General features: G+C 52.9%; 4 protein-coding genes across 7 annotated transcripts; 2 read left to right on the forward strand and 2 right to left on the reverse strand.

Moving 5' to 3' along the window:
• The first annotated feature begins 20,078 nt into the window (after positions 1–20,078).
• Positions 20,079–27,328, forward strand: KAT5 (lysine acetyltransferase 5). Of its 4 annotated transcripts, XM_082844389.1 has the most exons (14): positions 20,090–20,120; positions 20,220–20,286; positions 20,612–20,680; positions 20,767–20,900; positions 21,166–21,348; positions 21,438–21,512; positions 21,621–21,695; positions 22,041–22,289; positions 22,363–22,452; positions 24,220–24,360; positions 24,441–24,534; positions 26,422–26,581; positions 26,716–26,797; positions 26,891–27,328. In XM_082844389.1, exons 1-14 carry the CDS (start codon positions 20,109–20,111, stop codon positions 27,023–27,025), a joined length of 1,566 nt encoding a protein of 521 aa, XP_082700515.1. In that variant the 5' UTR covers positions 20,090–20,108; the 3' UTR covers positions 27,026–27,328. The 4 variants fall into 4 exon arrangements, with proteins under 4 accessions (XP_082700514.1, XP_082700513.1, XP_082700516.1 ...); XM_082844388.1 differs by having other exon boundaries at positions 20,079–20,286; positions 20,767–20,903; positions 21,193–21,348; XM_082844387.1 differs by having other exon boundaries at positions 20,079–20,286.
• Positions 27,329–27,523: 195 nt separating this feature from the next.
• On the reverse strand, positions 27,524–28,752 carry RNASEH2C (ribonuclease H2 subunit C). The gene is made up of 4 exons (XM_082844444.1): positions 28,567–28,752; positions 28,181–28,377; positions 27,981–28,100; positions 27,524–27,648 (listed from the first exon to the last, which is right to left on the reverse strand). Exons 1-4 carry the CDS (start codon positions 28,736–28,738, stop codon positions 27,622–27,624), a joined length of 516 nt encoding a protein of 171 aa, XP_082700570.1. The 5' UTR covers positions 28,739–28,752; the 3' UTR covers positions 27,524–27,621.
• Positions 28,753–32,460: 3,708 nt separating this feature from the next.
• AP5B1 (adaptor related protein complex 5 subunit beta 1) lies at positions 32,461–35,714 on the reverse strand (the record flags this gene model as incomplete). The annotated part of the gene is made up of 2 exons (XM_082845140.1): positions 32,461–35,460; positions 35,565–35,714. 2 exons carry the CDS (start codon positions 35,712–35,714, stop codon positions 32,977–32,979), a joined length of 2,634 nt encoding a protein of 877 aa, XP_082701266.1. The 3' UTR covers positions 32,461–32,976.
• An 8,780-nt stretch (positions 35,715–44,494) lies between these two features.
• OVOL1 (ovo like transcriptional repressor 1) lies at positions 44,495–53,679 on the forward strand (the record flags this gene model as incomplete). The annotated part of the gene is made up of 4 exons (XM_082845141.1): positions 44,495–44,594; positions 51,144–51,361; positions 53,022–53,211; positions 53,384–53,679. 4 exons carry the CDS (start codon positions 44,495–44,497, stop codon positions 53,677–53,679), a joined length of 804 nt encoding a protein of 267 aa, XP_082701267.1.
• Positions 53,680–69,063: the final 15,384 nt, after the last annotated feature.

Below are 69,063 nucleotides of genomic sequence, written 5' to 3' on the forward strand. Positions count from 1 at the left end.
GCAGTAGATGAATGATGACTGCTATTATAAGTAATATGGATGCGGTGGCCTGTGTTAGAAACTGTTTAGTGGAGGCTTCTATAGCTCGCGGGCTAAAGTTTTTTATTATGATGGGGATGATAGCTATTATGTTTATTTCGAACCCAATTCAGGCTAGCAATCAGTGAGAGCTAGTAAATACGATTGTAGTCCCTAAAATGACGGTTGTTAAGATAATAATAAAGATAACGGGGTTTATTAGTACGGGAAGGATATAAACCAACATTTTCGGGGTATGGGCCCCATAGGTTGTTTAGCTGAACTTACTGTAGATTGTAGTGTAATGTGGTAGCACGAAGAACCTTGAATTCTTAAGGGTAGGTTCAATTCCTATGATTCTAGAAATAAGAGGGCTTAAACCTCTATTATTTACTCTATCAAAGTAACTCTTTTATCAGACATATTTCTTATGTTTGTGGAGGGATACTTGCTGTTATGATGGGTAGTGAGACATGTCATATACACAAGGCTAGTGTCAGAGGTAGGAAGTATTTTCAGAGTAAGTGTATTAGTTGATCGTATCGGAATCAAGGGTAGGATGCTCGAATCCATAGGAAAGATGTTGTTAGTAATAGTGTTTTAACAATGACATTTGCTGTATAGAGTTCTGGTGTGTAGGGGTTGTGGAATGCTCCCAGGAATAGAATAGTGGTGAATATATTTATTATAATGATGTTGGCGTATTCTGCTAAGAAGATGGCGAAAGGGCCTGCTGAGTGTTCTACATTGAAGCTGGATACGAGTTCTGATCTGATTCTCCTTCTGTTAAATCAGATGGGGCTCGGTTGGTTTCTGCTAGGGTAGAGATGAATCATATCATAGCTAACGGTCATGATGGGCAGAATAGCCATAGTTGTTCTTGTGCTGTAGTTAGTGTTGATAGGGTAAAGGATCCATTTATTACGAGTACTCATAGGAGGATGATTGCTAGTGTTACCTCATATGAAATTGTTTGTGCTACTGCTCATAGAGCTCCAATTAATGCGTATTTTGAGTTGGAGGCCCAGCTGGATCATAGAATGGAATATACGGCTGGGCTTGATATTGCTAGTATGAATAATACTCCTAAGTTTATGTTGATGAGGGGGTATGGTACGGGCAGAGAGATTCACACTGTGAGGGCTAGGGTCAGGGCTAGGATAGGTGCAATGATGAATATAGTGGTGGAGGATGTGGCTGGTCGCAGGGGTTCCTTAGTGAACAGCTTGACTGCGTCGGCAAAGGGTTGGAGCAGGCCATGAGGGCCTACAATGTTTGGTCCTTTTCGGAGTTGCAGGTAGCCTAGGATCTTATGTTCTACTAGTGTCAGGAATGCTACGGCTACGAGGAGAGGGATGGTGAGCATTAAAATGTTAATAATAAACATTTTTGGGGGGAGAGGGTTTGAACCTCTGAGTATAAAGGTTTAAGTTTTACGCAATTGGCGGCCTCTGCCACCCCAACAAAACCCTGGTCTCGGGTAAATTAGTCTGTGCTTATTAAGTTGAGATTAGAATCATTAATTGCTTTGAAGGCACTTACTTAAAGTGGGTCTTATTTCTCTTGTCCTTTCGTACTGGGAGAAATGCATGATAGATAGAAACCGACCTGGATTGTTCCAGTCTGAACTCAGATCACGTAGGACTTTAATCGTTGAACAAACGAACACTTACTAGCGGTTACACCAGTAGGCTGTCCTGATCCAACATCAAGGTCGTAAACCTTATTGTCAATATGGACTCTAGAATAGGATTGCGCTATTATCCCTAGGGTAACTTGTTCCGTTGATCAATTTTTTTGATCAGTAAGTGATACTATGCTTTGGCTAGTAGGTCTAGGCATTAATCATTCCCACCAGGGAATTCCCTACTCAATGAGTTTTGATAAACATATACAAACAGCCATGTATACATCCCCACAATCGAGATAAAGAACATTTCCACCACCCCAAAATGCTCCGTTGTGCCTTTTCCCAGTCAATCCCACACCCACCCCATGCCCCAGGCAATCAGTGGTCTGCTTTCTGACACTATTTTCCTTATTATTATTTATTTTTTGGCTGTGTTGGGTCTTAGTTGCGGCACACGGGATCTTCGTTGAGGTATGCGGGATCTTTCGTTACGGCACGCCGTCTCTTCATTGCAACGCTCGGGCTTCTCTCTTGTTGTGGTGCGTGGGCTCCAGGGTGCATGGGCTCTGTAGTTTATGGCACGCGGGTTCTCCAGCTGAGGTCCTCAGTAGCTGTGGCACGCGGGCTTAGTTGCCCCACAGCATGTGGGACCTTAGTTCCTCGACCAAGGATGGAACCTGCATCCCGTGCACTGGAAGGTGGATTCTTTACCGCTGGACCACCAGGGAAGTCCCCTCTGACACTGAGTATAATTGCTTTACAATGGTGCGTTAGTTTCTGCTTTATAACAAAGAGAATCAGCTATACATATACATACATCCCCATATCGCCTCCCTCTTGAGCCCTCTGACACTGTTAATTACATTCTTCTTTCCTAGAATTTCATGAAAATGGAATCACACAATACATACTCTTTTGTGTCTGGCTTCACATGTCATCTATTGTGAAGTTTCCATTCAAATGTTTTGCTCTTCTTTTTTGTCTTGTTATTGAGTTTTTAGAGTTCTTTATACATCTGGATACCAGTCTTTGACTTTGCAATATGTGCATTGCAAATATTTTTTCTCAGTTTGTGGCTTGCCTTCTCATTTTGCTAATGATGTCTAAGAGTAGATTTTAATTTATTTCATCACTTTTTTTCTTTTATGGTTCATGCTCCTTCTGTCCTATTAAAGAGATCTCTGCTCATCCTAAAGACACAAAAATTTTCTCCTGCGTTTTCATCTAGAGAGCTTTATAGTTTTATAGTTATAGTTTAATAGTTTTAGTTCTACATTTAGGTCTATGATCTATTTTTTAATTAATTAATTAATTAATTTTTGTCTGTGTTGGGTCTGCGTTGTGGTGCACGGGCTTCTCACTGCCGTGGCTTCTCTGGTTGTGGAGCACGGGCTCTAGGTGTAAGGGCTTCAGTAGTTGTGGCACACGGGCTTAGTTGCTCCAAGGCATGTGGGATCTTCCCGGATCAGGGCTCGAGCCCGTGTCCCCTGCACTGGCAGGCGGATTCATAACCACTGCACCACCAGGGAAGTCCCTATGATCTATTTTGAATTAGTTTTTGTGTGGGGTATGAAGTAAGGATCAAAACCCATTTTTTTCCCATATGGATGTCCAGCTGTCCCAGCTTCATTTGCCTAAAAGGCTATCCTTTTCTCATTGAATTCTCTTGACCCCTTTGTCACAAGTCAATTGACTATATATATGCGGATCTATTTCTGGGCCCTATTCTGTTCCATAGATCTATGTTTTGACATATGTTTCTATTCTTTTTTTTTTTTTTTTTTTTTTGCGGTACGCGGGTCTCTCACTGTTGTGGCCTCTCCCGCTGCGGAGCACAGGCTCCGGACGCACAGGCTCAGCGGCCATGGCTTATGGGCCCAGCCACTCCGCGGCATGTGGGATCTTCCCGGACTGGGGCACGAACCCGTGTCCCCTGCATCGGCGGACGGACTCTCAACCACTGCGCCACCAGGGAAGCCCCTATGTTTCTATTCTAATGCTAATATGATCCTGTCTTGTAAGTCCTCTGATCGCATTCTTCTTTTTCAAAATTGTATTGGCTATTCCACGTTGTGCTGGTGAGGATATGGAGAAATTGGAACACTTGTGCACTGTTGATGATACCAGGGTAACACCAATCACTTTACAAAGTGAGTTGGGAAGTGTCCCCTCTTCTGTTTTCTCTCACCACATTAAAGATGTTGCTTCATGTCTTCTTGCTTGCATTGTTACCAACAAGAAATCTGTTGTCATCCTTATCTTTATTTCTCTGTATGTAACATGTCTATTTTTTTTTCCTGACTGCTTCTAAGCTTTTCTTTTTACCACTGGTTTTGAACAATATGATAATGATGGGCTTTGATTTTTTTTCATATTTTTTGTGCTTGAGGTAGGTTGAACTTCTTAGATCTGAGGGTTTATAGTTTTCATCAAATTTAGAAAAGTTTTTTGTTGTTGGTGGTGATAGTGGTGGGTATTTTTTAAAATAAATTTATTTATTTTATTTATTCATTTTTGGCTGCATTGGGTCTTCGTTGCTGCGCGTGGGCTTTCTCTAGTTGCTGCAAGCAGGGGCTACTCTCCGTTGCGGTGCACGGGCTTCTCATTGCGGTGGCTTCTCTTGTTGCGGAGCATGGGCTCTAGGGCACGCGGGCTTCAGTAGTTTTGGCACTCGGGCTCAGTAGTTGTGACACACAGGCTCTAGAGCGCAGGGTCAGTAGTTGTGGCTCACGGGCTTAGTTGCTCCAAGGCATGTAGGATCTTCCCAGACCAGGCCTCGAACCTGTGTCCCCTGCATTGGCAGGCAGATTCTTAACCACTAAGCCACCAGGGAAGACCCCCCCCCTTTTTTTTGGCCTCATTGTGCGGCTTGCAGGATCCCCAACAAGGGATCCAACCCATGGCCTCTGCAGTGGAAGCTCGGAGTCCTAACCACTGGACCACCAGGGAATTCCCAGCATCTTTTTTTTTTTTTTTTTTTTTTTGCGGTACGCGGGCCTGTCACTGTTGTGGCCTCTCCCGGTGCGGAGCACAGGCTCCGGACGCGCAGGCTCAGCGGCCATGGCTCACGGGCACAGCCGCTCTGCGGCATGTGGGATCTTCCCGGACCGGGGCACGAACCCATGTTCCCTGCATCGGCAGGTGGACTCTCAACCACTGCGCCACCAGGGAAGCCCCCCAGCATCTTCCTTCTTGACTTCTAAACCACTCTTTCCAGAACGCTCTCAGATTCTCTTGCACACCCTCTTCCAGGCAGGTTTTCCATACTCTGCCCAGCAAAAATCCCTACTCTCTCCTTGATCTCTCCGTCTGCTGAGGACCTCAGAAGTTCCATGGCTGTCACAAGGAAGAAAATTTGCATCCTGATCTCAGCCCATCCCTTGGGCAGCTCCCTTTCTGGTCCCCATTATCAGCTATTCCAAACATGAACCTCCATTTTAAAGCCTCTACATCCATCCACACCCTCAACAGAGCACCTGGTCTCCTGCTCCCCCCAAAAATAGAGACCAAGGAAGAGGTTCTCAAACCTCAGGAGACCTCAGCAGTGCCAAAGCCCCATGATATCGTAAGATAAACTTGCAGTCTTTGATTCAATAAAATGTATTTTAGTGACTATTTATTGTACACTTAATCTGCTGGGCCCTTTATGTTCAATAGTTATTTATTTCTCACAAACACCAATTAAAAGAGTTGTTGTTATTTGCATTTTATAGATCAGGAAACTGAGATTGAGAGAAGTGAAATTACTTGCCCAATCGTATAGCTAGTAAGTGGCAGAGTAAGGATTTTTTCTGGAGCATTAGTTTTATTCAGTGGTATGTTAAAACATTTTTAAGACAGACATAATTTCTTTAAACTTAAAAAATAAAGAAAAGTAAAGAAATAGCAATGTAAAATAAATTCTACTTATAAAGCAATATTGGAAGAATTGAAAGTACATCATTCGTTACACTAAACGTGAGGGACTGGATACTTGCAATAAAAGGTAAACTGCCAGGTAAGGTTAAAAACACCAAAGCAGCCTAAAAATATTATATTATAACCATCAGACTTGCTAAGAGAACTTAATGATTCCAGCCACTAAAAAGAGAGGATAATTATGTAACCTGATAGAGGTACTAACTATTGCTACAATGGCAATCATATTATACTACATAAAATTATCAGATTAACATGTTGTACACCTTAAATTTCCACAGTGTTACATGTCAAATATATTTCTTTTTTGGTAGATTTTTATTTTATTTTATTTTAAAATTTTTATTGGAGTATAATTGATTTACAGTGCTGTGTTAGCTTCAGGTAAATATGTTTCAATTAAAAAAAAAAAAGACCTGCCAAAAACACTGTGATATTGCCATAACAACAGATATATGGACTAGTGGAATAGAATTGAGACCCCAGAAATAAACCCTCACATTTTGTTTTTGTTTGTTTTTTTTTTTTTGCGGTACGCGGGCCTTTCACTGTTGTGGCCTCTCCCGGTGCGGAGCACAGGCTCCGGACGCGCTAGGCCCAGTGGCCATGGCTCACGGGCTCAGCCGCTCCGCGGCACGCGGGATCTTCCCGGACCGGGGCACGAACCCGCGTCCCCTGCATCGGCAGGCGGACTCCCAACCACTGCGCCACCAGGGAAGCCCAAACCCTCACATTTACGGTTAACGGATTTTAGACAGGAGTGCCAAGACCATTCGATGGGGAAAGGACAGTCTTTCAACCAATGGTACTGGGAAAACTGGATATTCACATGCAAAAGAATGAAGTTGGACCTTTACCTTACACCAGACACAAAAATTAACTCAAAATGATCAAAGATAAATCTAAATTTATCAAGAAAAGCACAGATCAATATGAACAATCATATTCTCAACATCATATTGAAAGATATTTAAAAAAATGGAACAAATAGAAAGCTATCCCAGGTTTTGGCTGGCTAGACATGATAGCATAAAATGGTCCCTTGTCCCAAAATTAGTATATACATTTAATGCAATTTGAATTAGCATTCTAATAAGTTTTCTCTTTTAATTGGTTTAAATGATCGTAATGCCTATCTCAAATAATACAAGTCTAGGAATAGTCAAAATATATGAAAAAGAATAATGAGGGGGGCCTTGCCTTCCAAGAAAGGAACCATTATAAGCACACTGTAATCAAATCAACATGGTATTGGTAAAGAATTAGTTAAACAGATTCATGAAGCCAAATTAAGAATATAAAGCTGGGTCCCAGTCCATTTTAGGATTTCATATATAACACATGTGGAATGTTGATTTAGCAGAAAAGGAGGGCCTTATTACCTAATGAGAGGTGTCAGCACACAGCTCACTACCCATCCAAAAGAAAATACAGTTGGGCCTGTTTCTTACACCAGTCTCCAGAATAAATTCCAGAAGGATCAAATTCTTAAATGTAATGAATAACATAATAACAATCTTGCAAGAAAATTTAAAAGATGAGAAGGGGCCCGTGAGCCATGGCCGCTGAGCCTGCGCATCCGGAGCCTGTGCTCTGCACCGGGAGAGGCCACAACAGTGAGAGGCCCACATACCGCAAAAAAAAAAAAAAAAAAAAAAAATGAGAAGACCCTCTTAACCAAGACTGGAAACCCAGAAGTTATGACAGGAAGGATAGGCATATTTGACTAAATAAAAAACTTAAATGTATGTATGCCAAAAGATGCTAGAGAATAGATTTAGGAAAAAATATTTACAAAGCAGAAGACAATAACAGGTTAATATTGCCCTACAAATCAAGGTGGAACAAAGAACACAACGGAAAAATGAACTAAGCATATAAAGAGTTCACAGAAGGAAAATTCCAAATGGAAAACAAAGGAAAAGATGCTTAAACTGACTGAAAGGTTGGGAAATGCACATTAAAATTATAATGCTATGCCACTTTACTCAATGGTCTGGCAAAAATTTTAAAAGACTTTAGCATCTGTTGGCTGGAGAAGATACAGGGAAACAGGAATTTCCATGCATTTTTTGTGGAAATGAGATATGTTACTTAAAAAAAAAACACTCGACTAATATTCAGCAAAATAGAAAATTCTTGTATCTTTCAACACAGCAATCCCACTCATGGGACTCCAACCCTTAGATCCTATAAGAGACTTACTGTAGCAATATTCATGTTGGCATACAACCGAGACCAAAGCAAAGACCCACAGGTAGCTGAATTCCACTTGTAGAATATTATAGCCATTAAAAAAGAGTGAATTAAAGCTGTAACAGTTGACTTGATGAGAGTCCCACGAGGTATTGCTGAGTGAGAAAAGAAAAGTGCATCTGGTACAGCACTTCTAGTAACTAGAAAACCAAACAAAACCCAATCCTGTGTATGTACATTTGCACATATTTACAATTATATGTAGGTTTATTCTTGATTATGAGAGTATTGGTAAAATATGGGAGATTACATAGCAGGGTGTTAATCTGTGTTATGGGGGGGTATTGGTGGTAAACATGGGTGAAGGGAGGGAGAGGTCAAGCAAAAAGGACAAAGGAAAATTAGACTGCATAAAAAACATGTATTATGACCATGTATTCATCAGGTTCCCCAGAACCAATAGGGGATATAGATATATATTTACATATATTTTATTATATGTATGTCTCTTCCTCCCTTTCTCTCTCTCTATTATAAGAAATTGGCTCACATGATTAGGGTGGCTGGGATGTCCCATCATCTGCAAGCTGGTACATCTGCATATACCACCAGGAAAGCTGGTGGTATAGTTCCAGTCCAAATATGAAGGTCTGAGAACCAGAAGAGCGAACGGTGAAAGTTCCAGTCTGAGGCCGAAGACTGATGTTCCAGCTCACACAGTCAGTCAGAGAGCAAATTCTCCTCCTCTGCCTTTTTGTCCTATTCTGGCCCAACAGATTGATTGATGCCCACCCACAGTGGGGAGAGCCAACTTCTTTACTAGGTCTATTGATTCAAATGCTAATCTCATCCAAAAACACCTTCACAGACACACCCAGAAATAATGTTTCATCAAATATCTAGGTGCCCTAGGACTTCCCTGGTGGTGCAGTGGTTAAGAATCCACCTGCCAATGCCGGGGACACGGGTTCGAGCCCTGGTCTGGGAAGATCCCACATGCCGCGTAGCAACTAAGCCCATGAACTACAAATACTGAGCCTGTGCTCTAGAGCTCGTGAGCCACAACTACTGAAGCCCGCAGGCCTAGAGCCCGTGCTCCGCAACAAGAGAAGCCCCGGCAATGAGAAGCTTACGCACCACAACGAAGAGTAGCCCCCGCTTGCCGCAACTAGAGAAAGCCCTCACGCAGCAACAAAGACCCAAGACAGCCAAAAATAAATAAATAAAATTAAAAAAAAAAAGACTAGTAAGTATCTGAAAAAGAATTTATTGCTGGCTCTCTGTAAGTGAATCAAGTGGATGTACAGCAGCAAGTAACACAGCATTGAAAATCAGCTATACACCATTATAAAAATAAATTACAACAACAACAAAAAGACAGTGAGAGAGAGAGATATTCTTACAGAATTCCTTCAGAGGCTGTGATGCAACCTGGACTGACCACATCTAGACCCACAGCTGGATGGGGCCTAAGGCTGGACACTCGTGGGGCTGAGAGGCTTGGTGAGGATGGGCCAGCAAATGCAGCCCCTTTAGAGTAATACTGCCTGGTCCCCATTCCATGGGTCCCAAATCTCCAGGTGCAAGGGACCCTTCCTAGAGCTAAAACATGCATGGGACACCCAGAGGATGGTACACCATCTGATCGGGAAGAGTTTGGAAAAGGCACCTCATCTCCTCATCTCCTGGCCATTGGGTTCCCCCCTCTCCAGCCTCTTTCCTAACAATCTCCCCACTTGGGGAAGTCAGCACCTTCAACATCCTGTTTCACACAGTTTGGAATTTGTCCGGATGATGAAGTGGAAGTGGGGGAACCAATGAGAGGCTAGCCCTAGGTGTTTGGACAGGCACATGCCACTCTAATTTCCGATCAGGAAGAGGAATTGACCAAAGGCTCAGCTTGCCCCAGAACCAGAATAGGGCTTGAAGCAATCCTGCTGTTTTGTGGCCAGTTCCCAAAAAAGCAAGTTGAAAAACGTAGCTCGGGGGCACTGCAATTCACAAACCTGCAGGGTTGTAAATTATACCTATCCTCGAAAAATGTCTTGAGGTAAGTCATCGAAAAGGACTTGTAAGCAAGGCAGAATTGCAGGAAAGGGATTTCAAGAGGTAGATTGGACTCGCCCTTAAAGTACATGATAAGCGGGTGAGCCTCCCCAAGGATGCAGTTGGCCAAAAAGGGCGTATGCGTTTTTCCTGAATATATTCAGGAAAATGTATTTGGCCAACCAAGCAGGCGAACAATGCAAATCAACACTACAAAGAGGTGTCACTTCACATCAAAAAAGTGAAGAAAAAGAAAGAAAAAAAAGAAACAAAACAAAAGAACAAAAAAAAAGAAAAAAAAAAAAGAAACTGCCAGCCAATGCAGGGGACACAGGTTCGAGCCCTGGTCCAGGAAGATCCCACATGCCGCGGAGCAAGTAAGCCTGTGCGCCACAACTACTGAGCCTGTGCTCTAAAGCTCATGAGCCACAACTACTGAGCCCATGTGCTACAACTACTGAAGCCCGCGCGCCTAGAGCCCGTGCTCTGCAACATGAAAAGCCACCGCAATGAGAAGCCTGCACACCGCAACAAAGAGTAGCCCCCACTCGCCGCAACTAGAGAAAGCCTGCACGCAGCAACAAAAACCCAAAGCAGTCAAAAACAAATATATTAATTTTTTTTTTTTTTTTTTGCGGTACGCGGGCCTGTCACTGCTGTGACCTCTCCCGTTGCGGAGCACAGGCTCCAGACGCACAGGCTCAGCGGCCATGGCCCACGGGCCCAGCCGCTCCACAACATGTGGGATCTTCCCGAACCGGGGCATGAACCCGTGCCCCCTGCATCGGCAGGTGGACTCTCAACCACTGCGCCCCCAGGGAAGCCCAAATAAATTAATTTTTTAAAAAATCTAGGTGCCCTGTGATCCAGTCGACACATAAAACTAACCATCACAGACCATATATTCATTTATATAAAATTATGTATAAGGGATACATCTAAGAAACATTTCAAATTAAAAAATCTGCCCTCAATTGGAGCCGTCTCACCCCAGGGGCAAAGAGCTGGGTGTTTATCTTCCCACTCCCATCAGGCATCGGTTGAGAGGAGCTTCTGAAGGTGTTCGTTTCCCCAACTTCCAGCATTCCCTGTGCATGGGCTGGATACGTCCCTGTGGTCTGAGGAAGCCTCTATCAGAGCTGCAGGTATATGCAATGAGAGACCTTCCCCGTGTACAGAAGAACGTGGAGGGGAGAGGGGAGGGGCACGATAGCATCTGCTCCAGATATGTTGCGTTTTTGCAACAGCAGGCCTAAGTGGGGTATTGAAAACACTTAACCATGCTATTTGTGGTTAAGGCCTATTGATTTTTGGATGCTCACCATGTACTGAATATGGTACCTGACCTGCACACACATCATCTGTAGGTTTAACCATTACCGTCCCTGTGATACAGCAACCAGTATCTCTCCACTGCTTCAGCACAGAAACTCTTCTAAAGAGATGGAATGGAGATGGGGTCCTCTGTGCTGGTGACATGCAGAATCGAAGGCAGGTGCCACATGAAGGAGATTGCTCAGCCTGACCAGAGACCCATTTCCCCTAGCAAACACTTTATTAACACCTTTCGAGCCCAAATCCTTGAAGCTGATGTTGAAGGGTGGACAATGGCTTTTTTCTCTGCTAGCTACTTTGTATGTGGCCCATAAGGATGGTGACACTGCAGGAGATAGGGCTTTATAATGGTTGTGTCTAATCTGAGAATAGAAATATTTTTAAGCAAAAAAAAAAAAAAATATATATATATATATATATTTGGGGTGAAATAAAAATTCTGAAAAGCCTTCACGAGCCCTCCATCTTCAGGATGGTTCTAGGTAGAGCTCAAGTTAACCCTACAGCTCACAAGACCACCTGACCTGCAAAGTGTGTTTATTAGGACAAATGGAGCAAACACCAATTAATGCTACCTGATAACAACAATGCAAGTCCACTATGGTGAAGTAGAATAAGAAAATGTCACATAACCTTTAAGGTGGCACACAGTTCTTATAGGATCACCTGCTCGGCAGCACTGCTGTAGCCACGCAGACCACGGCCCCAGTCTCTCTGCTGAGGTGCAGTCTGTGCTCCTAGGGTCCCTGCCCCACTGGCTCTGGGTTTCCAGGAGCAGGGCTGGCAGGGGTTTGGATAGTGGATTGGAAGGAAGGGTCTGTGTTTGAATGGTGTCTCTGCTAATGCTTGGCTCCGAGGCTTGGTTAAGTCCTCAGATTTCTGAGCTTTCGTGGTTCACCTATCAAATGGGTACAGCACCTAACCCATTCACAGGGCGACTGTGGGGTCAGATTCATTCCTCCAGCAAATGTTCACTGAGAGCCTCTTTTGTGCAGGCACCTTTTTGGGCACTGGAGAAATTGGGGACTTCCCTGGTGGCGCAGTGGTTGAGAGTCTGCCTGCCGATGCAGGGGAACGGGTTCGTGCCCCGGTCTGGGAAGATCCCACATGCCGCGGAGCGGCTGGGCCCGTGGGCCATGGCCGCTGAGCCTGCGTGTCCGGAGCCTCTGCTCCACAACGGGAGAGGCCACAACAGTGAGAGGCCCGCGTACCGCAAAAAAAAAAAAAAAAAAAAAAAGAAGTATTTAATATTTAGAAGTTATCATTCTTAAAATGACAATGTAAAACATACAAAGCTTTCATTGCCCTGATACTCTTGATAACTGTTTCATAACTAGACCAGATGTAAAAACCTTCATTTCAGTTTGCATTTACCTTGGTCAAAATGGTGTCCACAAACATCTTCAACAATTTGGGTGTATATGTTCCTTTGTAAAAGCTCATCTCCTCATCTTCTTCTTCTTCTTTTTTTTTTTTTGGCCATGCAGTTTGCAGGATCTTAGTTCCCCGACAACCAGGGATCGAACCCCTGCTCCCTGCAGTGGAAGCTCGGAGCCCTAACCATTGGACCACCGGGGAAGTCCCTCATCTGCTTTCTTAATGAGGAAAATATTTTATCTGCTAGTCCTGATTTTGGTCTTGCTGTTGAAATCAATACTGTTAATTCAGATTTCAGATCAGTTTCTGGTTTCCTGTTGGAGTATTACATAACTTGCACAACTATTTTTTCTCCTCTTAAAGCAGGGGTCCCCAACCTTTTTGGCACCAGGGACCGGTTTCGTGGAAGACAGTTTTTCCACAGATGCGGGGGGAGGGTGGTTTCAGGAAGTTTCAAGCGCATTACAACTATTGTGCATTTTATTTCTATTATTATTACATTGTAATGTATAATGAAATAATTATACGACTCACCATAATGCAGAATCATTATGGGAGCCCATAAGTAGAGCCCATTCACTGGGAGCCCTGCGCTTGTTTTCCTGCAACCAGATGGTTCCATCTGAGGGTGATGGGAGACAGTGACACCCGAAGTGCATTGCTTATGTCCAATCTACTCTGTAAGATGCAGCTTGTCACTTGCCACTCACTGATAGGGTTTTAATATGAGTCTGCAAGCAATTGATTTATTATGGTATCTGTGCAGTCAAACCTCTCTGCTAATGATAATCTGTATTTGCAGCCGCTCCCCAGTGCTAGCATCAATGCCTCAGCTCCACTTCAGATCACCAGGCATTAGATTCTCATAAGGAGCGCACAACCTAGATCCCTCGCATGCGCAGTTCACCGTAGGGTTCGCGCTCCTATGAGAATCTAATGCCGCAGCTGATCTGACAGGAGGCGGAGCTCAGGCGGTAATGCCAGTGATGGGGAGCTGCTGTAAATACAGTGAAGCTTTGTTGACTTGCCCGCCACTCATCTCCTGCTGTGTGGCCTGTTTCCTAGCAGGCCACGGACTGGTACTGGTCCATGGCCCAGGGGTTGAGGACCCCTGTCTTAAAGTATTCACAAAGAACTGTAGCCTATAGTGAATATTTAAAATACTGGAATACTCCTGTGAACATTATTGGGTCGTATTTGAATAATGTAACATTTGAATCTTCCAGCAAGATTAGCAGTACTACACAGAATCCCTTGGTGAAATGACCAATTTAAGAACTTATTTTACTTCCAAAAGGCGTTATTTCTTGAACACCATTCACAAACTTTGTATAAAGAATACTTGTATACAAATTTATTAATTTATATTTTAGTTGCCAGAATGACTCATTGATGTGGTATATCCATGCAATGGAATATTATTCAACCTTAAAAGGGAATGAAATTCTGATACATTCTACAACATGGACAAATCTTAAAAACATTATTCTAAGTGAAATAAGCCATATGCAAAAAGACAGATTTGTATGATCCTATTTGTATGAGGTACCTAAAGCAGTGAAATTCTTAGAGAGAGAAAGTGGAATAGTGGCTACCATGGTCTGGGAGGGCGGGGTGGGGAGTTAGTGTTTTAATAGGTACAGAGTTTATGTTGGGGATGGTGAAAAGATTTGGAGATGGATAGTGGAGATGATTGCACAACACAGTGAATGTACTTACTGCCACTAAACTGTACACTCAAAAATGGTTAAAATGGTAAATTTTATGTTATGTATATTTTACCATAACTTAAAAAAAAAAAAGACTGACTCACTGTTATCAGGGCCACAAACCTACACTTACAAAATGGTAACAGCTGCAAGAAGCAAGACTAATTTCATCACGATGGCTTCTGGCTTTCACAGTCCTATTTCTGCTTTTGCTTTTAACCTGACATCAGTGAGTTCTTTTGAAGCAGTAACGTCTCCACGTGGATTGCTAAGCCTTAACTGTTGAGGGAGAATTATAATCCTTTTTTTCTTGATTTTTTTCAGGATCAGGTCCAGCCATGAAACTTGTGGGGCCTGGTGCAAAATGCATATGCGGGGCCCCGTGTTCAAAAATTAAGAATTTTTAAGATGTCAACAATGGAGCATTAAACTAAGTGCAGGATCCTTCTAAGCTCTGGGCCCTGTGCAACTGCACTGGTCTTACACCCATGAAATCAGCCCTGCTCAGGATTCAGCAAAACACAAATTTATAAGAAATGCCAAGAAGGCGTTTATGCCTGGAAACAGGAGGTGTGAAAGCAGAAGCGTGTGGCCCAGCGGCTGCAGCGGGCACTGGGCCACCCTAAGGGGAATCCCCTTGAAAACAAAGCCAACCGACTGAGCTGGTGGATAAAGATGCCATCTTTGAGCCACAGAGTTGACCAGCTTTGGAGCTGCTCCAGCTCCAGGGAGGTAAGAACTCCAGTTTATTCGGAGTTTATTCTTTGTTTTCTGTTATTTACAGCCAAGAATGTCCAACTGATGCATGTCTTATAGAAACGTCCTTCCTCATCCTTGCAGCCCCCTCTGGTTCCCCTCCAATCACTCTTCTTAAAAAAAAAAAAAAAAAAAAAAGGCTTCCCTGGTGGCGCAGTGGTTGAGAGTCCGCCTGCCGATGCAGGAGACACAGGATGGATCGTGCCCCGGTCCGGGAAGATCCCACATGCCCCAGAGCGCCTGGGCCCGTGAGCCATGGCCGCTGAGCCTGCGTGTCCGGAGCCTCTGCTCCACAACGGGAGAGGCCACAACAGTGAGAGGCCCGCGTACCGCAAAAAAAAAAAAAAAAGGTGGAACTCCCTGGCGGTCTAGTGGTTAGGACATGGCGCTTCCACTGCAGCAGTCTGAGTTCAATCCCTCATCTGAGAACTAGGATCCCAGAAGCTGCGAGGTGTGGCCCCCCCCCCCAAAAAAAGCTAAAAAAAGTTTTTGTTTTCATTTTAACTTTTTTTTTCTTTTTTTAACATCTTTATTGGAGTATAACTGCTTTACAATGGTGTGTTAGTTTCTACTTTATAACAAAGTGAATCAGTTATACATATACATATATCCCCATATCTCCTCCCTCTTGCATCTCCCTCCCACCCTCCCTATCCCACCCCTCTAGGTGGTCACAAAGCACCGAGCTGATCTCCCTGTGCTATGTGGCTGCTTCCCACTAGCTATCTATTTTACATTTGGTAGTGTATATATGTCCATGCCACTCTCTCACTTTGTCCCAGCTTACCCTTCCCCCTCCCCGTGTCCTCAAGTCCATTCTCTAGTAGGTCTGCATCTTTATTCCCGCCTTGCCCCTAGGTTCTTCATGACCATTTTTTTGTTTTGTTTTTTAGATTCCATATGTATGTGTTAGCATACAGTACTTGTTTTACTCTTTCTCACTTACTTCACTCTGCATGACAGACTCTAGGTCCATCCACCTCACTACAAATAACTCAGTTCCGTTCCTTTTTATGGCTGAGTAATATTCCATTGTATATATGTGCCACATCTTCTTTATCCATTCATCTGTCAATGGACACTTAGGTTGCTTCCATGTCCTGGCTATTGTAAATAGAGCTGCAATGAACATTGTGGTACGTGACTCTTTTTGAATTATGGTTTTCTCAGGGTATATGCCCAGTAGTGGGATTGCTGGGTCGTATGGTAGTTCTAATTTTAGTTTTTTAAGGAACCTCCATACTGTTCTCCATAGTGGCTGTATCAATTTACATTCCCACCAACAGTGCAAGAGGGTTCCCTTTTCTCCACATCCTCTCCAGCATTTATTGTTTGTAGATTTTTTGATGATGGCCATTCTGACCGGTGTGAGATGATATCTCATTGTAGTTTCGATTTGCATTTCTCTAATGATTGGTGATGTTGAGCATCCTTTCATGTGTTTGTTGGCAATCTGTATCTCTTCTTTGGAGAAATGTCTATTTAGGTCTTCTGCCCATTTTTGGATTGGGCTGTTTGTTTTTTGATATTGAGTTGCATGAGCTGCTTGTAAATTTTGGAGATTAATCCTTTGTCAGTTGCTTCATTTGCAAATATTTTCTCCCATTCTGAGGGTTGTCTTTTCATCTTGTTTATGGTTTCCTTTGCTGTGCAAAAGCTTTTAAGTTTCATTAGATCCCATTTGTTTATTTTTATTTCCATTTCTCTAGGAGATGGGTCAAAAAGGATTTTGCTGTGATTTATGTCATAGAGTGTTCTGCCTATGTTTTCCTCTAAGAGTCATTTTAACCTTTCACGCAAACTCAAACTACCCTAAAGAATTGTGTATTTGTGCTGCTTCCAGTCCCTCGAGCCCTACAGAGTCTGGCTTTCTCTCACCCCCACCTTTGTGAGAGTGCCCCCTGAAGTCTGGGAGGGCCAGCCAAGTACCTAGCCCAGCGGGCATTTTCTTGCCCTTGCTGCCATCCATGCTGAGGATTCCCAGACCTGGGCCTGCAGCCTTGGACTCTCTGCCAAGCAGTCTTTACCCCCACTTTGATTTTTTGGTTTTTTTAAAAAATTAATTCATTTATTTATTTTTGGCTGTGTTGGGTCTTCGTTTCTGTGCGAGGGCTTTCTCTAGTTGTGGCGAGCGTGGGCCACTCTTCATCGTGGTGCACGGGACTCTCACTGTCGTGGCCTCTCTTGTTGCAGAGCACAGGCTCCAGAAGCACAGGCTCAGTAGTTGTGGTTCACGGGCCTAGTTGCTCCGTGGCATGTGGGATCCTCCCAGACCAGAGCTCGAACCCATGTCCCCTGCATTGGCAGGAGACTCTCAACCACTGCGCCACCAGGGAAGCCCTTGGGTTTTTTTTTTAACAGAAATAATTTTTTTATTTTTAAAGTTACAATCTACCGAGAAATTAACACCTTGTCAATCCAGAACAACACCGGCAACCATTCCTCATGCACTTCTCTGAGAATAAAAGTCCCCTCGGCTGGTAGGATGAGGCTTACGCTATGGAACCTTCTCTCCCACAGCCACGACCCCCTTCTATGACAGGCCCCTGCTACCCTTGTTCCCCCCACATCCCCACAACAGCATTCACCTGTCCCACCCCAGAAAGTGCCGCTCATGGTAACCGTTTGTAGAAAATGATTTTAATGGGTACAGCAAATACACTTTTTAAAAAGCCCTCTCTGAAAACCAGAGATGATGCAAATGAATTGTGTTCTTGAATTGTTTTTTTTTTTAAGCCTTCACTGGGCCGAAAAGGTGTCATTCTGAATATTTGACTTTTGTCTTGGGTACTTGTTTTCCTTTAGATCCCCTGAGATATAAAGGAGAGCACAAGTCCGTTTTCCCAAATGAGTGAGCTGTTGAGCCCAGTGGGGCTCAGCTTCCGGCCCCTTTCCTGGCTCGGGGTCTTTTCTGGGAACCAGTTATTGCTTCCACGACATTGTGACAGGGAATGTTCCACAAAGGTCATGGGCCTGGTCACAGCCCACCTGCAATGAAAACCCTGCGCTGAAAAACACACCAGCCCGAGAGCTCTTACCCAGAAGAAACATCTTCAGCCCTCAAGGTCACGGGCACATCATTAGTGCAGTTTAGAGGAAATGCTTGTTTACCCCCACCTTGAATTCAGCCAGCATTTTGATGGATCTGGATCTTTTAAGCACAAACATAGCACATACATTTGGACAACAGAAGTCCATGTTCCTTCCTTCTTCTTTTTTAAAAATATTTATTTATTTATTTGGCTGCATTGGGTCTTAGTTGCGGCATGCGGGATCTTTCCTTGCGGTGCACAGGCTTCTCTCTAGTTGTGGCATGCAGAGTTTTTTTCTCTTCTCTAGTTGTCGTGCGCAGGTTCCAGAGCACATGGACTCTGTTGTTTGCAGCTCGCAGGCTCTAGTTGAGGCACGCAAACTCAGTAGTTGTGGCATGAGGGCTTAGTTTCCCCACAGCACGTGGGATCTTTGTTCCCTGACCAGGGATCGAACCCGCATCCCCTGCATTGTGAAGCAGATTCTTTACCACTGGACCACCAGGGGAGTCCCAGTTATCCATTTTATTTATTTGTTTGTTTTTTTATGGTTCCATATGGTTATTATGGACCATATGGTTATTTATGGTCTTCGTTGCTGCACGCAGGTTTTCTCTAGTTGCGGCAAGTGGGGGCTACGCGCAGCCTTCTCATTGCGGTGGCTTCTCTTGTTGCAGATCACGGGCTCTAGGTGCGTGGGCTCTAGAGTGCAGACTCAGTAGTTGTGGCGCACGGGCTTAGTTGTTCCGAGGCACGTGGGACCCTCCCGGACCAGGGCTGGTACCCATGTCTCCTGCGTTGACAGGCGGCTTCTTAACCACTGCGCCAGCAGGGAAGTTCCAATTATTCAGTTTTAATGTGGATGGAGTCATAGACAAAACGTCAATGAATGAGTGTGGCTATGCTCCAACAAAACATTGTTTACAGACCCTGAAATTTGAATTTCATAATTTTCATGTGTCATAAAATATTCTTTTGATATTTTCCCAAGCTTTAAAAAATATAAAAACCATTCTTAGCCCACTGGCTGTAGGAAAACTAGCAGAGGGTTGGATTTGGCCTGCACGCCACAGTTTGCCTACCTGCCCATTTCCTTCACCTTGCAGGGTTTTTTTTTTTTTTTTTGGTTTCCCAAAACACTTATCACTCTTTTTTTTTTTTTTTTTTGCGGTACGCGGGCCTCTCACTGCGGCCCCTCCCGCTGCGGAGCACAGGCTCCGACGCGCAGGCCCAGCGGCCATGGCTCACGGGCCCAGCCACTCCGCGGCATGTGGGATCCTCCCGGACCGGGGCACGAACCCGCGTCCCCTGCATCGGCAGGCGGACTCCCAACCACTGCGCCATCAGGGAAGCCCATCACTCTTTAATAGACTAGATAATTTATTTTTTAAATATATTTACTGTTTGTTATCTATACCCCTCTTTTTTTCTTCCCAACCTCCAAGAATGCAAGCTCCAGGAGGAGGAGATTATTTTATTCACTGATGTATTCCAGGCTCCTAGAATAGGGCCTGGCACATGGTAGGCGATAACTAAGCACTTGTTGAATGTATAAATGAAAAATGTTGTAATTACTCTTATAATTAGCAACCTATTATACAAAACAACAAACCCATAAATCTTCCGTGACTCCCTGCCCTAAGGAATGAAGTCCACAACTTAGCGACGCGTTGAGTCCTTCAAGTCCCGGCCACTTCTCCAGACCCGCCCCCCAACTCCCGGCCGAGCACGCGCAGTTCACTCCCCGCGACGCATCATTACGCCAGTAGGAGACGCCCCAGCCCGGCCTCCCTCAAAGCACTAACACCAGTCCCACGTGACCGGCGTCGCACCCAGTGAGCGTCACGTGACGGACTCAGTTTTCCTCCAATCGTTGTGCACGTTGTGGGGATTCCACCCAGGACCTGGCCTGAGACTTAAAACACATCATTCCCCCAGCAGCCAAACGGGCCGGCTCCGTCAGCAAGCTGGGCGGCGATGTCTCGCAAGTGTCCTCTCGTAAAGCCGCTTCGGGGAGGCCCGGGCCTACAACGTGTTCAGTCCCGGAAGTGACGTCTCCCAGAGGGGCCGGAAGTGGCAGTGGAGGGAGGGAAGATGGCGGAGGTGGTGAGTCCGGTGCCCGGGGCGGGGCGGAGGGAGCCAGGGGAGGTGGGTAGAGCCCGAGGCCCCCCAGTAGCCGACCCTGGCGCCGCGCTGTCTCCCCAGGGGGAGATAATCGAGGGCTGCCGCCTGCCCGTGCTGCGGCGGAACCAAGACAACGAAGATGAGTGGCGTGAGTGACGTCGGGGGGCGGGGCTAAGGAACCTGAGGGCGAGGGGCGGGGGAGAGTCAACCGAACCCAGGGGAGGGGGTGGGGCCTCTAGAATCCTGGAGCGGGCGGGGCGCAGATACTCAGGAGGGGCGTGGCTTTTAGCCGTTTGTGAGGGACCGGGCAGGGCTTGGAGAGGGGATGGCACTTGGTGACTAACGGGGGCTTGAGCGAGCGGTTCCAAGTGCTGGGGCTTAGGAATCGGGCCTCGTGGTGGAGTTCATGTCGTAGGAGGGTGGAGCCTCATGGCCTGGTCTGTCTAAGGCCCTTGCCTCTGCTGTTCCCACAGCCCTGGCTGAGATACTGAGCGTGAAGGACATCAGTGGCCGGAAGCTTTTCTACGTCCATTACATTGACTGTGAGTTCTGGGCCGGGATGAGGTGGGGCCGCAGGGTTGCGGGGCAGCCTCTGGCACTCCTTCCTGAGCCATCCCCACTGCTGCAGTCAACAAACGCCTGGATGAATGGGTGACCCACGAGCGGCTGGACCTAAAGAAGATCCAGTTCCCCAAGAAAGAGGCCAAGACCCCCACCAAGAACGGACTTCCTGGGTCCCGCCCCGGCTCTCCAGAGAGAGAGGTGGTGAGTAGGTCCCCTGCTTCACCTCCTCTCTCCTGCCTCCTACTTTTCAAATCTCTTGGCCTCAGTGGCTCCTGGATGGGCTGGAGGCTGTGCCCTCCCACCCTGGCATCAGCTTGTGAAGGATGGGGGCCAAATTACAGATGTAGTTTCCAGAGTCCAGTGGCTGTTCCTGTGTCCTTGAAGGGCAGAGGGTGGGGTTTGATCACTCCATGCTGAGGGGGCCCTACTCCCCTTCCTGATCCCACCACCAACCCCGCCCCAGAGGAAGACCCTGGACCTATCTCTACAGCCGGCCTCCGCCCAGGCCAGCGGGAAGACCTTGCCAATCCCGGTCCAGATCACACTCCGCTTCAACCTGCCCAAGGAGCGGGAGGCCATTCCCGGCGGCGAGCCCGACCAGCCGCTCTCCTCCAGCTCCTGCCTGCAGCCCAACCACCGCTCAACGGTACCCTCAGCAATTCCAGGGACCTTGCTTTCCTCTCAGGTCCCACCTTCTCTACCTTCTGACCCACCTGTCCTGGTTTCTTTCTGCAGAAACGGAAGGTGGAGGTGGTTTCACCAGCGACCCCAGTGCCCAGCGAGACAGCCCCAGCCTCAGTTTTTCCCCAGGTGAGTCCCCCAAACCATCTCTTCTTCCCTCCCCTTCTTCTAACCTCTGGTAGCCCCTTTTGGCTCATTTCACAGCTATGTTTTCTGTTCCTACTTTTTCATCTGCAGAATGGATCAGCCCGTAGGGCAGTGGCAGCTCAGCCAGGGCGGAAGCGAAAATCGAATTGCTTGGGCACTGATGAGGTAGGTCTGAGGAAGAGGGAAGCTGGGTGAAAAGGAGGGGACATAGGCAGGGCGGAGACTTTAGTGACTAGTTTAAAAATGAACAAGGGGTGCTGAGCAGAGATGGCGTTGGTGGGACTGGGAGTGAGGCGGAGCTGGTTCAGATCAGGCATTGGGTGATTTTTTCTACATTCCAAATGAAAACTTTCCAAGTCTTGGTTTCTTTAACTGGAAAGTGGGGATTTTAGTACCTCCCCCAATAGGTTTGCTGTTAGGTTTGAACAAGGAAACCTGTGGAAAGGCTGTGAGCTGTAAAGTGCCCTGCTTGAATTGTCTCCCCTGGTGTCTTCCCCCGGCCTTGGGCAGGACTCGCAGGACAGCTCAGATGGAATACCGTCAGCTCCTCGCATGACTGGGAGCCTGGTGTCTGACCGGAGCCACGACGACATTGTCACCCGGATGAAGAACATCGAGTGCATCGAGCTGGGCCGGCACCGCCTCAAGCCCTGGTACTTCTCTCCATACCCACAGGAGCTCACCACGCTGCCCGTCCTCTACCTCTGCGAGTTCTGCCTCAAGTACGGCCGAAGCCTCAAGTGTCTGCAGCGTCACTTGGTATGAGGGGTCCCAGGAGGCCATCCTCCTAGCAACCCCCCACCCCCGCCCCTAATTCTCCTCTCTTCCTCAGACCAAGTGTGACCTGCGACATCCTCCAGGCAACGAGATTTACCGAAAGGGCACCATCTCCTTCTTTGAGATCGACGGACGTAAGAACAAGGTCAGTGGCTGAGGGGCAGCGGGGAGTCCTTGTCGCCGGGAGTCTGAGGGAGTCGAGTGAGCAGCTTCTTCCAGCTCAGGAAAACACTGCCCATTGTGGCTGACAGATCTGTTCACCCCATTTACTGCATTCCTGCTGTAGGGCAGGTGGTGGGAGATACTGTACAAGGTGAATTGGACAAAATCTCTGCTGAGAGCTCACAGGGGAAAACAGACATGCTAATGGCTGCATAGATCCCAGTGTGATACGTGTCATGAAACACAAAGGGTGGGTTATCAAGATCCAGAGAGGTGGACAGCAAAGCTTCACAGAGGAGGTAACCTTTGAGCCGTGACACAGGCAGTGGGTTCTGAAGGGCAGGAATGCATGCTGACTCCAGAGATATTGCGGGTTCAGTTTCAGACCACCACAATCAGGTGAACATCGAAATAAAGCAGTCACACAATATTTTCGGCTTCCCTGAGCATATCAAAGGTACATGTACGCTGTGCCGTAGTCCGTTAAGCGTGCAGTAGCATTGTGTCTAAAAAAACAATTGTAGTGGTAACATTGAGAATCACTGGTCACCATAACAAATATAATAAAGAAAAAGTTTGTAATATTATTGCAAGAATTATAAAAATGTGACACAGACATGAAGTGAGCACATGCTTTTGGGAAAATGGCAGTGATAGACTCAATGCAGGGTTGCCACAAACCTTCAATTTGTGAAAAAAATGCGTTATCTGTGAAATGCAAAAAAATGTGCAGAGACAGTGTAAAAGGCGATCCTTTCTTCTGGCTGGAGGGCAGACAGGATGCGGCAAGGCTGTCTCACATGGGACAGAGCTCAGGTGGAGGGCAGACAGGAGGAGGCAAGGCTGTCTTACGTGGGACAGAGCTCAGGTGGTGGGATTGAGGTCAGCTGGGAAGTGGGGACACTACAGGTTTGGGGCTTCAAACCTGCCTTAGTCTGGCTGTGGGGAGGAAGAAGGGCATAACCTGGAGGGACTTTAAAAGTGAAATGCCTCCATTCTTGGGGCCTGGAGGGCGGGGAGGGAGAGGCAGTCACCTAGACTGCCAGGGGACAGCTCTTGCTTGGGTGCTGGGGGGACTTGAGAGGAAGATGCTGCTTTAACCACTGTTAACTGTATTAAGTGTGTGGGCTTGGGTATCCAAATGGCCGTGTCCAGCAGGTGCTTAAAAAGCCAAATCTGAAATGCAGGAAAGTTGTGAGACTAGAAGTAAAGTAGCAAGATTAATAATTTTGCTGGGGCAGCCCTTGAGGCAGTTATTTTGTCAAATTCCGGAATTCTTTACCCCTGTTGTAGAAGAGCAGATCAGTTCTCAAGAGATGTGACTGGGGGTTGCAGAGTGTTGTTTTTTTGACAACCAGTTTCCTAAGATTGTCACACAGGCGGAGCTTTTCTCATAATCCTTGGTCAGTCTTTCTTTGTAGGGACACATCAGTTTCTTGACTGGTAACTGGCAGAGGGCAGTGGAGGCTTCCAGGCCAGAGTTAGATGGGGTATGGAGAGCACGAGTAGACCTGCCCAGCTCACCGGGGGGCGGGTGCTTGAACACCATCACACAGCTGAAACGTGGGCTTCTGGACACTAAGAAGGGCCCGTGCGCCGGACACACTGACCAATGGACTGGGTCAGGCCCCAGGGAGGAAGGCTTCTCACCTGTCAGCCTGGGGGACAAAGAAGCTTCAGGCTGACCCTGGCCCAACGGCCATGCTCAAGGCTGGGTACCCAGGGTGGTGACAGACCTTTTCGTTTGCAGAGTTACTCCCAGAACCTGTGTCTTCTGGCTAAGTGTTTCCTCGACCACAAGACGCTGTACTATGACACAGACCCTTTCCTCTTCTACGTCATGACGGAGTATGACTGCAAGGGCTTCCACATCGTGGGCTACTTCTCCAAGGTGAGTGCTCTTCCAGGCTGTCCTCAGTCCTGCCCTGAGCTAGGTCCCTTCCCTCACACTCACCTGCCCCTCTTTTCCAGGAAAAGGAATCCACAGAAGACTACAACGTGGCCTGCATCCTGACCCTGCCTCCCTACCAGCGCCGGGGCTACGGCAAGCTGCTGATCGAGTTCAGTGAGTACCTGTGCTGCTGGCCGGGGACTGGGGGCAGGTCCTGGGAGGCCCAGGCCCCATCGCTGTCTCACGCACAGATGCTGCACACAGACATGTCGGGTTGCTGTGTTCTCAGCCCTGGCTGTGCAGTCCAGTCACCAGGGGAACTGGCTAGAAATAAAGATGAGACTCTCCCAAGGTTCTCTCCGTACTGGGGTGACTGCCCTGTTCGTCTGGACTAGGTTTTCAGCCCCTCATAGTTCTTTGGCCAAGGTTCTAAGTACCACTCAACTTTTCCCAAATCTGACTTGTCTGCTCCTGCCCAGGACATGGGCAGAAGCCGAGTGAGCCACTCCTGCTCAGCTGTCTGGTCCTATGCGGTTATACACGTTCCTGGGCAAGGACCTGTGGTTTATTTTCCTACTTGTTCTCTGAGCCTTGGGGACAGCAGATGTCACATCAAACGTGACTCACAGGGATCTGGCCTCTGCCCCTCATCAGACGTGAACTCTTCATTAGCCCCCAAGGCCCCCTCTTGCTTCCCAGCCTCTTACCGTCATTCCATTCAACTCACCACTCACTGCACCCTTGGGATAACCAAGCTCTGACCCGGGAGATGAGGGAGGCTTAGCTGTCTGGTGAAGACTTGGAGGCTTGACTTGATCACCGACATGTTCTGAGAAATTTTATTGGTATAGAAACATGCCAAGATGTGGTCACATCCTCAGGAAACCTTCTGCCTGAAGAGCAGAAGGTTGCTGAAAGTCAGTCTAGCCTTGGAGCTCAGCCCTCAGTGGAGATGGGATGTGTGCGGGGCCACCAAGGAAATGTGCTCAGTTGTGCCCGGCAGGAGCAGACAGGGCACTAGAAGCACCATTCCAGGCAGCTCCAGAGGGTGGGTCGGTTGTTGACTGGGAGGGGCTGGGAGCTCCTGCAGCTGAGGAGGCAAGTGTGGCCTCCAGTTGATCTGTCAGGACTCTGCATGCACTCCCCCCAAAGTTGAGTAAGAACTCAAGTGTGCCCCTTCCCTCTTCCAAAGCACAAGCCTCTCTGTCCTCCCCACCGGGCTGCTTGGTGAAAGTCACAGGAAGTTGGGCAAGAGGGTCAGACTGGCTGATAAAGATGAATCAAGGGGGAAAGGAGAAAGGGCTACGATCCGACACAAGGCTCGTTATGACTGAGGATAAAGAAGGGCTTCTAGAAGTAGTGGAGACATCTCAGGGCCCTGACGGGGAAATGAATACTGTCCAAGAGATGTGAAACCGCTCAGGGTTTTGCATGGCCTGAGGGTCTCACCAGGAACTGCCTGCCAGTGCCCAGTGGTCAGCAGGGTAGAGGAGGGCACAGCAGTCAGAATGGGAGGGAGAGAGCCACTGGAGAGGTAGCTACTGCTGAGGAATGGCCTCCCTCTGACTTGGGAAGTGCTTTGGCGCCCTTCTTGCTTCCTCCCAGCCATCCAGTCAGGCCAGCCTGGTCTTAGAGCAGCTGATGCTTCTCAGGTCACAGCTGAGGAACTGATTTGACTGAGAATGCAAGCATCCTCAGGCCTGGACCAGAGGTGGGGTCTTCCCCTCTTCTCTCCTCACATATCCAGGCGCAGAGAGTCTGGTATGACTGAGGCAAGTTGGAGGCACGCACTTTCCACAAACCATTTTCTCTGCACTCCCCGCATCCCACCTGTAAGCCCTCACTGGCTTCTAGTTGATTGTAGCTACTTCTCTCAGTGCCCTCAGCACACAGGTGAACAGTACGCTCACTAGTCCTTTACAAGGAAACTGAGGCACAGAACTACCACATGGCAGGCCCAGAATGGAAGCCATGCAGTCTACCTCTGCAACCTGCATTCCTAAACGATGGTTGCATAACGCTGTGATTGCTTACCCACCCCCTCCTGCTCCATTGCTTTAGGCTATGAACTCTCCAAAGTGGAAGGGAAAACGGGGACCCCTGAGAAGCCCCTCTCGGATCTTGGCCTCCTATCCTACCGAAGCTACTGGTCCCAGACCATTCTGGAGATCTTGATGGGGCTGAAGTCAGAGAGCGGGGAGAGGCCGCAGATCACCATCAAGTGAGCCTGGCCCTGCCTGCCCGGGGGTGCATGGCATGACCTGTCTGTTCCCGGGCTTTCTCACTCTTCGGGCTACTGGGGGCCTGGGGTGGAGATGTAGGCCCCCAGGGGACCTGATCTTTGCCCTCCCACAGTGAGATCAGTGAAATTACCAGCATCAAGAAGGAGGATGTCATCTCCACTCTACAGTACCTCAACCTCATCAACTACTACAAGGTAGGGAGGCAGGCAGGGGGAGACACGTGTGTGTAGGGGTGCAGAGAGCAGGCCCCACGTGGGCTGACCTGCCTGGCCCCGTCTCCTGTCCAGGGCCAGTATATCCTCACACTGTCGGAGGACATCGTGGATGGGCACGAACGGGCTATGCTCAAGCGGCTTCTTCGGATCGACTCCAAGTGTCTGCACTTCACTCCCAAGGACTGGAGCAAGAGGGGAAAATGGTGACCAGGCACTGCCCGTGGCAGTGCCAGCAAAGCCAGCAGAACTGCGGCTGACGGCCCATCCCTCCCCCACTGGGGTCTCCAAGAGGCGCGCCAAGGGAGAGAGGGCGGAGGACAACTCCACAAGGAGAGGACAGGCCTGGTAAAGGCCTGCTGGTGCCTAGCACCAGGGCGAGCTCAGGGCTCAGGTCAACTCCAAGGTCGGCTGGCCGCAGGCCCAGGCCTGCTGTGAACCAGGGACCAGAGGGAGCCAGGCAGCTGTGTACAGTGAGATGGGGGGTGCGGGTGGCTTGTATAGAGGACTGGTGGCTGTACAAATTTCTTTTGTAAAGTAGAAGCTGGGGGTGGGGTGGGGTGGGAACTGGCTGCAGAATTCTGGCCTCTCTTGCCCCACTGCCCCCTGGCAATAAATTGTTTCTATAGGTCAGAGCTGTGAAAGGTCCTTGTGGGAAAATGGGCAGTGCTGGGTCCAAGGTGCTGGTGAACTTACAGGTGTTCTGTGAAGAGCTCCTTTATTGGGGTGATGGAATCAGGCTCCAAAGTGAAGAAGGGTTTACTGGGGTGAAGGGATCGGTGGCTTTCAGTTTCAAGCTCTGGTTCTCAGTCCTCGGGTACCTGTGCGTGAATCTGCAACAGGAATCACCTCTACTATTGGATTTCTGCAGTATAGTGGCTGGGTGGCCCAGATCCTCAGGGGAGAGACCCAGCTGCTCAAAATCATAGCCCTTCTAGAAGGCCAGAGAAGAGTGGTGGGGAAGCCATGCTGCCCCTACCCAGTCTAATCCTCCAGTCAGACCCAGGTTCCATCTGCCCCATTGTTGTCCCCAGCCCCGAAGCCCCCAGATTCACTCAGGGACAAGATTCTGGACAACTTAGGAAATCACCTTGAAGGGGCGGGGGGGTGGGGGGTGGGGGGTTGGATGGGGTCTGGGAGGGAGGGGGCCCATCCATGTACTCACCGCTGCAGCGAGGCTGGGCCAGGTCAGGGCCCCACGCACTTTGGCATCGGGACCGGGGATAGTCTCCAGGCCCCACAGGGTGAAGCTGCTGAAACTGGCTGTGGCTCCAATAAAGCGGTCCTGGGGAAGGGGCCCCGGCTCAGCATCGAGGCCGCCGCTCCCACCCTTGCTCCCTTGCAACCCTATACCCCCGTGCTCACGAAGTCGCGCTCCAGCGCCTCCGGGGGCTCCACCAGTTCCCGCTCATCTTGCTCGTCATCCTCCAAACCCTCCGAGAAGTCCTGCTTCCCCAGCAACACCTCTCCCTTCTCTTCTGTCATCACATATCCCACGAGGCCGGGCGGCACCACCACCTCCTCGCCGCGTAGACTGCGGCCCCGGAACGACACTTCCAGTCCTGGAGGAGGCAGGCGAAGGGCCCCAGTGAGGGTCTGATCCAGGCCTACCGGAGCAAGCCCGGTAGCCGCCCTCCCGCCACCTTCGGTGGACCACGATCCCCGGGAGCCCTCGCGCCGCTCCTCGCGGAGGAGAGCGCGGCGCCGGCGCGGGGGCTGCCGGGAGCCGTAGTCCAGCCGAGAGCGCTCACCGTCGGGACCCTGGCGGATGGCCGGGGTGAAGAAGAGCCCCACGGGGGCGGGCCGGTTAACCAGAACCTCGCAGGGCAGAAGGTGCAGCAAGATGGGGGCGGGATCGCGCAGCGTAACAGGGCGCAGGTGAACGCGGCGCTTGTCGACGGCTTCCCCGTCGCTGCTTTCCATTGTCCGTCGCGACCCCGTTGCTCGCAGGCTAAGGCCAAAGCTGGCGCGTAAACCGCGCGGAGCCTGTCGGGAGGCCTGGGGCAGTCAGCGCAGAGCCTCCTGGGAAGCGTAGGCTTCTCTGACGCTCCTCTGCAATACCGCCTGTGTTCGAGCCCCAGATTTTTTTCTTGAAAATTTTTTTCCAATAGTATATTTTTATTGTAAAAAATCAACACGATCCCTAAGAGTTCACTTTTTATGTATTGACTGGTAGAGAGTGTTTTGTTTTGTCTTGTTTGTGTGTGTGTGTTTAACTAGGGATATCAACCCTTCCTCAAATGTGTTGAAGATACTTTACCCGAGTTTGTCTTACAAACTTCTGTATTGGTCATTTTTATTACAGAGAAGACTTTTATTTTTTGTAGTCAAATATATAAGCCTTTTCGTTTCATGTCTAGTTTTCGCAGTACTCTTTCCCTTTTGACTTCTTAACTCTTCTTTAATGTTTATTTGTCCTGATACCCAACTTAAATAGATTTTGGGAAGTACTCTCATAAAACGAACCCATACATAACTGGTAATTAACATTAAAATTGCATTTAATTTATAGATTTGAGAAAGAGAAAAGCATCCTCGGACATCCAGGAGCTGGCCTTGGTGTTCTGTTGAACATGAACAATTTCACAGAACATAGACATCAGACAAGGTCACTCTGTGATGTGAAGGATCAAAACAAAAATAAGATCATTCTGTAATCATGTGAACACTGACAAAGACACAAATATTGTCCAACACACAGAAATAATGAAAATCCCTCTATCTTGGATAATATAAGTTTCTGTTGCTACTTTACCAATTGCAGCTTTAGCCTCCGTATAGTTAAGATCTGTTAACATATCCCATCACAGAAATACTCCCACTTGCTGACAGCATCCAATCCAGAGAAAAGTCCTACTTCTTTAAACCCTCCCTCATATCCCCAACACAAGCCCAAATCCTAGAAATCCTTCCTAATCCCTTCTTACTGAGATACCCCACACTGCAAAACTAATAACTACAGATGTGTGCCTGGTGGTCTTTGGCTGGAGGGTATTGACAGATTGAATAGAATTTTGCTTTCATTTTCTACCAAGCATAAGATACATAATACCATTTATTTATGTCTCCTTTTATGTCTTATCCGTACGGTTGTGAGGTTTTCTTCTTTTATACATATTTTAAAGTTTATTCCTAGATAGCTTATATTGTTTCTATTACAAACAAGATCCTTTTTCTCTTTTTTTCCTTTTACATTCTGATTATTTATCTATAGCAGAGGTTGGTGAACCTCACATTTGTTCTCTGACACAAGTACTCAGCTTTGTCATTGTAGCCATAGAGGGCTTCCCTGGTGGCACAGTGGTTTAGAGTCTGCCTGCCGATGCCAGGGGACACGGGTTCGTGCCCCGGTCCGGGAAGATCCCACATGCCGCGGAGTGGCTGGGCCCGTGAGCCATGGCCGCCGAGCCTGTGTGTCCGGAGCCTGTGCTCCGCAGCGGGAGAGGCCACAACAGTGAGAGGCCCGCATACCGCAAAAAACAAACAAACAAACAAACAAACAAAAAACATAGACAATATGTAAATAAATAAGCATGGCTGTGTTCCAATATAACTTTATTTGCAAAAACACAGTGGGCTGAAAAAAAAAGTGGACTGGATTTGGCCTGTAGGCCATAGTTTTCAGGAAATCTATTGATTCTTATTTATGGCTGTACTGGGTCTTCGTTTCTGTGCGAGGGCTTTCTATAGTTGCGATGAACGGGGGCCACACTGCATCGCGGTACGCGGGCCTCTCACTATCGCGGCCTCTCTTGTTGCGGAGCACAGGCTCCAGACGCGCAGGCTCAGTAATTGTGGCTCACGGGCCCAGTTGCTCCGCGGCATGTGGGATCCTCCCAGACCAGGGCTTGAACCTGTGTCCCCTGAACTGGCAGGCAGACTCTCAACCACTGCGCCACCAGGGAAGCCCTAAAAGATTTACTTTTACTTTATGTGATTATTTACATTTCCAAAATCAAACTACAAAGTAAGATTTAGAGAAACCTAGTGTCTATTCCTGTTCCTTGCAAACAGTTCTCTCCTGCCCTATGTGATCTTTTAAATATTTTAGTTCATCTTTCCATTGTTTACTCTTTTAAAGTGTTAGCATACATTTATGTATATTGAATTCAATTTCCTAATATTTTTTTGTGGAGGATTTTTGCACCTATGTTCATGAGTGATATTGATCTGTAGTTTCCTTTCTCGTGATGTCTTTATCTGGTGTTGGTATTAGGATAATGCTGGTCTCATAGAATGAATTAGGAAGTGTTCCCTCTGCTTCTATTTTCTGGAAGAGATTGTAAGGAATTGTTATTCTTTCTGAAATGTTTTTTCACAAGAAGAATTCACCAGGGAACCATCTCGGCCTGATGCTTTTTTTTTTTTTTTTTTTAGGAGATTTTCACTAATTTTTGTTGTTGTTCATTTTTTTTTTTTTTTTTTGTTCATTTTAAGAAATTTTTTTTTCAGCTTTACTGAGGTATAACTGACAAATAAAATTGTTAAGATATTTAAAGTGTACATCATGATGATTTGATATATGTGTCACCTCACATATCTATTATTATGTTAACAATATACAGTATTAACCATTATAACTATTAATTATTGATTCACTTCCTCGAGATATAGCTCTATTCAGATTATCTATTTTCCTTCGTGTAAGTTTTGTTACTTTGTGTCGTTCAAGGAATTGGTCCATTTCATTTAAGTTATCAGATTGTGGGCATAGAATTGTTCATAATATTTATTATCCCTTTAACGTCCATGGGCTCAGTAGTGATGACCCCTCTTTTATTTCTGGTATTAATAATTTGTGCTCTCTCTTTTTTTCTTAGTTAGCCTAGCTAGAGGCTTATCAATTTTACTGATATTTTCATAGAACCAGCTTTTGGTTTCGTCGATTTTCTCTGAATTCCTCCTTTCGATTTCACTGATTTCTGCTTTAATTTTTATTTATCTTCCTCTACTTGCTGTAGGCTCATATTACTCTTCTTTCTCTAGTAACCTAAAGTAAAAGGTTAGATTATTGATTTTTATATCTTTCTTCTTTTCTAATATATTCATTTAATGCCACAAACCTCACTCCAAGTATTGCTTTCACTGAATCACACAGATTTTGACAAGTTGTATTTTCATTTGCATTTAGTTCAGGATATTTTAAAATTTCCCATGGGGCTTCTTTGACCCATGTGTTATACAGAAGTATGTTGCTTAATCTCCAAATATTTGGGAATTTTCCAGCTGTCATTCTGTCATGATTTCTACTTTAATTCCATTGTGGTCCAAAAGCAGACTCCTGTTCTTTTAAATTTGTTAAGGTGTGTTTTATGGCCCAAAATGTGGTCTGTCGCAGTGGATGTTCCATGTGCACTTGAGAACATGTATTCTTCTCTTGTTGGATACAATATTCTATAATCTTTTTTTTTTTAATGAGTAATGTTCTTTATTTATTTATTGGCTGCGTTGGGTCTTTGTTGCTGCGCGGGCTTTCTCTAGTTGCGATGAGTGGGGGCTACTCTTCATTGTGGTGTGTGGGTTTCTCATCGCGGTGGCTTCTCTTGTTGCAGAACGCAGGCTTCAGCAGTTGTGGCACGTGGGCTCGGTAGTTGTGGCTCACGGGCTCTAGAGGAAGGGGCCACCAGGCCACTGCAGCCTCCTCTGTTTCTGCCCATTGGTCCCTCGTCCTATCTAGCCTGAGCTCCCTGTGCAGAGACCCTGCAAACCTCTGGAGTTGAAAAGCACTGGCTCACAGGTCAGGAGGCCCAAGTCCAGCTTCACTCTCATTCCTAAATTGCTGGGTGGCTTTGAGCAAGGCTTTTCCCTCTCTGGGAGGCAAAGATGTGGATATTTTTTCTCCTGCCTCTTGGGCAGGGATTCTAGAGAATCCTAGTATAGCCGGGCAGGAAGGAACTTTCATGCCCTGCAGTCTGCGGGTTCCTAGCTTGGAAGCTTTCCTGGAGCCTCTGACCCCCATCCCACTGTGCCTTCCCCCAACCAGGGCCCAAAAGAAAACAAACCAGTGAGAATTCTTAGCAAATATAGGGGGCTTTTTGTTTTGTTTTGTTTTGTTTTTATAGAAAGGAGCTACGGGGCTGTATCCTGGCTCTCAGCAGCACTTCTTGGGCAAGAGCCTGCAAAGGCCGCAGTCCTGCTCCTACCTGTGCCAGCCCTGGGGCTCAGCCAGCCGCTGACAGCCCCCGGAGGTAGTCCCCCACCAGAGGCAGCACGGCCCAGTCATCAGTCCGCAGGGCCACAGGCACTCCGTCTGCCTGGGCTGCTTCCAGCCGCAGCAGCAACCGCGAGTCTGGGGGCAGACGGATGGCTATAAGGTAGCTGGTCGGGGGTTGGGCCACCACCACAAAGGGCTCCAGGTGGCGGGACACCAAGGCCTCCAGCCCATGTGGCCCTAGAGGGCACCACAAGCGACTCTCGGTGCCCTTTGGCAGGCAGGAGTCCCAGAGCTCCTCGAAGAAGCCCAGCTTGGCCCCCTCGGGGGGCTGGGGGAAAGGCAGAAAGAGGTCAGCGAAGTTCACAAGCAGGGGTGGCAGGTGAGCATGGCAGGTGAGGCCGCTGGGTGTGGTGTACAGGGCGCGCACAGCCAGCCTCGCGGGAGCCGGGCGTCGGGGCTGCAGAGGCAGCAGCAGAGGGCGGGTGGGGCGGCCGGGGCACAGGCACGGCACATGCACAGCCCCCAAGGGTGCATAGAGCTGTCTTTCCACACGGAAGCGCAGTTCCAGAGAATACACCTGCTCCAGCACCTCCACCTGGAGCTGCAGCACTGGGACCGGGCCCTTGGCTCTGTGGGGACCCATGCTTAGCCGAATCGGGGCCGGGGCCTCCTGCACCATCAGCGCTGCAGCAAAGCCCTGGTTCTCGGCCACCAGTGAAGAGGCCAGTGCAGGTGCGGCAAGCGAGGGGCCCAGGGCCACCCCCAGCTTGGGCTCTTCCAGGTGGGCCAGGAGGATGTAGTAGAGGCGCGCGTGGTCCCGCCCATCAGGGTCCTCCAGCTGCCTGGCCAGGGCCTGCAGCAAGTCCGCCAGGCCTCCTCCAACACCTGCCCGCAGCAGGGCCCGGCAGACCTGCAGGAGGGCCTGCAGGAGGCCCCAGTCCGTGCAGCGAGCAGCTGCAGCCTGCAGGAAGCCAAGGGTGGCACTCTGGGCATCCCCATCTGCCACCCTTGCCAGCATCTGCAGGTGCCAACGAAGGGCCTCATCCCTGCCTGGCCTGGACACCACCTCCTGCCGCAAGACCACCTTTAAGGGTTCCCCCAGCTCAGGGCCCACCCGATCCAAGAGATCCACGAAATGGGGAGCCAGTGCAGGCCGGGCTCGGTACAGCTGGGCCAGTCCATGGGTCAAGGGTGTCAGCACCACAGGTTGCCCGGCCAGGCAGCGAGCAACGAGGTAGGAGGCCTGGAAGCAGAGAGTGGCTAAGGCCCGGGGGCCACCATCCAGGGCTGCCCTCTGCCGCAGGCCAGCCAGTAGCTCCTCCAGGTACTGCCGGGGGCTCTGATCCTGGCCCTTTTCCTCCTTTTCTTCGTCTTCCACACAGAGGAGGCACAGCAGATGCAGGCGGGCCAGCAGGGCCATCGGGTCATGCAGGAGACTGGGCAGGAGGCCACGGCATAGCTGGAACCCCAGCAATAGCGGGGCAGCCTCCTCGCCTGCGGGGCCCAGCGGCCAGTTCTCAGGGAAGTTCAAGAGGCAGTGCAGGTAGAAGAGATGGGCGGGCAGGGGCAGGGCCGGGTGCTGGGCAGCCAAGGTGAGCCGGCGAAGCAGCAAGGCCTCATCCTGGGCTGTGAACAGTGCCTCACCAAAGGCCGCCTTTAGAGCCAGGACGGCGTGCAGCAGCGTCAGCTGTGCTGTGCCCAGCAGCCGTACCAGCTGTGGCTTGAAGAGCACTGGTGGCTGTCCCCGAAGACCCCGCAGGGCCCAGCCCAGCAGCCACAGAAGCTGGGCCTGGGCCACAGGAGTGAGCAGGTAGGAGATGTCCAGAAGCTGGGCCACGGCAGCCCGCAGCTCCCGGGCCTCCTCAGGACTGAGCTCCAGCGTGGCAAGGCAACACTCCCCCTCCTCAGCTGCTGGCCAACTGGGTGCCTGGGGCTGAAGGTGGGCATCACCCTCCTCAGCTAGCATCCAGTTCCAGGGACCACCCTCGGTGGGACAGCCCCCAGCCACGAGCAGGCCCTGCAGGCCAGACCTGGCCCTGGCCTGTATCACCAAGGCGTTTCGCAGGGCAAGTGCCAGCAGCAGGCTGAGTGGCTGTACAGCGGCCTCCTGCCCCAGCAGGCCCCGAAGCAGCCCCAGACAGCCCCCCAGCAGCCCAGGCTTGCAGCTCTCCAGCTCCCGCAGGCACTCCCACGCTGTGGCCTGCAGGGGGCGCTGTTCCGAGGCAGGACCGAAGCTTCTCCCCAAATCGCGGCCCGAGGCCAAGCCCAGCAGCAGGGGCAAGAGCCGGCGGGAGGCTCTCGAGGTGGGGCCCAACGCACCTCCTGCCGCCAAGGCTGTGGTGGCCGCCAGCAGAAGGGGCCGCCGCAGAGCCGAGGGCCGCGGGGGTAGAAGGACCAGGGTATCCAACAAGGAGGTGGCGGCTACTTCGGCCGCAGGAGCGTCCGGCCACAGCTGCGCTGGGTACTCCAAGCTCAGAGCCAGCAAGGAAACCTGGGGATAGGGGATTCTGGGTGGGAATCACGAAGCTGAGGTTCACGGCACGGCAGGCTGAAGGGACCACGTGGGCCAGGACACAGGTCACGCGCAGGGCCTACCTTAGTTGGCTCGCTCAGCTTCTCACTCCTCAGGTCGCTCAGCAGGTTACGACCCAGATCCTCACCCTCAGGACCTGCCATGAAGGCGGACGGGCTGGCCCGGAAGGTGCCCAGGCGCTGGGCCCAGGTTTCCCGGCTCGTGGGTCCCATGGTCAGGCACGCCAAGTCCCTGCAGAAGAGCGAGGGAGGATCAGACGTGCGGCCTGGAGACGCGCGGGGCCCCACGGCCGCCAGAGGGCGCGCGAGCCCCTGCGCCAACACCGAAGGGGCCACTGTCACCCCAGGGCCGCCCAGCAGATCCCAACCGCCCTCGGCCACGCGCAGAGGCCAGCGGGGACCCCGCATCCGGGTCCCGAGATGAAATCCAGAGGTTTCGGGGGTGACGCTAGGGCGGGCCGCCAGGGTCCCCGGGGTGAGGAGGGCTGGCGAGCAGGGGCGGGGGTGCCGGGCAGGCAGCTAGCGCAGGGGTGCGTGCCGAGAGCTCATTAGGCCGCCTGCCTGCAGCCGGTACCGAAGCCACAGCACCGCCCCGGCGCCCGCGGTAACGGGTTGACCGCTCTCACCCTGCCTGACCCAGCGGCCGCTGGCGATCTGGCCGGCCGGCTACTTCCGGGCTGGCGGCGCTGGGCGGGGTGGGGCGGGGCGCGCGGCGCGCGGCGCGTGGGCGGCCGAACTGAGGCGGGTCCTCTCGGGGGCGGGGCCGTAACGGGGCCACCGCCTCCCCCGCCCTCCGGGCCGCCGCCCCCCCGCCCTCCCTGCTGGCAGGTGAAGACCTGTTGGTTTCGCTGGGGCTAACTGTCCCGCTGTGCTTAGGCCCCCCTTTCCCGGAACCGCCGCAGGCCCAGGCGGAGGCGGTGGAGTTGGGTGGGCCTGGGCTCCCGGATGCCAGGGTCCCCACTGCGTGCGGACTGCAATCTCAGGGCGCTCCGGCGGACAGCGGCCCGGGCCCCGCCCGCGCCTGCCAGACTGCTGAGGATGGCAACCAGCGCGCCCCGCGCCGGCGCCCGGGCGCGGCGCACCCTGCGCCAGCCGCCCGCGGCCCCTGGGGGTGACGCGGATTGGAGTCCTTGGGGCTCCCCTTGTGGCCGCTGGGGGGTGTACAAGGTGCGGTCCCCGGGCGCCCGCAGGAACTGCGCGCCGTGGGCCCGGCTAAACCGGTCGGGCGGGCGCCGCAGGGCTTGGCTTCGCTTCCCCGACGCCGGCCCCGGTTCCCCACCCGCTCGGCTTGGGGGCGCTGAGCCGGCGCCGGGGTCGGGGCAGGCGGAAGCTGCTGACCTTTGGCGGAGGCCGCGCCGACGGTCGGCTAGGGTCGCGGCAGCCAGACCAGGGTAAAGCTGGCGGGGCCAAGTCGCAAGCTGCCATGAAGCCGGAAAACAACGGGATGCAGACGTGAGGACTGGCAGGGTCTGTCCGGTCACGGGGCTCACAGCACGCTTAGCACGGACCGGGAAACTGAGGCCTTGCCGCCGCAGGAGATCTGGGGTCTGCAGTGCCCGAGCCCAGCACTCTTGACTTCCAGAGGGATGGAGCAGGGCTGTTTGGGGGCACTCAGAGGGCTGGGCCTGGGGCTCAGCTAGCAGCCCCTCCTGGGTCTAGGGTCCAGGCTGCAGACGCCCCACTGATCGCAGATTTCCAGGGTACAGAACCGCGGGCGTCCAGACCCCACACCCACAGCCCGCCGATCTGAGTAACGCCTCTGGCTCTCATTAGCCCGCTCTGAAGATGAAACAGGCCTGAGCCCCCATGCCATCGCTGCCAACTAGTTTCTCACCTTTCCCCGGGCTTGGCAGGCCCCTCCCCCCCCCTCCTGCTGCCCTCCAAATGGGAGGTGGTAGGGAGTGGTGAGGTAGAGAGACCTGGAAAAGAGGCTGTGTGCCCAGGGTGCCAAGGGGATGGAGACAGGGATCCACCCCAAGGGACAAGTCCAGCTGGAAAACCCAGTCCCAGCTCCTCTGGGCCCTGGCTCAACAGTTGACTCACAGGCGGCAATCCCAAACTACTTCCCTCTAGGTGCCTCAGTTTCCCCACCTATAAAATGGGAGTGATGACTTCGGCCGGAAAGGCTGTGGAGTGGGGCTGCCTGGCTAATTAAATCTAGGATGAAAGAGGCCAGGATGACAGCAGCCCTGGGAGGGAAGGCAGCTTGGAGGTAACAGGAGCCTGTCTGGTTTCCCTGTCTGAGGCCCAGAGGGTGCTGATAACTGCACATCCCCAGCCCTTACCACTTACAGGGAGGGAGGAATGATTATTAAACCCCTTTTACAGTTGAGGAGACAGGCTTCAAAGGGTCAGAAACTACAATGCTGGCTCCGGCCCCTGTTCAGCCTCTGACAGCCGCCAGCCTTTCTGAGCCTTTGCTCCTTGGGGCCCAGGGTCTGGAGGGAGGGAACCCACGTGTAGTTCTCGATGCTGTGGTGGGAGCATCCACATGGATTCACTGAGGCTTACAGCACCCTGAGGTACCTGAGGATGGGTACCATTCACAGAGAAGGAAAGGGAGGCCCAGCGGGGTGCAGTCACTTGCTCACAGTCACAGAGCTCCTAAAAGGTGGAGCCTGGGCTTCAGGCCACAACCCGTTGCTATCCCTGACTTGGCCCTCCACTCACACAGCTACCCTCAGCCTTCACCTGCCTGCCCAGATGTCTGCTCCCCTGTGGGAGGGTGGTGCTGGTACTGTCCCTGGCACAGGCCAGGCATAACATTGAACTCAGACCACCAGCACTGAATCTGCAGTCAGCAAGCCCACCCGCAAGAGTGACCTCCCAGCCGAGAGGGCCCAGGTGTGGGCTGCAGCAAGTGGCTGAGCAGGGAACTCCCCACTCAATGTCCACAACTCATTTCTTCTCTTTCTGCTGAGTTTCCATCCTCCCCAGGGCATCCCAGTTCTGTGGAGACACTAGGCACACTGAAAAAAGGGAAAGTCAGTTTCCTGAGTCTCAGTTTTCTCATCTGTAAAATGGGAGATACCCATCCTCACAGCACTAGCCACTGGGGATACAGAGATGCTTTAAAAAGAACACATCAATATGCAAATCCATAGAGAGCAGAATAGTGGGTTCCAGGAGCCGGGGGTTGGGAGGAATGGAGAGTGACTGCTAACGGGTACGGTCTTTCTTTTGGGGGTGATGAAAATGTTATGGAAGACAGGGGTGGTGGTTGCACAGCTCTGTGAAGATACTAAAAACCACTGAATTGGGAATTCCCTGGCAGTCCAGTGGTTAGGTCTCCATGTTTTCACTGCTGAGGGTGCAGGTTCAATCCCTGGTCAGGGAACTAAGGTCCCACAAGCTGCACAGCACAGCCCAAAACAAAAAAACCAAAAACCAAACCAAAACAGAACACTGAACTGTACACTTTAAAAGGGTGAGTTTTATGGTATGTGAACTATATCTAAATAAAGCTACTAAAAATGATGTTAAAGGAGGTCCCTTATGTACAGAACTTACACTGGGGGAGAAAGGAACAAACAAGACAAATCAAAATTTCATGGAATAAGAGATTCTGCAGGGACTTCCCTGGTGGCGCAGTGGATAAGACTCTGCGTTCCCAATGCAAGGGGTCCGGGTTCGATCCCTGGTTGGGGAACTAGATCCCACATGCATGCCACAATGAAGAGTTTGCATGCCACAACTAAGGAGCCCGCGTGCCACAACTAAGGAGCAGACAAGCCACAACTAAGGAGCCCTGGAGCAGCAACTCAGGAGCCAGCCTGCTGCAACTAAGACCCAGTGCAACCAAATAAATAATAAATAAATAAATATTTTTTTAAAAGAGAGATGCTGCAAAAAAGAATAAGAAAATAGGGTAATGGGACAGAAGTGACTGGGGGGACAACGATTTAGCTAGGGCAGTCAGAGAGGACTCTTGGAAGAGGGCACATCTGGCTGAAACCTGAGTAACGAGAGCGCCAGTCATCAAGTGCGGAAAAGCCTTCCGGGCAGAGGGAGCAGCAGAGGAGAGGCGTGAGCTGGGAACAGGATTTGGCCAGTTCAGTGGACAGAGGGCCAGCAGTGTGGCGGGCACACACACAATCAGTGAGAAGGAAGAAGCACGGGGTCAGGCCAGCTGGGGCCAGAGCACGCTGGGCCCCAAGGACTTTATTCAGTTGCGAAGGATCAGGGTGGTAAACGTGGAGACGGAGGTGTGGGAAGATTCCAGATGCTTTGGGAGCTGACAGGACAGAACTCAGCAAGAGATGGAGGTGTCAGTGTCACCCACAGCACATCACAGTTTGTCAGGGGCTTTGCAGCCTCCACGGGGCTACTGTCAAACAGAGCTGGAAAGGCCACTATTTGAGCCAAGCAGAGGCCTCGGTGGCCAGGGGCACTGTCGGCCTGCTTTAAGGCTGAGTCCATTTTCAAGGGCTGCTAGCCTTCTGGGCAAAAGTGAATCAACAGCATCTCTTGACAGCTCTGAGGAGCAGAGCTGGAACTCAGAGCCCCCCGTACAGACGGGGCTTAGCCCAAGTCCCTGGAGACTAAGAGTCTGGGGCAGCCTGACTCTAGGTCCAGTGCTCTGTTCTGCTTGTCCTCTCAGCACAGCTCCCAAAAGCCTTTCTGCCCCGAGCCGCCATGCTTCTAAGCCCCTGCCCCACCCAACCTCATCCCGGCTCTCCCCAGAAGCCTTCTCTGAGAACAGGTAGGAGTTGTTCCAAAACCTCTCCATCCGACTCCTGCCCTAGCTCTCCCTGGGCTACTTGGGATGGGAGCCGAGCTCTAAAGGCGGCTGCCAGCCACCAGCCTTCAGGGGACATGGGCCTTGCCTGCCTGCTAGGGTTCTGCTTCCTTCACACCCCTGTCCACTGTACCAGCAGCATGGCTACTATGTCACCTGGAATTAGCACTCATGGCTCTGCCTGCAGCTGGCCCAGGCCACCATCCCCTCCTTCTTGGACTATGACGGTAGCCTCCTCACTGGTCTCCCTACTGCCACTCTCAGCACCCCTCCTCTGGGGACACACTCCTCTCCCCATAGCAGATCCAAGGCTTCCCACCACACTGAGCCTCACATGACATGACCGACCTGCCTCTCCAGGGTCAGTTCCTACACCTTCCCATCCCCTCATGATCCAGCCCCCTCGCCTTTCGGTTCATCACACACACACACACACACACACACACACACACACACACACACACGGGCGCTGCTCACTCCTGCTCTGGGGCCTTGGGGCCGCCTGATCCATTTACGGATCAGCCTCTTCCCTGCCCTGCACAGCTGGCCCCTACCTCTCATTCAGATCTCAGCGCCCCTCTCGCCACCCCATCACTAGTTAAATGTCCTGCAACACACTAATCATTTCCTTATTCTTTGTTTGCCTTGCATCACAGGATACCCAGTGCTAGCATAGAGTAGGTGTTCAATGAATATTTGTTGACTGAATTAAGGAGGGAGAGAACGATATCGAACTGGCACTGCGTGAACAGAGCAGAAGGTGCCTGCCCTCATGGAGCTCACAGTTCAGCTCAGTGTTTACCCAAGTTCACACACATTGTCTGGTTCATGAACCACAGGCCACACACTGGCAGCCCACGGGTCAAATCTGTCACACGAATGTATTTTATTTGACTCATTCCATGTTTTAAAAAAAGCTAAGTCGGGCTTCCCTGGTGGCGCAGTGGTTGAGAGTCCGCCTGCCGATGCAGGGGATGCGGGTTCGTGACCCGGTCCGGGAGGATCCCACATGCCGCGGAGCGGCTGGGCCCGTGGGCCCGTGAGCCATGGCCGCTGAGTCTGCGCGTCCGGAGCCTGTGCTCCGCGACGGGAGAGGCCGCAACAGTGAGAGGCCCGCGTACCGCAAAAAAAAAAAAAAAAAAAAAAAAAAAGCTAAGTCAACATTTAAAAACTGGTAGATTTCGGAGAATTCCCTGGTGGTCCAGTGGTTAGGACTCTGCGCTTTCACTGCTGAGGGCCTGGGTTTGATGCCTGGTCAGGGAACTAAGATCCTGCAAGCTGTGCAGTGTGGCCAATAAATAAATAAATTAATTAATTAATTAAAAATTGGTAGATTTCACACATAAATCTGGATTTCTGGTTTCCAAATGGACAAAAGTGGCAACGTTGGGTTTCTGTGCTTGGATGACATGCTTGTCACTGGCCCTTTAGATAGTCACATTCTCCATGCCCCAGCCCCCATCTCTGAGAGTTAGTTGCCCTTTATCACACTGAACTTGCAGTATAGCTTTCCTCATAAGAAAGAAATTTGCTTTGTATTTATGCCTCTAGCAAATTTGGAGCATAAAAGGCTGAATGGGTCACATGAGTCAAGAAACATAGGATATTCATTCATTCAGCAAATATTTATTGACAACCCACTATGTGCCAGGCACAGCTGGAGATGCTGGAGATACAGCAGTGGACAGCGTGGACGAATATCCCTCCCTCCTGGGGCCTCGATCTGTACACTGTGTAACTTTCTTTCCACAAGTGGAGACATTTGAGTTGTTCCCCCGATGAGAAAGACTGCCTATGTCCAGCATCATCTACGAAACTTCATCAGAGTTTCCACGAAGCCCCTACTGTGTCCCAGCCCCTGTCAGGGTCTGGTACAACCAAAGTGCTCAATAAATATTTGTTGGGTGAATGAACTAAATTCACCTCTCTCCCTGGCAGTGTTAGTCAAACTTATTTGCCCAGGATATATTCAAAAGACAAGCAAGGGGCTTCCCTGGTGGCGCAGTGGTTGAGAGTCCGCCTGCCGATGCAGGGGACACGGGTTCGTGCCCCGGTCCGGGAAGATCCCACATGCCGCGGAGCGGCTGGGCCCGTGAGCCATGGCTGCTGAGCCTGCGTGTCCGGAGCCTGTGCTCCACAACGGGAGAGGCCACAACAGTGAGAGGCCCGCGTACCGCAAAAAAAAAAAAAAGACAAGCAAGTAGCAGGTGCTCGCTTAATGTCAACTGAACAGAAGGGTCCAGGGTAAGAGTGGAGGGTTGACAAGGGAAGCAGAGCCTGGGAAAGGAAGAGGAAGGGGGCAAACATTAGTGCCCCTGCCAGAGGTCACACCATCCTCACCATGGACCCAAGAGGTAGATGATGGGATTCTCAGGTGACAGACGAGGATACAGCCTGGAAAGGAAAGCCCCTTGGCCAGACTCACAGGTTCCAGGAAGGAGTAGAGAAGGAGGCCCATCTGCCCCCAAAGTCCACACCTTCCCCACCCACCCAGGGAGCGCTCTACAGAAGTCCAGTGGGGGCATGTAAAGGGCCTCTGGAAGCCTCCCCCTTGAAAAACTACCTTCTTCCACTAGACGCCTCAAAGTCCGCCATAAGCAGGCTGCTCCCTTCTGACTCCTGACTTTTGAACTGTGTGAATTCACTTATCAGATTCATTTCCTCCTAATCTGTCCCAGCAAACATTTAATATGTGAGAAAGGTGTATGTGTAGTAGGGACTCCACGGGGGAAGGGGGCGAGCTAAAAAGAGGAAGGGGTCCCATGCCTGCCCTTACTAGTTCAGCTGGTAAGAGAAGCCCAGTGGCTGAAGTGGCACAGTTACTGTGCCTCATGGAGGCCACCAAGTGCTCCGCAGCTTCTGAGGAGGATGGGGCCTCCCTCCAGGAGGCGGGTCCTGGGACTGGGCAGAGAGTGATGAATGGCTGGAGTGAGAGGTCCCAGGCTGCGCCTCAGCCAGGGCTGGGCTCTGGGGCCAAGACATGAGCTCCCTGACTGCCGTGGCTGCGGCCAGGCAAAGTAAGTTGGTCCTCTGCCCTCGGCTCACCTCCAGTCTTGCTGCACCTGAACTCCGGCCATTTGGGACAAAGATGAGGGCTCGCGGGGGGCGCGGGGGGCGGCGGTGTAAGCCCCAGTGACTAGGCGCTGGGGTCTTTCGGGGTCACGGTGGACTCGGAACGGTTTAAACGCCCTTTCCTCTACGAAACCTTCCACACTTGCCCGGCCAGAAGGCGGGCTCTCCGCTTTGTATTACGGCCCGGAGAGGCCCGGCCTGCCCGCCCACCGGCCTGCGCGTTCCTGCGGCCCCGCGTGCCTTTCCGAACGGTGCCGGCGACCAGCAAATACCTCCCTCTGGGCTGAACCACGAATTGCTCAGCCAGGCGTTTGGGACCCGGGGCCGCCTGGGCCCGGGCCCGGTTCAACAAGTGTGGGCCGGGCCGCCCAGTCCCGCCCGACGGCTTCACGCCTCCCCAGGCGCCCGGGGCGCGCCGGGCCGGGCCCAGTCTGGCGAGTTTCACTTCATCGCCCTTAGAGCGTGCGAGCGCCGAATAACATTGCCCCTTCCCCTCCCTCCCCTCCTCTGCTCCCTTCGAAACTCCGAAACTCCGGTTGGCGAACGCTAGCACTCCAGCTGGGAGGTCCCCGGCGGGCAGCGGCTGGGCCGGCTGGGCAGCCGTGTGCTGGGGGCCCTGCGCCCGCCCCCTCCCGGCAACCCCGCCCAGCCCGCGAGGCCACCTCACCGGCAGCGGAATAGAAACCGGTTCGACAGGTAACAAATAGGTGGGTTGTCACCGTTATTTCCCAACGCATGCGCCGTCGCTCCCCGGGCCACTCCAAGCTAATTAGCTCAGATCAGCTCCCCCCCCCTCCCCGCCCCAGCCACCAACACACGCCGCTGCGAGCCAATAAAGCGTGAACCCGTCCGTCCTGCTCGCACTTTAAGACTTCCCTAGCGGACGCGAGGGAGGCCAGTCGCGCCGGGAGGAGCATACCTGCCGCTTCCCCTGCCGCCCGGTGCATCTGGCTGAAGGGGACCTCGTTCAGACGGAGGACGGCGACAGCTCCGTGGAGTTGAAACGGGCGCGCGCCGTCCCGGGCACGGCCTCCCGGCGCAACGCGGGACGCTTTGGTGACTTCTTCTCCGACCTGCTCCCCCACCCCCCACCCCCGTCCGCCTCCAGCCCGGCCAGGGAAAGGTGGGACGGCTCCGGCTCTAGTTACGGAAGCGGCCGGTACCCGGCGAGGAGGGTTCGAAAATGCCTCGTGCGTTTCTAGTGAAGAAGACGTGCGTCTCCACGTGCAGGAGGAACTGGAGCGAGCTCCCCGACGAGGAGCGCGGAGAGATCTATGTGCCAGGTGAGGCGCCCAGTCCGCGCGCCCCGAACCCCGCGCCGCCGAGACGGCGGCGGGGCCCCGTCGAGCGGCCGGCGTGCGGGGCGCAGTGGCGCGGAGCCCGGCGGCCGGCGCAGCTGGGGCGCCCGATTTAATGTTTAAGCGGCCGCTGCCCCGTTAGCCCGCGGCGCGGCCGACCCCGGGCGCGGGGGGAGGGGAGGGCAGGGCCGGCGGAAGGAGCGGCCAGGCGGGGGCGGGGGTGGGCGCGGGGGCTGCCAGGTGGGGGCGACAGCCGTTCCCAGGACCCCGGAGGGGCGGGGGGCAGGCCTGTCCGAGGCGCGCGGGCTCGCGCGGTGCCGCTCTCCCCTCCACCGGTCCGAGCCGCGGCGCAGGGGAGGCAACGGGGTGTGTCACCGCTCAGGCAAACCTCCACTCTCGTGCAGTAAATCCCGAAAGCCGGGACTTTTATGAGGCGGGAGGAGGGCACTGGAGCGGTGCCACTTCAGGGGGCAGGGAGCGAGCTGGAGTTTCTGCTGAGATTTGTGTAAATGTAAGAGAAGACCCAGAGTTGAAGCCACCTTCATTGATCTCTCCCTCTCACCCACAACACTGGCTGCCAGAAGGTCCCCGTGAGGGTCGGGCAGGCAGGAGCTCCGAGCCGTGGGGAGCGCGAGACTGTGGGGAAGGCGCCGAGCTGCACCCCACTAGCCCTGAAGACAAAGGTGGGATCAGCTCTCACCTCTGTTAGAAACGCGCCTCCTTCGACCTTGCAGAGGACACCACTGAGCTGAGAGGGGTTTTAAGGAGCCCACCCCACAGCCAGGGAGCAGCCCCGGGGGAAGCTGGGGCACCCAGTTCATTTTCGGAAGACGCCTTGACAGCGTGGGAGTCAACTTTGGATGAGTAACCCCAGTTGTTTCTTCCTCCAGGAGCATCTTCCACGTTAGCCCCGAGACCTCTTCTGCGCCTTCTCCCCCACCCCTAACAGAATCTTTGGTCGGGAGCCAGTTTCCTTCGGAACTCCCCTTCCCCAAGCCTTGGGGGTGGGGCGCGGGATGCGCTGAACACTCTGCCCAGCGCCTCCAACGGGGGAGAGGTTGTAATTAACCAACCGACTTTGACCTTTGATCTGCATGTTCCCCCTGCATCGCCCTGGGCCCTGTAGGAGAGTGGTGAAATAAGGGCGGTGAGGGGCCCTGTGAGGGCTCCTGCCTCGGTTTCTGTCCTGAATAAATTGTTGGAGACTGTGGGTGTAGTGGTGGCCTGACGACCGTCAGGATCCTACGGCCTACAGGGCTGGTGGGGTGTTTCACAGCTTAGCCTTATCTCAAGTGCCTAGGCCCTTATCTACAGCCTCCTTAAAAGGTCAGAATGCGCCAGTAGTCCTGATGACCCCAATGGGGAAACTGAGACAGAAAGGGAAGTGCGCTGCCTCCACACCCGGAGGCGGATCAGGGTGTGGGCCCAGGATTCTGTGTATAGTTTCTTGCTTCTCCAAGTTCCCTGGGGAGTTAGTGATCGGTGTTCCACCTCCAGAAGGGCCATGTGAGGGGGTGAGGGACGCGAGCCCCCTTCCTTGCTCCTGCCTCCTCCCTCACCTGTGTCTGACTTGCTGCTTAGCTGCTCCTTGGGATCTGATAAACCGAACTTGGACTGTGTTAGAGGTGAGCGGAGCCTTGCTCGAGACTAGTGTGCTGTTATTTTTAGTTTTACTTCACATCCCAATCAGTAACAGATCATGTGTTGACTTTTACAAAGGACAAAGGAATTCCGTTGGTTCAAATCATTGACTTCCTTGCATCCTAGTGATTTTCCCCGGCACAGTTCTGGTGGCCATAGTGGGAGTGGCGGGGGAGACCTGCACCCAGGGGCTGTCCCATCAGGGGCACAGGATGGTCTGTGCCACCTGCCGCTGCTGTCCAGGTGAGGGGAGCCGCTCACTCTGCAGGATCCTCCCGGATGTAGGATGGGGTCTAACCTGGAGGTGCAGGTGGCGGTTTGCCAGGGAGGGTCCTGTGGGCTCAAGCAAACGGTAGAAGTCAGAGAGCTTACTTTTGCCTCTCAAAGCCATGTGGCCCACTAGAGAGTTTTCCCACAGTTTTTGGAAATGAGAAAGGGAATGTTCTCGGGCCACGCTCGGGTGCCTCAGATGGCTAGAGGGTGGGGAGTGTGTTTTGTGGTGGCCTGTCCCCTGACTGGGCCATTCCATCACCAGCCGACCGTGACCCTAAGAGCCGGCTGGGCACGTTTCCTTCACCCCACCTCACAGACTCAGCACGTTGTGACCAAGTAAGCATTGACCCCATCCGGTCCCACTGGGAGAGGCACCGGGAGGGCTGGGGAATGAAGCGTTTGAGGTCTGACCTTCCTGCCAGGGCCCTCTGAGACCCTTAGAGCAGCAAAGAATGCCTGGAAAGAAAGTGTTTACTGACTGAAGATCCTGGGCCCCGGCCTGGCAGCTCTGACTCCAGGGCCCCAGTCTGACCAGCACTCCAGCCTCTTCTCTGAGGCACAATTCTAGAGATTTCCCACCCTCAGTCCCCTGGGCCTCACTCTCCTCCCAAAGCTGAGGGAAAAGCCCAGAAGTGGGCACAGGACCTGGAAGGCTGCAGGGGTGGGCAACGGCACCACTCACGCCGGGAGCACTGAAAGGGTTCATGGTTAAGTTGCCACCTGTTTGGCCCTCAAGCCCCTGCCCTCCATCTCCCCTGGCATTTCTCCTTCGTTGTGTCATTATTGACTGTGGAGTGCAGGGACTGATGCTGGTTTCTTGACGATGAACCCAGGCCCCTGTACCCAGGGGCTAAATTCCATCTCCTGGACCTAAGGGGAAGCTCCAGGAACGGGGAGGAACGGGGATGAAGTGGGGTTCTCCAGGCCCCTGCTGAGAGGAATCTCAAAAGGCCAGGAAGGCACTGGAGGGCAGACCAGGCCTGGAAGCTGAATGACATGCTCCAGCCATGAGCATCCTGGGGCCTCTTCCCTACCCCCCCACCAAAACCGCCCCCCCCACCTCCCCACTTCAGACGGAGCGTCTGCAGTCCGTTCTGCCAGTTCAGCAGCGCATGCCTACCCCAGGGGGGCAGCCAGGCTGAGGTGCGCGGGACTGGAGCATCCTCAGCCTGGCTCTGACTAGGCAGTGTGGGCACCTGGGCAGCTCTTTCTGGGCCGAGTTAGGAAGGCTGAGAAAGTCAGCTTTGGGCCCCAGAGTACACATGTAGGGGTGCGAGGGAGTGGAGTTGGGGAGAGATTATGCCTCTGACGGTGATCATTCTGATTCTTGGGAAGTGCTGGCAGTGAGGGACGCGTCTGCCGAGCTCTCCGGGGCAGCAAGGCTGGGAGGGTAGACAGCCAGCCCACGGATGGGTGCGGTGGGCTAGATGGGACTCCTAGCTGTCCCACAGGGTGCCGTCACCCAAGCTGCCAGGCTGTTTGTCCCTAGCTTGGGTGACCTGAGGCAGAATCCTGCCAGACTCTTTGTCCCAGAAAGAGAGCAGGTGAGGCCGAGTCCTCTGGGCACAGGGAGGACAGGAGCAAAGCACGGCCATTGTTGATGTCAGGCTTCTTCTTTAACTCTCTTCATGCTCAGCAAGTATCGTGTGGCGTCCCACAGGGGTGCCAGCCCCGTGCTGCACGGGAGGGAGGGAAGGAAGGACGCAAACTCAGTACGGCCCCGCCGGTTGCAGCGTCCACCCAGGTGTGAGGCTGAGGTGCACGGGGTTGGTTAACTTCACTGTGGACGCGGTATGAGGAACGCTTGGGAAAGTGGGGAAAGATCCTGCCTGAGAGAAGAACTTGGCGTTCACAGAATGGAAACGACAGGCTGAGAGATGGGCCCGTTGTGTTTCCAGGGCTACCCAGCTCTGCCAGTTGGCTGGCACTGGCTCCCTTTCAGGCCCCTGTTAGCTGACCTGGGGGCCGGAGGAGACGGGCACAGGGGACCCTGCCCTTCCCGATAAGGGTGCAAGACCGCCTAACGCCAGCCTGGGCTGTGCTGACACACTGGGCTCCCCCGCCGCCCCCCTGCCGCTTCCAGGTCGGCAGCAGCCCCAGCCCGTGGCTAGGTGTCCTCACGTCTGCTTCACCCGCTCTCCCCAGAGAGCCTAGGGCCAGGCCTCGTGCCCAGCCCTGGCCTGAGGCCTTGGATAGGGTAGGACCTGGCACCCTGTCTGGTATTTGGGCCAGGAGCTTTCAATCCAAGAGAGAGGGGACTTGCTGAAGGCCTCGGGTGGGAAGCTGCTCTGGGCCCAATGCCCACAATGTCATCCAGGTGGAGGCATGTTGAGCCGACAGAAAGGGAACCCGTGCAGCCCCTGAGGGGGTAGGGAGAGGGCCTTGCCACACTCCTCAGGTGCGGGCGGGCAATGAGTAGCCACAGCGGCCGCCACCTTGCCGGAAACATCTAATTAGGGGACAGAGAGTAGCACAAGCAGGGCCCAGCCAGTTCTGCTCGCTGTCGCTCGGTGCCGCCCAGGGATAGGCGCGGCGGCAGGACCACGCTCCGGGGGTGGCAGGAAGACGGGTTTGGCGGGGCTGGTGGGATGAGGCAACCGTCCCCACCCTGACGGCCTCACCTGCCCCTCGCTCGGGAAAAGCGGCACAGGGGCAGAGCAGGCAGGCCCGCTCCCTGTCCCCGGTTCCCCAGCACTGTCATCTCAGGGCTTCTGCGGAACGGGAGAGGCAGGCCTGCGAAACAGTTCCCCCCCTAAACCTGCTTAGGTCCTCAGAACCCTCACCGTGGACCCCACTCTAGTGGAGGCAGGGAGCCAAGGGTGACAACTCGTTTGAGCGCAGACCGCCTAACCCTCACCTGTTGTCGCTCTTCCCTCTGCTGCTCCGCGTGCAGGCTCTGAGGCCTGGCTCCAGGTTTTGGGAGCCTTGATCTCGCTCTCTGATTCTGAAAGACAGAAGAGGGTAGAGGTTCCTGTTTGTCTCTACCTGGATTGAGAAATGGAAATTGTCATCCAGTTTTGAATTCTCAGCCAGGATCTCCAATAGCTGGTAATCTGGCATAAATTGAAGCCGCCAACACTCTGACACGCCCACCCTCTGGCAGCCCCCATCCCTGTACACAGACGGCCGTCACTGTGGGAGGATGGGGGCGGGGGGGGGCCTCTGAGAGCTCCGGCCTGACGCCCAGCCGTCCAGGGCTTGGAGAGAGGCCAGGCCAGGGCCAGGTGCTGGTGAATCAACTCCCGGAATGAGGTGGCACATTAGAGTCCCCGGACGGACAGACAGACGGCGCCAGTGCCAGCAGAACGGGTTTGGGTGGCGGGCAGGCGCATTCTTCCCGTCAGAACTTTGTTGTGTTTGAAGGGGGCGAGAGCGGGGGCCTCTCCCGAAACTTGGGTGCCTTCATATTCGCCCTTCCTCCATTGGTGTGTTCTCTGCTTCCAGCCTTGCCCGCTGCATCCTGCTGGGGGCCGTCCACTGTCTCACCGGCTGGGGGCTGCAGGCGCAGGGGCCGCCTTCATGGTTCTGAGACCCTAAGTCAACCTGCTCAGTCCCTCTCCCTGAAGCCCACTCACCCTTTCCTTCCTGTGCCCCTCTTGATTTTTCCTTCTGGGGCTTGGAAAATGTTCCTAGCTTAGCCTCTTTGGGAGAAAAATACTGACCAAACCGTAACATTAGATTGTTTGCCTCAGCTCTGGGGGTTTGAGACTTGTCTCCTCTGTGTCACTCGGGAGAGCTCCCCTCCTGTCTAGTCAGGACGAGGGCCAAGCCTCTCCGGCCCTGTTTAGCGTGAGGTGTCTGCCGTGGGGAGCAGCGTGTCAAAGGGCTGCCGGTATTGCTGGTATCACTGCAGCTGCCGTGCGAAGGGCGGGAGCCCAGCCCTCAAAGCGCCACAGCGACCAAGCAAGTGAGCGGTCCCTGCTCTGGGCGAGGCTTGCATAACACCCGGGCAGGCTGCCCAGGAGACTGTTAGGCTGCATCCACCTGCTGCTCCCTGACCTCCTCCCTGCCCTGCCCCACCCGGCCTGCTCACCTGCTAAGCTGGGCCAGCGGGAGTGGGGAGCCTGGAGCCCCAATGAGCTGCAACGTCAGGGACAGACCACCCGGAAGGAGAGAGGGGTTAGGACCACCCGTTCCCCACGGCCAGCAGCTAAATCTGCCTGGAAGAGAGGCTCAGAGTGGCGCAGACCACCGGGACCCTTCTGGGGCAGGGATGAGTCCCTGGGTCCAGGGCCTCCAGTGGTGCCCTTTGTCCCTGCAGGAGCGTGGATGAGGCCTGGAATCCAGAGGGACTGGCCCAGGTGGGGCAGGCAGACAGCTCGGGAAGAATAATTGGCAGGGCAGCTTTGGTCCTCCCAGTTCCGCTAAGACACAGATTACTCAGCGGGCAGGCCTGTGGGCCGTGGAGCTTGGCTGGCGTCACCTGTAATTACCTTAATGGGGTGGGGGGAGGGAGGTGCGGCATGCAGTGGGCTGGGGGCAGCCCTGCTCTGCCACATGCCTGCAAGGGGTGGGACAGCGGCTCCACGTTCCAGCCAACCGCCAGGGAACCTTCCGGAAATCCCGCGCAATCCCCTTTTCTCCACCAAGCCCCTCACTTGGCTGTTCTTCTCTTCCCAGTCAGCCTAGGCTTCTGCCCACCACAGCCCTACAGGGAGCCAGAGCCATCAGTGGCCGAACCCCCTTCTTGCCCCCTGGCTTTGGACATGAGCCTTCGGGACTCCAGCTATAGTGTGACCCCAGGACCCTGCGTGGTGGCCCAGCTGCCCTCGGAAGACACGAGCCGCCTGGCAGACCCGCAGAGCAGGGGCCATGGCTTCCTGCGCACCAAGATGAAGGTACTGACCCTCACGCTGTCTCCAACGGCCAGGGGCACGTGTATCCTCCTGGGTCCAGCCCACGAGACGTGGCACAAATGAGACTTAAGCAGAGATTGGCCTTGGATCTGGGTCTAGGTTTCTGCAGAGAAGTGAACCTCACTGGAGCACGGACGGGGGTGGCAAAGAAGAGAAGTGGGTCGGAAGTGAGAATGCCCTGCGCTGGGAAGAAGCAGTGAGGTTCCAAAGACGCTTAACCCTTTGGAGTCCTCTCTGGGGGTTGTTTAGCTTCATTTCGGGTCTTGAGGGGAGGCACCTCTTTACACAGAAGTCCTAGGAGAAGCGGGGAAGCGTGAGCCTGGCTCTGCAAGCTGGCCTGGGCCTGCGTCTCCGCCGCCTGAGAGTGAGGTCTGGAGTCTGATCGGTGGTCGACTCCCTGCGCAGGTGCCCGGCGGCAGTCTCCGCCTCGCCCAAGTGTGTGCTTCCATCCCGGAGCCTTGCGTCTGGGGCGGGGCCTGGTGAGCGCCCCCTGCTCAGCAGCAGAGGCAGGAAGGAGCTCACAGGAATGCCCCTGCTTTTCAGCGTGCGAACAGCAGGGCTGTCTCTGGCTAGGCCTGCATTCCTGAAATCTCCGGGATCTGGAAGCAGTCATCTAGAGGAAGGGCTCCCGTGGAGCTTTCCTATGAGCCAAAAGACTGAAGAAAACTGGCCGTGCAGTGCTGTTCCCTCCTCTCTTAACTGCGGAGGCCACATGTTGTAACCAGAGGGGAATCGCCAAGACATGTGCTGGGCGGTTGGCTGGGGAGCTGACACAGTGCCCCTGATCCCCGAGGACCCTTCCTCCCACCCCTTAATCCCAGTGGCTAGGGAGCGCGTGGAGAGAGCGAGCAGGGGGCACAGGACAGCAGATGTGCCAGAGGAGCGAGTCCTGACCCCAAAGGGCTTGCTTAGCTAGCAGCAAGGCATTTACCCGGTGCCCGAAGGCATGGGGTGATGGGGTGCGCCCGGTGCCCAGGGAGCTTGGGAGGAGTGGCCAGCGGCAAGGCCACCACAAAGCGCAAGTAACCTCTGAACATTCACAGAGGTAGGGCGTTGAGGCCACGTCTCCACTTCTGAACAGCTGTTCCATAATTACAAAGAAAATGAAAAATGTTTATAAGCAAGAGAGTCATCAGGGTGGCAAAGGGACTCAGACCAGACCACGTCAGGCTCAAGGAAGGCCAGGGGCGGGGCTGGCCTGCGAGGGGACTCCAGGCTCCTAGCGGTGGCCTCAGCCTGGGAAGGCTGCACGGAGACCGCGTCGTGGGCACTCTTCCCTGTCCTAAGGCTTAGAATGGGAACAGAGGGCAGAAACTACAGAGAAAGACTTGGGCTCAGTGAAGGGAGGACTTTCTAACAGGTAGAGTTACTGAATCGGGCTGTTTCTGTGGGGAGATGGCCACAGATGGTAAGGAAGGGGCTGGGTGGCGGCCCTGCACAGAGACTCAGGAGCCCAACAGGAGGCGGACCTTCCTTCCAGCTCCACCACCAGACCTCTGGAAGCCAGCGGCACAGAGGTGTGGCCTCTGGGGTGGGCACCACCCTCCTCACGTGGCTGGGGGCTGGTGTGTGTGTCCTTGCAGTCTGCCACCTGCAGCCCCAACTCCTGGGTGTCCATCACAAACCCCGTCCTCGCCCACAGGTGACTCTGGGGGACACTCCCAGTGGAGACCTCTTCACCTGCCACATCTGCCGGAAGGCCTTCACGTACCAGCGCATGCTGAATCGCCACATGAAGTGTCACAACGACGTCAAGAGGCACCTCTGCACCTACTGCGGGAAGGGCTTCAACGACACCTTTGACCTGAAGAGGCACGTGCGCACCCACACTGGTAAGAGGAGCCCGCCCGGCGGCCGCCATGCTGCTGTCCTGGGCCCTGGGGGGCCTGGGAGCTCTGGGCAGACGTCCTCCGCGGTTCGCTGGGGAGCTGGAGTCGGGCGGGCCTCCGGGCGCTCCTCTGCCGCGGAGTCGGGTCCCTGACGCCGGCACTGCCCTCCCCGCAGGCGTGCGGCCCTACAAATGCAGCCTGTGTGACAAGGCCTTCACGCAGCGCTGCTCTCTGGAGTCTCATCTCAAGAAGATCCACGGCGTGCAGCAGAAGTACGCGTACAAGGAGCGGCGGGCCAAGCTGTACGTGTGCGAGGAGTGCGGCTGCACGTCTGAGAGCCAGGAGGGCCACGTCCTGCACCTGAAGGAGCGCCACCCTGACAGCCCGCTGCTGCGCAAGACCTCCAAGAAGGTGGCCGTGGCCTTGCAGGACACCGTCACCTCCCTGCTGCAGAGCAGTCACCACCTCTGAGCAGTGGTGCCCTGGCTTGGGCAGCCCCGAGAAGGCGAGGGTCGCCTCCCTGCCGCCCGGCCAGCCCGCCCTCTGCGGCCTCCTGCCGGAGCGCCGGTGACCTGGCGTGGAGCCCGTGGGCACGCATGCTCGCTCGGGCCGGTGCTGACCTCTGCTCGCATTTGCGTCGGTGTTTGGGGGGCAGAGGCCGCTCTGAGCCCGGGCAGACATGTGTAACTGTGGGGCGGGGCGGGGCGGGGCGGGCCAGGGCTGCCTTCGATTTGAAGCAGCTCGGGTCCAGAGACAGGACTTCCTTCCCAGAGGAGATACGTGAGGGCGATCCTGTTGTCCTCTGCTTCTGGAGCAGCGGGGGGATGGGGGGCTGCTGGTCCCCCGTGGACGGCAGAGTCAGGCGCCCCGGCAGAGGGCACCCCTGCAAACAACAGCCGTGCAGGAGCTGGCGGCGGCCCGCCCGGCCATGTTCCTCGCGCTCAGGGCTGCAGGGGCGCTGCAGGGCGCTGCTCTTCGACAGGGAGATGCACGCGTGTGCACAGCCGTGGACGTGCGCGCACGCGGGAGGCCTTGCCATATATCACCTCATTTTTAAGAAATCAACTACAAGGTGCCAAGGAGGTTTTATTTCCTTTTTTAAAAGATGACATATGTACAGATAGTAATATATATTTTTGGTGCCAATGGCGACTGTTTTAAGAGAGGGTGGAGCTGGCTTTTCTCCTCCCCACGCAGTTCTATTTATCCTGGACGTTTCACGCCTCCTCTGCGCCTTGGCTCTGGGGTGGCTGCCCTGACCCACCCCTCATACCTCCTGAGATATTTAACCTAAGACTTTCCTCCAGCCCTGCCTGGAGGAGGCTGTACTGCTCTCTGTTCTCCCTCTTCTGCCGGGACAGCCGTCACATCTTCTGCTCTTCCCTCCCCGTGTCTCTGCCTCCCTCCCACATCCTTTGAAGGCAAGTCTCAGGGTGACCGAGAGCCTCCTGATAACAGACCTTTTGCGGAACAACTCACCATTCCGGAGATCCGGGGTGGGGGGTGTCCAGCTGCGGCCGCAGGGGTAAGCCGGTTGGGGTGACGAGTCTGTGATGCGCCCAGAGTCCACTGCCTGAAGTAACAGCAAGAGTGCGGGGCCAGGCTGCGAGGCCTGCTCTTTTCCTGGGAGAGTCAAAAACCCTAGGACGGGAACAAAAAAATTGGGACAGAATAATAACCAGACATATCAGAAACTTCTAGAGGGAGGACAGTATTAGATGGTTAACAAGTTACATTTGTAGCCTTTTTTCTGAATGTTTGGCAAATGGCAAGGCTGGGTCTTGCGCACCTAAGGAGGGAGCCACCCCTGGGCTGGTTGGCTCCACCTGAGGGACTCTGCCAGGCTCCCTTGGCTGGGCTGGGCTCCCTGCTAAGAACACGAAAGGGGTGTGGGTCAAAAGGGAACGACGGGCAGGGGCTGGAGCCAGCCTGCCGAAGAACGAGAAGGCACACTCGAAAGAGAACACAGAACAGAGCGGGTGAAGCCGCCCCGTGAAGCCAAAGCCCAGGCGGAACCAGCCTTGGCCTCTCCTGCCCGGAAAGAGCAGCGACTGCACGGTCCCCGGATGCAGGGAAGGAGCCTTCTCTGACCTCCCTCAGAACGTGTATGGATTGTTCTGGAAGACTCTCATTTTGGTTTACTTTAGAGTCTGTGGGAGCTGCTGTATTCTGGAAGGTGTATAGCATGAACTAACATTCTCTGGAAGCCTTGTCTTGTTTACATTTCTGTATCCCTGTGTTCATTGCCTGTTCATTGTTCATCTCTGTGTTCATTGCCTATCTGAGGCAGTCACAAAGCTCTGTGCTGTCTGTTTTATAACTTGCCCCTCAACTATCAAAATAAAGAACTATCATTTTCTGTGTTTCTGCTTTTTTGTTTAATAGACCTCGTTTTTCCACCTGCAGGGAAATTAATCAAAACAATTGATGCATTCTAGTCAAAGCTTTACCCTTTTACAGGTAGCGATGGCCCTGGTCAAGACAAGAGCCTGCTAGATCAAGTGGCCTGCCGACCCCAAGGCCGCATGTGCTGCTCTTCACGGTGGCATAAGGTCCTCCCCTGGCTCCTGCAGCCTGACTGACTCGTGGCTGTCCTCCAGCGGGTGCAGTTACTTGGGGTCCAGTCTCTTCCCCACACCCTGCCAGGACCACAGGAGGAAGAGCCACATTCCTAAATAGTAGGGCGCAAAATTCCCGTCAGTTCTGGGCCAGACACCTAGCTGTGGGGATGGTCACACCTGCACAGCACTTGTTCTGGGCCAGGTACACTCGTGTTTCATGCATATTAGCTCCCTTGACCTTCCAGCCACCCTATGAGATGGGGGCTGCTCCCCACACCCGGCAGAGAGGTTAGGCAGCTGGCCCCAAGTCTCATGACTAACTAGTAGTGGAGCTGGGCTAGAAACCAGACAGCCGGGCTCAGGGTCTGTGCTCAGAAGCACGCGCACGCTGCCAACGGAGAGGCCGGCAGATGGCCTCGCACCTCTAGGCAACTCAAAGTAGAGGGAAACTTAGAGATTACCTGGCCGTGCCCATCACCTACCCAGGATCGCCTGGGGAGACCTGATCACTCTGGGGACCCTGGTCCCCGAGTCCCAGTTCAGCGTTTTTCCGTCACGCCCCCGCCAGGGGTGGAGGAGGGGCTGCCAGGCCTGGGCCCTTGGCAGATGTCCCGGGAGGCGTGAGAAGAGTTGGTAGTCCTGCTGCTGCGAGGAGAAAGGAAAACATTGATCTGACCTCTAAGGCTCCCTGTGTGAAGCCAGAGGACTGGAAAGGGCCCCTACCCCTCCCTATGTCTCTTTAAATAGCCGGGCGCAGAGGATTTCTCTTTATCTCCAGAAGCCTCCCAATGTGAAAGGCAAACCAAATCCTAGTTTTACATGTCCCAAGATGGGCAGAGCCCATTGTTGGGAACCCAGATGATTAACTGCTATGCAAACTTTAGGGGGAGCAAGCTTTCCAGGAAGCCAGGGATGGGGGTGGGGAGAGCGAACCCGGGGCTCCCTCTAAGCCACTCCTCAGAAGGGCTCAAGGACGGGACACCACTCAGACGGGGTCAGGCCAGCAGTCACATCTGGAGGGCCCATAATGATCTCAGGACTCTGCAGGATGGGTGCCGTGAGGGAAACGAGAACGGTGTGGGTACCCTCCGCTGCCTGGGAAATAGGCGGCAGCCCCGCAGAGGGAAGAGATTAGCGCAAGTCAATGGATAACTAAGGGTAAATGGTGTGGCCAGACTACGAAGGCTGTGGAACCCAAAAAGGAGGCTTTTGCATTTGAAAGAATGAAGACTTCTTGGAAGAGGTGGGGTTCAGCTGGGCTGGAAAAATGGGAGAGTCTGAATAGAACAAAAGAGGAGGGGAGGGCTTCCCTTGGTGGCGCAGTGGTTGAGAGTCCGCCTGCCGATGCAGGGGACACGGGTTCGTGCCCCAGTCCGGGAGGATCCCGCATGCCGCGGAGCGGCTGCGCCCGTGGTCCATGGCCGCTGAGCCTGTACGTCGGGAGCCTGCGCTCCGCAATGGGAGAGGCCACAACAGTGATAGGCCCACATACCGCAAAAAAAAAAAAAAAAAAAAAAAGAGGAGGGGAGGTGTTTCAGGGAGGGAAAGAGGAGGATCCGACCCAGAAGAGAGGAGGTGTGGGCTCTGGGGCCGCAGGGGGCCTCACCCGTCCCACCAACAATCCGACGATCCGGATGTTGTCATTCGTTCAGCCACACCACTGTGTCTGTTTGAGCCCTGCCCAGGTGCCAACAAGAACTGGTAACAAAATAAAATTCTGAGAGACAGGAGAGCTGGCTGGGACCTAGCAAGACGTCCGGCCTAATGGAGGATGGAAGGAGGGTCCTATTTATACAGCTAAAGGCAAAGCAACCAAGTGCACGGTGGGGGGAACTTTACAGCATCAGGAAGTGCTGTGAAGGTTTAGACTTTATATTTTTATGTATTTTCTAATGTTTTTACAATGAGCATATATAATTTTTACAATCAGAAGAAAATCGAGTTATAAAACAATTCAGGGCTTTTAGTCAACTTGGAGTTCAACACGTCACTGGGGATGGGGCGGCCCAAAGAAGCACTAGTGTGACCCTGGATGACACCAGAAGCGTGGCGTCAACAGCCGAGACTGCCCTCTGCCTGCCTGGGCCCGTCACCAGTCCGTGGGTGGCAGGAAAAGAGCAGTGACGGGGCTTGAGGCGCTGCCCTGTCTGGGGCCATCTGTGTGGCCTTGGGCGAGTGACCTAACTCCTCGGTTTCCTCGTGTATAAAATGAGGTGGGTTCCCAAGTTCAAAGACCCTTTCTGTTCTAAAGGCTTCATGTCTCTACGCCCCCATCTCAATAACACCCTTGAAGAAACTCCCTGACAAACTGCATCAGCGATGAGGAAGTGTAGAAGGCTGAGAAGGTGGCTGAGGGAGTGGGGAGCACCAACCACACGGCTGCCGGCTTGAAGCAGGGAGAGAGGCTCATTCCGGTGGACCCAGCGGGCAGAACCTGGGCGGAGAGGTGAGCATCAGAGGGGCACAGCCTCCACTGCAGGGAGCCCTGGCACAGCTTAACGTGGGGCAGTGGCTTGGGAGGGAGGTGCCCCGGGCATTGTCACTGGGGGCTGCTGGCTGGGGCTGGGAAGCCATTCGTTAGGAATTTCTACAGGGACTCAGTAGCAGGGCTGAAGGCTGGACAAAATACAAGACTTTCCAGCCATGAAATTCTAAGGGGTCAGGCAGTGGCCGTGACTTCCAGGCCTAATCCCCATTCCCAAGAAGGCAGAGCCTGGGTGAAAATGCTAGTGAAGAGAATGGAATGGAAAAGGAAACCCTGGAAGGGGTGGACCAGTTGGGAGGCTGGGCTTGGGGGGTGAAGACCTGGTCTTGGAAGGACTCCCCTGGCCCGTCCTCTGGGGCCACCCAAGACAAGTCCACTCCCTCAGGCGGTGGTGGTCTCGCCTTACCCAGGATGTCCCGCCCTCTTCATGTCCAAGACCAATCTGCCCTCCGCTCCTCATGCCAACCCCCTTCCCCAGTTTCTAGAGTCTGTTTTGATCTTCCATCCCTCACCCCGCAGGCTAACAGCTCCCAGCTTTCTGGTTCCTGTAACCCATCAGTCAGGCCCTCTCAGTCCTCCTCTGGGACGGTCCTTGCCTGGCAGCCCCACCCCCTGGGCGGCAGGCTCGCTGACACGTGGGGACTCAGGTCCGACACCAGCAGGTGTGGAGATTCTGGTCCTGGGCAAGGGTGGTACATTGAGAATTATAATGTGTCTTCCAGGTTCTGTTTCCTGAACGTAAGAGCTCCGTAACAAGGGACCGATTTCCTTTGTTCCTCACTTGTTCTCTCTACATAAAATGAGAATACTTCTACCCTATCAAGCTTTCACAGTAGAACACAAAGCAGGCGTCTAAAAATGTGTTCAGAGATGTGAGGGGTAGGGAGCCAGCTGCCCTGTGTAACCGGCCTAAATCTCAAGCAGGAGTACCCGCCTGTCCTCAGAATTCGCCTGTGACTTAACGCTTGAGGGCGGCTGGCACGCCCCCTTCTCCCACCCCCTCCCACTGCCGCGGAGAGGAAGCCGGGGCAGGGCTGCTCAGGGCAGAGAGCAAGTGAGCTCTGCGTCCAGGCTGCGGGGCCACACGGCCTGTGAGGTGACAGCAGCACGGGCTCGTTCCACAGAGTAAAGGGACCAGGGCATTCAGGGTGGGAGACCAAACCGAGAGAGGCTCAGGGCAGTGAGAGATGCCAGGGTCACTTACTGCTAAGTAAGCCCCGTGCTCCTGGAGTCGCGTCACTGGCCCTTTGTATTATTTATTTATTTTTTAACGTCTTTATTGGAGTATAATTGCTTTACAATGGTGTGTTAGTTTCTGCTGTATAACAAAGTGAATCAGCTATACATATACATATATCCCCACATCTCCTCCCTCTTGCGTCTCCCTCCCTGCCACCCTCCCTATCCCACCCCTCTAGGTGGTCACAAAGCACCGAGCTGATCTCCCTGTGCTATGTGGCTGCTTCCCACTAGCTATCTATTTTACGTTTGGTAGTGTATATATGTCCATGCCACTCTCTCACTTCATCCCAGCTTACCCTTCCCCCTCCCCGTGTCCTCAAGTCCATTCTCTCCGTCTGTGTCTTTATTCCTGTCCTGCCCCTAGACACCGGCCCTTTAATAGCAGCTAATCACCGCTTGCATTTATTGAGCTTCTACTACTTGTGGTGGGCAGGCACCAAGCTGCGCTTCCCTCTGACATCACTAATCCCCACAACCACCCTGGGAAGTAGCTATTATTGTTCTTGTTTTTAGACAAAGAAATTGAGGCTCAGGGAGATTAAATGTCTTGCTCAAGGTCACACAGGCTCCAGTCTGAGGACTCTCAGGCTGGGGCTCCCGTGTCTCAACCCTCCATGATCATGAGATGGGAGAGCCTTTCCCTTCATGAGCACCTACTCTGTGCCAAGCCCCGTGCTGAGGCGTTGGGGATGCAGAGACGAATGGGGTCCCTGTGCTCCGGGGTTTACCTTGCGGTGGGGGAACTGCACTAGTGGGTGAGAGCCGAGGAAGCAGGAAGGGGCCCAGGCTGCCCTGAGCTCTGCCCTTGAGCAGAGATCTCTGAAGCTCCCAAACGACCGACCCCACGTCCGCAGAGTTGAGGAAAGAGAAAGGAGGGAGAAACCCTGACACGGACGAGCCCCCACTACCGTCTGTCTGATTTGTTCATTAGCCCCGAGGTCTAGACTCTCCAGATGAGGAAGCGAAGCCTAGACAGGTTAACAAGAGGCCAAGGCCATCGCGGCCACCTGGCAGAGCAACCACTGCGCAGGCACCCGGCTGGAGCTCCCCAGGCTCTCACTGACGGGCATCACATGGTCTTCGTGGGAAATGTGTGAAGATACAAGAAAAGAGGGTTCTGGAAACTCCAAAACTCCTCCGCGAGAGACCAAGGGGGCCAAAGGTGTTGGGGTCTAGCTCCTGCCACAGAAATGTTTGTGCCTGTTACTGTCCCAGCCACAGCCAGCTTCCAAACATTCCAAACCTGGAGAAAGGGCGGGAGGGGAGATGCGTGGGGCATGGAGGGTGGACCAGGACATTCCAAACCCACAGGAGCTCGGAAGTGAGCTCCCAGAGTCCGCCCCGTGCCCCCCGTCCTTCTCCCTGCAGTCCCAGCTTTCCCAGGAAGTGATCTTGCCGCTAAGAAACTCATCCTGTCCTCACCACCTTGGCCTGTCCAGTCCAGCCGGCTCCTGCCTGGCCCCTTCGGGCCTCTACCGCCTCTGGGGGGACTCCAGGTAACAGGCCCAGGGAACCTCCCCTCCCCACGCACAGCGGTTAGTTGGTAAAGGAGGCCAGGGGAACTGGTGGGACTGGCGACCTTCTGCCAGCGGTAGTAACGGGGCAACTGAGACTCAGGAAGAGGAGGGAAGGCTGGCGGCAGACAGCCCTGCATTAGGGGCTTGCTCAGAAGCAAGAGGGGCCCTTGGAGCGTGGGGTTCTCTGTTCCTGCTGTGACAGACCCAACCAGTACTTCCTGCCCTACCTGACAAGACAGTCTCCGCTGATGCTAAGACCCCTACATGGTCTCCTCCCCCGTCCTCCCAGGGGTTCTTTTGTTTGTTTGTTTTAATTACTTAATTTTTTTTTGGCTGCGTTGGGTCTTCGTTGCTGCGTGTGGTTTTTCTCTAGCTGCGGCGAGCGGGGCCTATTCTTCGTTGCGGTGCGCGGGCTTCTCATTGCAGTTGCTTCTCTTGTTGCGGAGCACAGGCTCTAGGTGCACGGGCTCAGTAGTCGTGGCTCGTGGGCTCTAGAGCACAGGCTCAGTAGTTGGGGCGCACGGGTTTAGTTGCTCCACGGCATGCGGGACCTTCCCAGACCAGGGCTCGAACCCGTGTCCCCTGCATTGGCAGGCAGATTCTTAACCACTGTGCCACCAGGGAAGTCCCTCAGGGAAGTCCCTCCCAGGGCTTCTGAGAAGTTCACATTAGGGTTTTCTGATGGAACCTCTGGGAGGCCCACCATCACTCCCAGGGCAGTGGCCTGTGTAAGGGGAGTGGGTGATGAGGTCCTGGAAGTTGGGGTGGAGGGATGGGGGGCTTGGTGCCCAGGGGGAGAGGAATGACATTGCCTAAGGAGGCCAGGGTGCTTCTAGGGGTGAGCATTGGAGGAGGAACCTTCTACAGAGTTTGCTGTGTTTGTGGGGAATTTGTTAAAGAAAAAGTAGAGGAAAAAGAGCAAAGCATCCACGGCCTGGTCGGGAGAATTGGAGGAAAGCAGTGTGCACCCGCATTCAAGATGGTGCACGAACAGGTAGTATCAGGGACTTCCCTGGTGATCCAGGGTTTAAGGATCGGTCTCGCAATGCAGCAGACACAGGTTCGATCCCTGGTCGGGGAACTAACATCCCACATGCCAGGGGGCAACTAAGCCTATGCGCCATAACCAGAGAGAAGCTCACAACTAGAGAGAAGCCCGTGCGCTGCAACGAAAAGATCTCTTGGGCTGCAACTAAGAGCTGACGCAGCCAATAAATACATAAATAAATATTAAAAAAAGAGATGTGGTGTCAAAATTAGATTTTGGCAGATAAAATGTTAGCCTTAACATAAAGAGTTCTTACATATCAGTAAGGAAAAGAAAACGCGGACCACTGAAAACTGCAAATAGTATGAATGGGCTATTCACGAAAGAGCTTCAAATGATAAAAATCATATAAAAATAAACTTCAGGGCTTCCCTGGTGGTGCAGTGGTTGAGAGTCCGCCTGCCGATGCAGGGGACACGGGTTCGTGCCCCGGTCCGGGAGGATCCCACATGCCGCGGAGCGGCTGGGCCCGTGAGCCGTGGCCGCTGAGCCTGTGCGTCCGGAGCCTGTGCTCCACAACGGGAGAGGCCACAACAGTGAGAAGCCCGCGTACTGCAAAATAAAATAATAAAATAAAATTTAATAAATAAATAAAATAAACTTCACTCATAATCAAATAAATAAAAATTAAAATCAGATATAGAAGTCTATCATAAAACTGGTTACAACAGTGAAAAAGTAGGAACAATGCAAATGTTTACCTCTAGTGTACCATCCAAAATTATAATGAAATATTGTGTATCCATTAAATATGATTTTATGAAAGTATTTACTAACAGGAAAATGTTTACAATATATTAAGTTTAAAAAGCAGATTCTAAAGCAATGTTATGGATAGGCACATTTTCCATTTCTGTAAACACAAGTAGGTCGACATTTACAACATAAAAGTTGTGGAAGACCAGACACCACGACGTGCACAATACTAAGTTATTCTTCAATGGTGGAATTATGACTCTTATTTTCCTCTGTTTTGTTTGTCTATATTTTGTGCTTTTCTACAATGATCCCATATTGCTTTCGTTATGAAAAGAAACCTTCTTGGAGACTTTGAAAGAGTTCTTGGCAGAGGGAATGTAAAAATCATTGCTTTCTGTATACACTTTTCACCAAGAAACAGAGAGTCTTCTCCCATTTGGTGATCACAGAGTGGGGGTGGGATGGGAATGGGTGGGAGGAAGGCTGAGGTCCAAGGTCAGCTGGGGCTGAGGAAAGGGATCCAGGAATCCCAACTCTGATGTTGCTCTGAAGCTCCCAGGGGCCCATGACCTTGTATAGAAGGCACAGAGGATTTGAAGTCAGAGAATGTGAGCGGATCCCGGGTCCACCAGTTGACACAAAGGAAGCCACTTTATCTTTCTGAAACTCATTGTCTAGAAAATGGAAGTAACAGTAATGCAGGGTTATTATGAGGATCATATAAGACAATTATTTTCTTTGCAAGGTATAAAGCCCTAATCGGGGACTTCCCTGGTGGTCCAGTGGTTAAGACTCCACGCTCCCACTGCAGGGGGCATGGGTTCGATCCCTAGTCCAGGGAATTAAGATCCTGCATGCTGTGCAGCGCGGCTGAAAAAAAGAAAAGCCCTAAGTAAATGTTAGATGTTGTAGTTAATAACACTGATCAGCCTGAGCAAGAAAGCTGGCCATCTGCTGTCGTCAGGGCTGTGCTGGACATGCGGGAGTTGAGGGGTAAGTTCCCATGTGGTTCAGGAAAACTTGGATTTCCCAGTCCATAGTCATAGCATATAAAAATAAAATAAAAATAAAACGAGCTCGGAGGAAAGTGTTCGGGGACCCACTGTCTGCTCTTTGAGCAAAGAATATGTAGTCAGTGATAAGAGCTCCCTGGTAGTCCTGTGCTGGGCAGTGGAAAGGAGGAGAAAACAGCCCAAAATGCAGAGGTCTCTGACCCCCTTCACCCAGAGTTGTTTACTGATGTTCTGGCAAAATGCTTGGGGGCTAAGGTGGGTGGACCAAGGATGCCACAGTTTGTCATCTAAGCAGACTGGGAGAGGCTGGGTAGCAGTTCCGGTTAGATGGGTTCCCCACCCTGCACGAGATGGGGGAAGCCATGGCTTCTGGGTGGAGGTGGCAGGCACACCCATGAATCATAAGCCCCTCTTGTTCAGAACGCGTGAGCTGGTTCTTACAGTGCCGCTCACGGCTTTCACGAGGGATGGGCCCAAAAGTTTCCAAAGAGTACCACTTTCTTCATCCCACTAGATGAACGGGATTTACTGATCAGATGACAAGCTTTCTAATACTGACCACATTCGAAGACTTATTCTTGACTGGCCCTCCCCAGCTCCTCCAAATGAGATGCTTCATCTTCACTCTTCTTCTCTTACATTTTTGCTCCTTCTACAATGCCTTTCCTTCTGTTTACCCCCCTTTTCTGCTTCGGGGTCATTTTTTTATTTTTTATTTTATTATTTATTTATTTATTTTTGGCTGTGTTGGGTCTTTGTTGCTGCACGCGGGCTTTTCTCTAGTTGCGGTGAGCAGGGGCTACTCTTGGTTGCGGTGCGCAGGCTTCTCATTGCGGTGGCTTCTCTTGTTGCAGAGCACAGGCTCTAGGCGCGCAGGCTTCAGTAGTTGTGGCACCTGGACTCTAGAGCGCAGGCTCAGTAGTTGTGGTGCACGGGCTTAGTTGCTCTGCGGCATGTGGGATCTTCCTGGACCAGGGCTTGAACCCGCGTCCCCTGCACTGGCAAGCGGATTCTTAACCACTGCGCCGCCAGGGGAGCCCCTTGGGCTCACTTTATTGCTCCTCCTCTCCTCGCTCCTCCGTTTCCTGCTCCTTCTCCCCATGTCCATGTCTCTTTGGTTCTGGGTGCAGCCAGCATCTTCACCTGTGCTCTTGATGCCACAGACACTCACCACTCGGAGCCGCCCGACGCCAGGGTGTCCTGAGCTACAGCGCAGAGGACAACTGTGTGATGAGGCCACGCAGACGGCCGTTGGTAGTAGCGGGTGGTGGGGGGCTGCCCCCTCCCGCAGGAGCCACCAAGCTGGCCGGTTCACGAGCTTCACTCCTCTCCTCCTCGCTAGTCCCCTCCTCAATTATCCACCAAGCCTTTTAAAATCTTTCTGTACATGAGTTTTTCTCGTGATACTCTTGCCAACCCTACTCCCTGGCCCCCAGGCCCCTCCGCCTTCTGCGGGAGCCTCTGATGTACCCAGGCCTTGCTGGTGCCGACATGCCCTGGACTGAAAGCGCCGCTCGGCTGTGGTTTCGCCTGGTGAAGAGTCACAGCCTCCTGCCTCCCCCGGGGCAGCGGGGAGCGGCCAGCAAGGACAGCCCTGCGCTCCCGCTCAGCTTGGCTGCCTCAGCTGCCTCCCTCCCATTCTAGGCTCTTCTAGGCTTTCTTGTTTATCCCCGCTATCCAGCCAAGGGCCAGGATGGGAGTTTTTCCTGTCTCCTTCATCCCTTGGAACCTCACGTCACTGTATTTTTTCTAATCTGAATCTCTTTTTGAAATCTCCTGCCCAAGGGGTTTCCCAGAGCCTCCCAGTTTTGAATCTGCCTGAGGTTTACAGCACACCCAGATCAGGAATAGAGACGTCAGGGGGCGACCGGATCTGACACTATGCCCTGAAGACACTCTTGTGCCCGCGACAGTCACTGGACTAGTGGCACCTGGACAAACAAATCTATTCCCTCCTTATCTCCCATGAAAAAAGAAACCAAGCAGGCTCCAAGCTGAGAACAAGGACTGGCTGAAAGGCTGATGCCAACTCGGCCATGTTCCTCCCCTGGGGAGACGCGGGGGACTAACCACAGGTCTGGCCTGCACGCAGGGCGATGCTCTCCAAGCAGCCCCATGGAATTCTCTGCCCCCAAAGTGTCCAGTCCCTCTCAGGGGGCCATTCCTCAGGAATATGCATCTTAGCTCCCCATCTGTGACTGAATGGGGTGGATTTCTGGCCACAGGGATCCTAAGCCACGAGCAGCCTCAAGAACAAACACAGAGAAGTGGGTCAGTGTTTCCTTGAACAAGTGAAAACGGGTTGTTCTCTGCATACAAAGGTGACCCACCACCTGCCTGGTAACCTGAGAGCTCTCTGTCACCAGCAAAGAGGGTCAGCCTGTGGTCCCAGCCACGGGCTATGCTTATTCTCCAGAGGAAGCTGAAGGAAGAGTTCGGGGCTAAATTGGCAACCTGGGTCTCCGCATCATGTTCTAGCCAATTTTATTTTCAAAATCTATTCAAAGCCCCAGTTCTGCCTCTAATTCCCAGAGAGCCAATCCTTTTGTCCAAGTGAGCAGAGTGAGATCCAGACATCAAGCCAGCTTCCAGAGGCTCTCGTCACCCTCTCATTGAAGCTAACGCTGCCAACCGGAACTAAGCCTCTCTCTGCTCCTATAATTTGAGACGAGAAAACATTGATGCCACAGCAAGTTCCTGCTCTTAGCACCTGGTGTCCCTGTTGCTTCACCTTGGTTCAGTGTAAAGCCTTCAATGACTGGTGGCAGTCACACCACAAAGGAGCGAACTCTCTCTCCTTCCCTCCTGCACCCGCCCCCCCCCCCCCCCACCAACCCTCGCAGGCCAGGGCAGGAGCCCAGCTCTCCTGGAGGAACGGTAAGTGTCGGGTAAGGGTAAGGCAGAAGGATGATGGGAGTGCCCCCTGGTGAGGGGCAGGGAGGAGGGGCCTCCTCTCCCAGAGCACGGCCTGGGCGGAACATCAGATCCCAAAACTGTGGGTTGTTGACCTCGCCAACATTTTCTTAAAGCTCAGAATTGCTCAGAAAACGATCACACACATGCACACAAAATCACTAAGGGTCGCTTGACATCAAATTGACACAGTGGCAGGAACACAGGAGCCATCCACTCACGGCTGTGAGGCTTGCCATCTCCCTTCTTTTTTTTTTTTTTTTTTCTTGCGGCATCTTAATTCCCTGACCAGGAATTGAACCCAGGCCACTGCAGTGAAAGCACTGTGTCCTAACCACTTGGCGGGAACTCCTTGTCTCCCTCCTTTTTAACACGTTGGCCATCACACCTTTGTCAATCCCCAGTGCAGGACTTTGCAAATTTTGTCTGCTAAGAACACCTTTTGGCAACCCAATGAATGTTCTATTCCCTTTTAGTGAGTCTAATTAATTAGCATCATTAAACTTCTCCTGTCGTGCTCCATCTCCGCGATCTCTCTCAGCCTCTGCTCTGTCTCTCGTCAAACAGCTGCCAGGCTCCTCTCAGCAAGGATTTAATGAGCTCCCACTGGACTCTGGGCTTACTTCTGCAACCACCCCCCCTTTTTGTCTCTAGAAGATTCCTTTGTCCTTGAGGTTCTCCTGCGGGTGAATAACCCTCATGGGCTCAGTGATTCCTCCTCTGGGGACACAGATCTAATATTCTTCTCATAAGACACGCAACTCCTCCACCACCCACGAGGGAAGGTGGTTCAGGAGAAGCCTGACAGTGACAGACCGCACAGGCTTAGTGGAGACGTGACCCAGGGAGCGCTGGCATGGGGAGGGCCACCTGCCCAGCACAGCTGCCCTTCAGCTGCCCTTCAGGCACACTCCTGCTGCAGCAGGTCACAGTGTCGCCAGCCTGGAAGGGACAACAGTATCTCGCTTACAAAGGCCTGTGGTTACCTTGATGTTGCCCGGTCCCTGGCTGTCTAACTGGCTGTGCTGAGTGAGAGCCCCCAGGAAGGTGGGGCGTCCCTGTGACCTCCTGCCAGAATTGTGACACCTCCACGCACAAGGGAGCGGGGCTCACCATTTCTCTGCCACCCCATCTTTGGAAATATCTTGTAAAAGTGCATCCGAGGAAACAATCTTTTCACTCTACCTCTTATTAGTTCCTGGAACAGGGAACTGTGCAGCCTGGCAAGTCACGCCAGAGATGGCGGAGGGCTCGCATGATGAGGGGACACAAGGGGCCAAACTACCATTTATCCCACTTCCAGGGATGAGACTGTCGACGCCGAGGTCAGGAATGAGCAACACTGACCCACAGTACCATGGGGTGCTGTGTCCACAGCATGTCCTCCTTGCTCTCAGGCACCACCTCTGGGGCTGCCGACGGAAGCCCTAGACTGGAGACTGGTGAACTGACCCAAGTGTAACAGAGAGTCAGGTCATGCTCTTCTTGAAATACTTCCAAGTACTTTATGACAACGGTCTCATTGACCTGACCAACATCCAAGAAAGGAAAGAAAGAAGGGAAAGGGAAATGGAAGAATAAGCCTTCTCATTTCATCGAAACAAAAGTGAATGGCTGGGGGGACTTCCCTGGTGGTGCAGTGGCTAAGGCTCCACACTCCCAATGCAGGGGGCCCGGGTTTGATCCCTGGTCAGGGAACTAAGATCCCGCGTGCATGCCGCAACTAATAGTCTGCATGTCGTGGCTTCCCTCGTAGCGCAGTGGTTAAGAATCCGCCTGCACATGCATGGGATACGGGTTCGAGCCCTGGTCCAGGAAGATCTCACATGCCACAGAGCAGCCATGCCACAGAGCAGCTAAGCCTGTGCGCCAGAACTACTACTGAGCCTGCGCTCTAGAGCCAGTGAGCCACAACTACTGAGCCCGCGAAACACAACTACTGAAGCCCGCATGCCTAGAGCCCGTGCTGTGCAACAAGAGAAGCCACCGCAATGAGAAGCCCATGCACTGCAACGAAGAGTAGCCCCCGCTTGCCGCAACTAGAGAAAGCCCGCGCGCAGCAACAAAGACCAAACGCAACCAAAAAAAAAAAAAAAGAGTCTGCATGCCACAACTAAGACCTGGCACAGCCAAAATAAATAAATAAGTAAGTAAATAAATAAATATATATATATATTTTAAAGTGAATGCGGAGGGGGAGCTTTGGGGTGAACCAGCCACTAGTCACCTGGGAACTCAGTGAAGAAGTACAAATGAATTAAAAAACCCTGACCCCAGCCCCATGTTTCCAGCAAATCAGACAGATAGCTGATGACATGCGTGTGTGTGTGTGTGTGTGTGGGTGTGTGTGGGTGTGGGTGTGGGTGTGGGTGTGTGT

Source organism: Leucopleurus acutus, assembly GCF_964270905.1.
Source record: "Leucopleurus acutus genome assembly, chromosome: 8".
Lineage (NCBI taxonomy): Eukaryota > Metazoa > Chordata > Mammalia > Artiodactyla > Delphinidae > Leucopleurus > Leucopleurus acutus.

Coding starts and splice junctions, on each gene's coding strand:
- KAT5 (XM_082844387.1), top strand. CDS start 20,109: ATGGCGGAGGTGGTGAGTCCGGTGCCCGGGGCGGGGCGGAGGGAGCCA. Junction 20,681..20,766: donor CTACGTCCATTACATTGACT/GTGAGTTCTGGG, acceptor CCACTGCTGCAG/TCAACAAACGCCTGGATGAA. Junction 26,582..26,715: donor AGGCCGCAGATCACCATCAA/GTGAGCCTGGCC, acceptor GCCCTCCCACAG/TGAGATCAGTGAAATTACCA.
- RNASEH2C (XM_082844444.1), bottom strand. CDS start 28,738: ATGGAAAGCAGCGACGGGGAAGCCGTCGACAAGCGCCGCGTTCACCTG. Junction 28,378..28,566: donor CATCCGCCAGGGTCCCGACG/GTGAGCGCTCTC, acceptor TGCCTCCTCCAG/GACTGGAAGTGTCGTTCCGG. Junction 27,649..27,980: donor GGCCCAGCCTCGCTGCAGCG/GTGAGTACATGG, acceptor TTCCTGTTGCAG/ATTCACGCACAGGTACCCGA.